Source organism: Garra rufa, chromosome 1, assembly GCF_049309525.1.
Source record: "Garra rufa chromosome 1, GarRuf1.0, whole genome shotgun sequence".
Lineage (NCBI taxonomy): Eukaryota > Metazoa > Chordata > Actinopteri > Cypriniformes > Cyprinidae > Garra > Garra rufa.
Window position 1 is genome coordinate 77,209,150 of NC_133361.1, and position 68,766 is coordinate 77,277,915.

General features: G+C 40.4%; 1 long non-coding RNA gene and 34 other non-coding genes across 35 annotated transcripts; 32 read left to right on the plus strand and 3 right to left on the minus strand.

Annotated features, from left to right (window-relative positions):
- Positions 1-12,186: 12,186 nt before the first annotated feature.
- Positions 12,187-12,298, plus strand: trnal-caa (transfer RNA leucine (anticodon CAA)). The gene is made up of 2 exons: positions 12,187-12,224; positions 12,252-12,298. It is a non-coding gene; the product is annotated as a tRNA-Leu (tRNA).
- Positions 12,299-12,750: 452 nt separating this feature from the next.
- trnal-caa (transfer RNA leucine (anticodon CAA)) lies at positions 12,751-12,862 on the plus strand. Its single transcript has 2 exons — positions 12,751-12,788; positions 12,816-12,862. It is a non-coding gene; the product is annotated as a tRNA-Leu (tRNA).
- A 723-nt stretch (positions 12,863-13,585) lies between these two features.
- trnal-caa (transfer RNA leucine (anticodon CAA)) lies at positions 13,586-13,696 on the plus strand. The gene is made up of 2 exons: positions 13,586-13,623; positions 13,651-13,696. It is a non-coding gene; the product is annotated as a tRNA-Leu (tRNA).
- Positions 13,697-13,871: 175 nt separating this feature from the next.
- Positions 13,872-13,982, plus strand: trnal-caa (transfer RNA leucine (anticodon CAA)). Its single transcript has 2 exons — positions 13,872-13,909; positions 13,937-13,982. It is a non-coding gene; the product is annotated as a tRNA-Leu (tRNA).
- Positions 13,983-14,138: 156 nt separating this feature from the next.
- On the plus strand, positions 14,139-14,249 carry trnal-caa (transfer RNA leucine (anticodon CAA)). Its single transcript has 2 exons — positions 14,139-14,176; positions 14,204-14,249. It is a non-coding gene; the product is annotated as a tRNA-Leu (tRNA).
- A 1,721-nt stretch (positions 14,250-15,970) lies between these two features.
- trnal-caa (transfer RNA leucine (anticodon CAA)) lies at positions 15,971-16,080 on the plus strand. The gene is made up of 2 exons: positions 15,971-16,008; positions 16,035-16,080. It is a non-coding gene; the product is annotated as a tRNA-Leu (tRNA).
- Positions 16,081-16,246: 166 nt separating this feature from the next.
- On the plus strand, positions 16,247-16,356 carry trnal-caa (transfer RNA leucine (anticodon CAA)). The gene is made up of 2 exons: positions 16,247-16,284; positions 16,311-16,356. It is a non-coding gene; the product is annotated as a tRNA-Leu (tRNA).
- A 729-nt stretch (positions 16,357-17,085) lies between these two features.
- Positions 17,086-17,196, plus strand: trnal-caa (transfer RNA leucine (anticodon CAA)). The gene is made up of 2 exons: positions 17,086-17,123; positions 17,158-17,196. It is a non-coding gene; the product is annotated as a tRNA-Leu (tRNA).
- Positions 17,197-17,362: 166 nt separating this feature from the next.
- On the plus strand, positions 17,363-17,472 carry trnal-caa (transfer RNA leucine (anticodon CAA)). The gene is made up of 2 exons: positions 17,363-17,400; positions 17,427-17,472. It is a non-coding gene; the product is annotated as a tRNA-Leu (tRNA).
- Positions 17,473-17,638: 166 nt separating this feature from the next.
- On the plus strand, positions 17,639-17,748 carry trnal-caa (transfer RNA leucine (anticodon CAA)). Its single transcript has 2 exons — positions 17,639-17,676; positions 17,703-17,748. It is a non-coding gene; the product is annotated as a tRNA-Leu (tRNA).
- Positions 17,749-18,200: 452 nt separating this feature from the next.
- trnal-caa (transfer RNA leucine (anticodon CAA)) lies at positions 18,201-18,310 on the plus strand. Its single transcript has 2 exons — positions 18,201-18,238; positions 18,265-18,310. It is a non-coding gene; the product is annotated as a tRNA-Leu (tRNA).
- Positions 18,311-18,476: 166 nt separating this feature from the next.
- trnal-caa (transfer RNA leucine (anticodon CAA)) lies at positions 18,477-18,586 on the plus strand. Its single transcript has 2 exons — positions 18,477-18,514; positions 18,541-18,586. It is a non-coding gene; the product is annotated as a tRNA-Leu (tRNA).
- Positions 18,587-19,315: 729 nt separating this feature from the next.
- On the plus strand, positions 19,316-19,426 carry trnal-caa (transfer RNA leucine (anticodon CAA)). Its single transcript has 2 exons — positions 19,316-19,353; positions 19,381-19,426. It is a non-coding gene; the product is annotated as a tRNA-Leu (tRNA).
- A 175-nt stretch (positions 19,427-19,601) lies between these two features.
- Positions 19,602-19,712, plus strand: trnal-caa (transfer RNA leucine (anticodon CAA)). Its single transcript has 2 exons — positions 19,602-19,639; positions 19,667-19,712. It is a non-coding gene; the product is annotated as a tRNA-Leu (tRNA).
- A 276-nt stretch (positions 19,713-19,988) lies between these two features.
- Positions 19,989-20,098, plus strand: trnal-caa (transfer RNA leucine (anticodon CAA)). The gene is made up of 2 exons: positions 19,989-20,026; positions 20,053-20,098. It is a non-coding gene; the product is annotated as a tRNA-Leu (tRNA).
- Positions 20,099-20,254: 156 nt separating this feature from the next.
- trnal-caa (transfer RNA leucine (anticodon CAA)) lies at positions 20,255-20,365 on the plus strand. The gene is made up of 2 exons: positions 20,255-20,292; positions 20,320-20,365. It is a non-coding gene; the product is annotated as a tRNA-Leu (tRNA).
- Positions 20,366-22,086: 1,721 nt separating this feature from the next.
- Positions 22,087-22,196, plus strand: trnal-caa (transfer RNA leucine (anticodon CAA)). Its single transcript has 2 exons — positions 22,087-22,124; positions 22,151-22,196. It is a non-coding gene; the product is annotated as a tRNA-Leu (tRNA).
- Positions 22,197-22,362: 166 nt separating this feature from the next.
- On the plus strand, positions 22,363-22,472 carry trnal-caa (transfer RNA leucine (anticodon CAA)). Its single transcript has 2 exons — positions 22,363-22,400; positions 22,427-22,472. It is a non-coding gene; the product is annotated as a tRNA-Leu (tRNA).
- A 729-nt stretch (positions 22,473-23,201) lies between these two features.
- On the plus strand, positions 23,202-23,312 carry trnal-caa (transfer RNA leucine (anticodon CAA)). Its single transcript has 2 exons — positions 23,202-23,239; positions 23,267-23,312. It is a non-coding gene; the product is annotated as a tRNA-Leu (tRNA).
- Positions 23,313-24,335: 1,023 nt separating this feature from the next.
- Positions 24,336-24,408, plus strand: trnak-cuu (transfer RNA lysine (anticodon CUU)). The gene has a single exon. It is a non-coding gene; the product is annotated as a tRNA-Lys (tRNA).
- A 5,603-nt stretch (positions 24,409-30,011) lies between these two features.
- Positions 30,012-30,093, minus strand: trnas-gcu (transfer RNA serine (anticodon GCU)). Its single transcript has one exon. It is a non-coding gene; the product is annotated as a tRNA-Ser (tRNA).
- A 926-nt stretch (positions 30,094-31,019) lies between these two features.
- Positions 31,020-31,160, plus strand: LOC141283511 (U4 spliceosomal RNA). The gene has a single exon (XR_012338162.1). It is a non-coding gene; the product is annotated as a U4 spliceosomal RNA (small nuclear RNA).
- Positions 31,161-32,007: 847 nt separating this feature from the next.
- trnak-cuu (transfer RNA lysine (anticodon CUU)) lies at positions 32,008-32,080 on the plus strand. The gene has a single exon. It is a non-coding gene; the product is annotated as a tRNA-Lys (tRNA).
- A 5,947-nt stretch (positions 32,081-38,027) lies between these two features.
- trnas-gcu (transfer RNA serine (anticodon GCU)) lies at positions 38,028-38,109 on the minus strand. Its single transcript has one exon. It is a non-coding gene; the product is annotated as a tRNA-Ser (tRNA).
- Positions 38,110-39,035: 926 nt separating this feature from the next.
- Positions 39,036-39,176, plus strand: LOC141283518 (U4 spliceosomal RNA). The gene has a single exon (XR_012338163.1). It is a non-coding gene; the product is annotated as a U4 spliceosomal RNA (small nuclear RNA).
- A 1,169-nt stretch (positions 39,177-40,345) lies between these two features.
- LOC141326195 (uncharacterized) lies at positions 40,346-42,348 on the plus strand. The gene is made up of 5 exons (XR_012353863.1): positions 40,346-40,466; positions 40,886-41,057; positions 41,601-41,725; positions 41,872-41,983; positions 42,091-42,348. It is a non-coding gene; the product is annotated as an uncharacterized lncRNA (long non-coding RNA).
- Positions 42,349-48,523: 6,175 nt separating this feature from the next.
- Positions 48,524-48,605, minus strand: trnas-gcu (transfer RNA serine (anticodon GCU)). The gene has a single exon. It is a non-coding gene; the product is annotated as a tRNA-Ser (tRNA).
- Positions 48,606-49,069: 464 nt separating this feature from the next.
- LOC141284323 (U4 spliceosomal RNA) lies at positions 49,070-49,210 on the plus strand. Its single transcript, XR_012338407.1, has one exon. It is a non-coding gene; the product is annotated as a U4 spliceosomal RNA (small nuclear RNA).
- An 858-nt stretch (positions 49,211-50,068) lies between these two features.
- trnak-cuu (transfer RNA lysine (anticodon CUU)) lies at positions 50,069-50,141 on the plus strand. Its single transcript has one exon. It is a non-coding gene; the product is annotated as a tRNA-Lys (tRNA).
- Positions 50,142-50,289: 148 nt separating this feature from the next.
- Positions 50,290-50,363, plus strand: trnan-guu (transfer RNA asparagine (anticodon GUU)). Its single transcript has one exon. It is a non-coding gene; the product is annotated as a tRNA-Asn (tRNA).
- A 1,547-nt stretch (positions 50,364-51,910) lies between these two features.
- On the plus strand, positions 51,911-52,051 carry LOC141284308 (U4 spliceosomal RNA). Its single transcript, XR_012338405.1, has one exon. It is a non-coding gene; the product is annotated as a U4 spliceosomal RNA (small nuclear RNA).
- An 858-nt stretch (positions 52,052-52,909) lies between these two features.
- On the plus strand, positions 52,910-52,982 carry trnak-cuu (transfer RNA lysine (anticodon CUU)). Its single transcript has one exon. It is a non-coding gene; the product is annotated as a tRNA-Lys (tRNA).
- Positions 52,983-53,130: 148 nt separating this feature from the next.
- On the plus strand, positions 53,131-53,204 carry trnan-guu (transfer RNA asparagine (anticodon GUU)). Its single transcript has one exon. It is a non-coding gene; the product is annotated as a tRNA-Asn (tRNA).
- A 1,547-nt stretch (positions 53,205-54,751) lies between these two features.
- LOC141284316 (U4 spliceosomal RNA) lies at positions 54,752-54,892 on the plus strand. Its single transcript, XR_012338406.1, has one exon. It is a non-coding gene; the product is annotated as a U4 spliceosomal RNA (small nuclear RNA).
- An 858-nt stretch (positions 54,893-55,750) lies between these two features.
- Positions 55,751-55,823, plus strand: trnak-cuu (transfer RNA lysine (anticodon CUU)). Its single transcript has one exon. It is a non-coding gene; the product is annotated as a tRNA-Lys (tRNA).
- The last annotated feature ends 12,943 nt before the right edge of the window (positions 55,824-68,766 follow it).

Sequence of the window (68,766 nt, forward strand, 5' to 3'; positions counted from 1 at the left end):
ATGCTGTTTTTTTCAGCAGTGATGGACTGTTGTATATGATTGGTGACAGCTGTGTTCACACAACAGTCTGGACTTTGAATCTGGCAACTTTGGGCGGCCCAGAATTGTTATATCAGAGGTATATTTCGAGGAACTGATAGCCTGGGAGTGAGCACAAGGACCAGCGGCGTACCGCACATCTTAGAGCCCCCCCCCCCCCCCCCCACCAGCAGTGATGTTATGTATGGAAATTTATTGTGCACGTGAGTCTGGCTCTCCCATTTACATGACTGATTTATCAGTAATGAATGTGGTGAATTATTGCTGCATTGATGTATTTAATGTTATTTTTAATATTATATTTCATATAATGTGCGTTTTTGATTGCTTTTCAATCAAACTGAAATCCATGCAGGAATAAATATTTAGTCTTTATTTACATTGCGAGTGTTTTGGTGTGCGAAGACTTTGACTACAGATTTTATGTCGATATTGTGAGCGCTAAAGAGCTAAACCGGACAGTCTTTCTTGTAACATTGTGTTTCAGAGAAATGTCTTCACCATTTGAATTTCGAGACCGAACAATAAATTGTATGGAAAAGTCTGGTGACAAGTCGTCAGTGAACCGTAGTGTTGTTTTCGGCGACCGATTTTAATTTTAGTTTTAGTCTAGTCTTTGTGTGAACCTGACATTTTAGTTTTAATTAGTTTTAGTCAAGTTCATACTCCTTTTAGTGTAGTCAAGTTTTAGTTGACTAAAAGTCTGAGCATTTTAGTCTTATTTAAGTCAGATTTACCCTAGACTATGTTAGTCTAGTTTTAGTTGACGAAAACTGATTACATTTAGTCTATTTTCAGTAATGCAATTTTATTTAACCCAGTCAATATAGTATAAGTACCTAGGAGTATAGACAAAAACCAAAGTTTTCTTTTAGCCAAACCCATTTCAAACAAGGTTATCTTATTATATTATTGTTACCTTATAGGCTGAAAAATGCATCCATTGCAGAAGATGCTCTAATTTGAATTTACATTTATTTTACCTACCAAACATGTTAGAAGTACACACACATAAATTGAAAAAATTTAATAAAAGCAATAAATAAAATTGCATCACATGACAATGCCAAAAAAAAAAAAAAAAACAGAAACAAGGTTTGAATGGTCAAGCTACAATGTACTAAAAAATAGTGATGTGACGTTCAACACAGAAGCTTTGAATAATAACATTAATCAACTTAACTTACTTAACTTCTTACTTTACTTGATCATCTATGCATACGCGAATCATGCTTGTACTTTTTTTCTTTTTAGTTTATTTACAGATTAATTCATTTATACCTTGTGTAAGTAAAATATTTCTTATGGTTTTCTTAGCACAAATTTATGAAAAAAAAAATTTATGAAATTGTCCAAAAATCGCTTGGACATCTGGGATGCAAAAGAAACGTTTTCCACCTTTGACCACAAGATGTCATTAGTGTACAACGTGTTGAAAAGCTTCGAGTAATGAACCATTTTAGATACAGTTGAGGGGAAACCCTTCGGTGCTTCGAAAAGCTTCATTTTCCCATCACTACTTAAAAGTGCCAGTAGTGTTTAGTAATGTTTTCATGGAAGTGTTAAATATAAATTAAGTACCAAATGTAAAAAATGAATTCCTAAATAAGAAATATATCTTTAGTGTGTGTGTGTGTGTGTGTGTGTGTAATATCTTTATTAAAAGGGGTGCTATTATGCTTTTTCACTTTTTGAACTTTAGCCAGTGTGTGGTGGGTATGTTTGGGCATAAAAACATCTACAAAGTTACAAATCTCAAAGTCCACTCCAAACGGAGATATTTAGTTTAAAAAAATATCTTTTCAAGAACTACAGCGAAACGACTCGTTTGGACAACAGCGTTTGTTTTCCGCATGCAATGTCACAACGCGGTATCTCGCCTACAGAAATTCAATTAGTTGGCGGGTGGGGGATTCGCCTAACTTTACCCATGTAATATGGACAGCCGCTTTTGGGATGCTACAGCAAGCTGTAGGTCGGCTAATTTAAACACAGCTTTAACTAAAGGGTCCACGAACTGTTCCGGTAGCCGTGCTAAAGCAGCGCCATTCACGTGTGTTGAACAGAGGGTCCAAACACACACAGATCCGCAGCTGATGTAAACACGAACTTAAAAAAAAAAAAAATGAAGCCTTTGTTCCTCAATATTTTTGCCTAAATGTTCCTCAAATTTAGCCTGAAAAAATTACCCAAGTTTGCTTAAAAATAGATGTGAAATTTATCTCTTAATTTTATTAGTGAAATGTTCTCAATATTTTAAAAGAAATACAGAAAACTGATTTTTTTAACAAAATATGCACATTATTTTTAATGATTACATCAAATTTTTTAATGAAAATTACAAGCCTCATGATTCATTTTTTACAGTGTAGTTAACGTTTATAGTATGAGGAAGAAATTGAGGAGTATCCTGGCAAATAAAAATGATTTAAGACATCTCAAATTCTTAACTCTGCAAGTAAGTGACAAAATTCATGCAAAGATTGACATGAACCTTTTTATTATGTGGCTTTGACTGTGTATAGATCCTTTTCAGTGTAGTCAGCGTTTTGTAAACTTCTGTAGTGGTAAATAGAAACTGTGACAAATATATTGTCGTGTCCTCGTTTACCCCAATAGCAAAAGAAAAATAAGATCCCTGACAGCATTTCAATGATTTTTCAAGAGGAATAAATACACAAACAATATATCAAGACACTGATTACAATAGTCAAAAGAGTTATAAATCAAATTTGCCAGCAAACCCTCTTTGTAACAGTTACACAGCAGCATTAACTAGTTTAATGTGAGTTTAATGGTAAGGTATAAAAACAGAAAGCGGTAGTTTTTTTAAATATACATAAAAAAATATAGAAAATATTCCTAGATTCACTATGTTAATAACTTTAGACAAGCACCATCATATGAGTACGAAATTTTATTCTATATACAACATTTCTATGATGTATTTGTGATTCTAGACGGAGAGCAGCGCACCAATGGGACTTTTATTTTGCTCTGGTGATGTGACGTCATAAAGCTTCGCCGCGCTCCTCATCTGTTGTGAGTCACCTGAAGAAAGGTTTGTGGTTTTAAAGTTTTTAAACCAATGTATATTGTTGCATCAATAAAGCGTTTTTACAAGCTATGTAAAGTAAATCATCCTTATTAAATAAAACGTTGATGCTTTAGTGTTACTGAAGACGCTATCCTTTAGAAACAGAATGTGCGTCTCATTTCTGTCTCTATATCATGAATCAATCGTGTGTTGATGTTGATGTATGTTGAAGTGATGATAGAAACTGAGAATCCGAATCATTTGAATCAAATCATTTGTGAAATGATTCAGTGATTCGATTCAGCGGCACGCGGACTACAGACGACAACAACAAACACAAACGATTGAATCAACCGAGAATGATTTCATGAAAGTGTAATATATTAGATATGAACAAATATTTCAATACGAAATTTAAATAAAAAATTGCCTGCCTAAATATAAACCTTCTGGGTAATTTGTGTATTTTATAAATTGTATATTAACTTTGTCTTATTAGTGCACTGAATACTGAACTAGGAGCTGATTGAGACGCACCCAGAGATTTAGTTTGCATTGATTTTTCTTTCTATTAATTATTCTCATCTTAAACAGGAGAAAGTTTTCAAACACACAGAAAAACTGGAGAATCAACAGAGATCCACAAGATACACTATTCTAAAGATGGCTTTTATTAAAGAGGAGAGTGAAGACATGAAGATTGAAGAAACATTGAAACATGAAGATACTGAGGAACAAACACAGATGGTGTTTATTAAAGGGTTATGAAACCCCAGGCAACTTTTTCTGAGATTTAAGCAGAAGTGTTTGTGTTGCACATCATAGAAAGCAACGTTGGCATCTGTTAATATTAATTGTTAGAGATAACTGGTTAATTTTGAGCTTTTTTGCGCTATTTTCATCTTCCGGGTTTAAAATCTACATTGTCCTGACGTCAGCTTTTGTGACGTGGCGATGGACTATAGTACATCGATGACGCGTCGGTGTCTCATAAATATTCATGCCGCTGCGTGTTCTTATCCTATGCGAAGTCGATTCGCTTAGTCATTCACGACAGCGCTTGCTGATTTGCTGTGGCAGGTGCTTCAGTCTCAGTCTATGAGATCGCCCAGAGCGTTTGTTTCTCTATGGCTCTGAGATCGCTTACATTAACTGAGAGGAACGTTCATGAGTGAGAGTCCGGCTCACGCGATTAATTCACAAAGTAAGTGTAAGCGGTTTTTCTTTGACGCAACCCATCAAAAGGCTTATATAAACGCGCCAAAATAAGCCTTAACAGTTATTAGTGGTTCAACAGTGTGTTCATATATAGGTTTTCGATGCATAGTGCAAAAGAATGCACATTTATTTGTGTTTTAAACTCGTGGGGAGCGAAATGAAACTGTCTGAACCCAAAGTTGTCTGTGTGGTCTCTCTCCCCGATCTCCCCTCTACTCCACGCAGCGCTGTGAGCGCGCCACGCCCACTTCTGCAGCATTTTTCAAAACTGTGGTGAGAGTAGCCAGTGCTGAAACAGGGGGGTTTCGTAACCCTTTAAAGAGGAGAGTGAGGTCATGAAGATTGAAGAAACATTCAGAGTCAAACATGAAGAAACTGAGGAACAAACAGGTTGGTTTTTATTCTTAAAGCTGAACCCAGCAAACACAGTACGTTGTGAGGACGTCGCCAGTTGGTCGTCATTTGGTCAGCGTGACATTACTTTATGACAACGTCGTGAGGACGTTGTGGTAACGTTCCATATTTTTGAATTTTGGCTAACGTCCCAGAAACGTCGTAGGCACGTCCCTAAAAGACGTCGCTGGTTGGTCGCCTGGGAAACGTTATAGCGACGTGGTCAGCAGGTCTCCAACTAACTTTTCATATTATTGCACTACATGTATTAAGCTTATTTTTTAAAGATGTAAACCGTTTTAATAGCCAATAAAATGAATTCGTCAAGCATTTTGCATGATGGAATGAATTATTATATAAGTATAACCCGTCATTTAAAATATAGAAATGTTTGTCATCAAATTAATGGCAAAACAAAAACCAAATAGTTTGCTTAGCAAATGGTGATAATTTATGGTTGTGAATGGTTTATTGAAAGGGGGAACGGGACAAATGTTAAGGTTAAAAAAAAAGACTGTAAAAAAAGACCATGGTTAAAACCAGCGCACGTCACTTTCTGAGTGCTGCGTTAGTGCCCCGTGCGCGTGCCCGTCATTAACGGTCAACTTCCAGAAGACGGACTAGAAGGAAAAGGTAAGCGCTTAAAATCTTCTCTTATTCATATTTTTTTGCTGATATAACGTTAGATGACACGTAAGATAAGTAGTGTTTTGTGTTTTTGAGGTTTTCTATATTAATTTAATAAATAAATGCCCTGTTTGGTTAATGTTAAAGTTAATTAGCTTCGTTCTGGAGGCGGTCTGTGGTAACGTTAAGTTAACTTTTAAAATCCTAAATTAAAATGTTATACCTTATTTTTTAGTCTAGTTTGAAATTTACCCACGATAAACTATACAATATTAATTTTTTTTTAAATTATTTTAACTTCTACCATAGTAACGTTGACTGCTTGTCGTTCGCATATGCTCATGCTAGCCTAGCCGTATTGTAAACTTAAATATAAACCATTGATGTTATATAAACTAATTAGACCGAGGCTGCCGAAATCCCATTCAGTGTATGTGGGATTAATAATGTCCTGCTTTCCTGTCGATTAACAGGCCTGTAAATGGTGTAATTTGCTTGTTACATGTTATTGGTTTTTACATACATAACTTGCATCATTTTTATGCTAGTGACTTTTCATTGACAAACAGATCTGATACTTTAGTTTTAACAAATATGTATCCAACAAATAGTTCACTATTTTATGTCCTTACTGCCAGTGAACCAGTTGAGTCATTCAGTGAGTTGCTTATTAGAAATGATGTTCATTGTTACTATGTAGTAGTTTAAGGATTTTGGCTAAGGTCCCAGAAACGTCGTGGGCACGTCCTCAAAGCTGGTCTCTGGATAATTTTTCATATTATTGCACTAAATGTATTGAGCCTATTTTTTTAAGTAGTAGTTTGAATGCTTTATTCATTGTTCATTGTTTTATCAATGTTTTATTCAAAACTAACATACTTTTTTTAATAACAGGTGGAGAGAGAGTCTGGGCAGCAGCAACACGACAATCATGATTATGATTAGGGATGGGTATCAAGTACAGGTAACTTACTGATTTGGTTCCTGACTTGTTCAGTACCAAAAAATATATATAAAGCAACAGGACTAATGGTGCTGCTATTTGTATTTTAGACACAACCACATGACATCCAAACTATCTCTAAGTGTATGGCAGAAAGGATCCAGGATCAAGAGATCATCCATCATGAAGACTGTGTTCAAAAGAACCCAGCAAATCCTCGGTAGAAAACTAAACCTCATTGTTTCAGTGTCACTCAGGCACAAATATAGATTTAAATTGATTTCAGTGGCTTAAATATTTATATTTCAGGCCTCCCTGACCCTTCTGTTGTCCTGGATGTGAAGACATGCTGGAACTGCATTTTCTCATGGTTAAAGGAGTTGTGCTGCAGTATCCTTCCTGGACCCACAAAACAAAATGCTCAGGAGGAGAGACAGGTAATCCACAGGGTTGGATTTATCATTTCAATTACTCATAGCTAGATACAGGGGTTGGACAAAAAAACTGAAACACCTGGTTTTAGACCACAGTTAGTATGGTGTTGGGCCTTCTTTTTGTGGCCAATAGAGCATTTCGTCTTTGGAATTGTCATATACAAGTCCTGCACAGTTGCCAAAGGCATTTTGAGCCATTCTCCTCTTGCAGATCAGGGGTCAGGTCACTACATGATACTGGTGTAGGAAAATGTTATCTGACTCGCTCCTCCAAAACACCCCAAAGTGGCACAATAATATTTAGATCTGGAGACTATGCATGCCATGGGAGATGTCCAACTTCACTTTTCTTGTTCATAAGACCACTCTGTGGGGTTGGACAATGAAACTGAAACACTGGGCAATATAATGTTGGAGGTTTCATGGCTATATTTTTGCAGCCTGGTGGCCAATCTTCACTGACTGCACATTCCACCAGTAAGAACAGGTGTGAACGTTGACTATGTGCACCCAATGGTTCAGACATTGTACTCTGAAGGTGGTACCATGTATCAGGATGATAATGCACCAGTACACACAGCAAGACAGGTGACAGAGTGGTCTGATGAACAAGAAAAGTGAAGTTGGACATCTCCCATGGCATGCATAGTCACCAGATCTGAATATTATTGTGCCACTTTGGGGTGTTTTGGAAGCGAGTCAGATTTTACTTTTTTATTTATTATTATTTGATTTTTATTATTTTTTAGATTTTTTAGATTTGTATATGACAATTCCAAAGACGAAATGCACTATTGGCCAAAAAAAGGAGGCCCAACACCATACTAACTGTGGTCTAAAACCAGGTGTTTCAGTTTTTTTGTCCAACCCCTGTAGATATCAATTGATAGTCTAATTCCAGAGCCTGTGAATGATTTTGTTTTTCGTCAGTCAGGAGACATTTTTGTGAAATTGTTGATGCTCGTATGATTGTCATATCATGGTAACTTACAACAGTGGTTTTCAAACCTGGACCTGGGGACACACAGCACTATACATTTTGCACATCTCTCTTTACTGACAGATTTGTTCATGAAGCTCTTTCCTAAGGAGCTGATGATCTGAAGAAGGTGGGTTTCACAAGAGAGACATACAAAATGTGCAGTGCTGTGGGTCACCTGGACCACAATTGTAAACCACTGCCTTCATGAGCACCTCCTGTGCTCCTGATCATTTTTAAACATGTTTAAAAAATATTTGAGTTGGCCTGAATTTGACCAATGTAAGACTCCCCTATTTCTAAATCATACACAACCACATCACTTTGCTGTGTTTCCCACAGGATTTGTTTGAGACTTTGGGGGCTGGACCTTCGTGTGTCTGGGGGCATGGCCTAGTGTACAAAAGTATGTACTGTACAGTTTAAACTTAATTTTTTCTATCTGGTGCACTTTGTATTAAGAGCTCCGACCCATGCTAAGTGTGGAAATTTAACAAAGAAAAAGTCAATGCAAATGACGTATCCCTCTTTTTGGTTATTGTGGACTCTTAAGAGTTTCATGAATAAGTTTTAAGCTAAATCTCCTTTCCAGGACACCTAATAGTAAGATCAAATTCTCTGTGAACATGGCCACAGATTGTGCCTTTCCTTTAGAAGCTGGAGAATAACTTAAGATTTCAAAAGGAAGATTTGCAGTTTTATACAAACTTATACAAACTGTCTATAAAATTAATTGGTTAATTAGTTTTATTTATATTTTATGTGGATTCAAGGGAAAGGTGAAAAATGAGAAGGCCTAGGAATGACTGAGGAAGGCAGCCGTGAGGAAAATCAAGTAATCATCAGAATGTAAGTTCTTTGCAATCTGTGCATTGTTTATTACAAGATGTGTTTTCATTTAAATTCAAAGCTGAATTTTCAGCATCAATACTCCAGTTGTAAGTGTTCAAAATCATTCTAATATGCTGTGTTGCCCAATTTAGTTGTGTACACTAGGTTGGAGTCACTTTTTTTCACAAGTTTTTTTTTTCTTTATGAAGACCTTAATAGCAAGGATGCATTAAACTGATCTGAAGTGGTAGAAAAAACATTTATAATGTTACAAAAGTAAAAAAAAAAAAAAAAAAAAGGTTTTAAACCTTAACTATGTATTTATAAAATTATCCTAAAAAGAAATCACAGTTTACACAGAAATATTAAGTAGCACAACTGTTTTCAACATTGATAATAAGCAAAAATGTTTTTTGAGCATCAAATCATATGAGAATGATCATGTGAAACTGAAGACTGGAGTAAAGGCTACTGAAGAATTCACCTTTGCCTCACAGGAAAGAAATGCATTTTAAGGTCTATTTGAAAAACAACAGAAAACGTATTTTAAATTAAAATATTTCACACTATTGTATTGTAAGTTAAATATAAATATAGCTTTGGTGTGTCGAAAAACATTAAAAAAACTGAAAGACTGCAGATTTTGACTGGTTGTGTGTACATACAGTAGCAACATTAACGAGGTTATTCTCCTTTTCAGCTGCCAGAGAAGGATATTGACAGTACAGCCTCAGGATAGCGAAGAGGAAGAAAAACACCTTTGACATAATTTTCTCATACATTTGCCATGTGTTATAATAAAAACAATAAACCTGACTACAATAATATGGTCAATTTTATTAAAAGTTTCAAGTTTGCAAAGAATCTGGAGTATGTGGCACTGCATTAGAGGTACTCGTTGCTGAATAAGACCAAGTGCTGAGCAGGAACCTTATTCTTTAGCAAAACTCCTCATCAGCTCTCCAAGAGTAGATCAAGAGTGAAGTGTCACCCTCCTATCCTTCCCTCAGAAGAGAGTACCTTCTGCTGCTGTGGTAAGAAAGACATTCTTCTTTTTCTCTCACAACTGTCCAGAACCTAAATTCTCAGCAAAGAGTCTTCTCCACAGCTGAGGACAGATCTCAGATTTTTCTGAAAAAGTCAACAGGCTCATTTACTGTATGTTTTTTGGGTGGGCCTAATACAGGGGAGATGTAATCTCTAAATTGTTATATTAAATAATAGGTGTCATGTTTAAAATGCAATGGCTTAGTATATGTAGAAAATAACACTGAATAAATGGTGATTTAATAAATGAATGCTGATTTTCTGTTGGAATTTAATGATTTTGTATTGGTTTGCATGTATGTAGTGAATATATTTACAAAAACTACAACAATTTGAAAACATAAGGATTTAGTGTTTGTTTTTTACAGCAGAAAATGTTTGAGTTTGTCATTATATACTGATTTCAAGGTGGTAGGAACACATACTCGGACAGGACTAAAGGTGAGAAGCAAATATTAAAAATACTGGGAAGGTGCTAGTTTGGTCGTTAGGACATACTTGCCACGTCCTAGCAACGTAACGCAATAACGTCGCTGCGACGAATATGGGAATCACAAAGTTACGTCGCTGGTACGTTATTTGGAACGTCGCCGCGACCAATGTGGTCCTTTATAGTAACGCCCTCACGACGTGCCAGTTTGGTCGTGGAGACGTACTCACCACGTTCCAGCAACGTACCAAATAACGTCGCTACAACGAATATGGGAATCACAAAGTTACGTCGCTGGAACGTTATTTGGTACGTCGCTGCGACGAATATGGTCCGGTCCAGTATTAGCTAGAAATTGTGTTAGCTGGGATCAGTCAAATGAAATACAATAAATGTACAAATAAATATTACAAATTAAAAAACGATCAGAAATGCGTCCAATTTTCTAATACTATTATTTGATGACAACAATACATTTGGAAAACAAAATACAGCCATTTCTGCTTTTTTTCTATTAAACAAAAAACCAAGCTGCACCCTTTTTTAAATTTCATCTTTCATTTCAAAATAGAATAATGAATGAACGAAAAAGTACACGGACCGAGACGCATGGTTATATTTAGTTGATATTGAAAATATTGAAAATCGTAATTAAATTGAATCTTAATTTTAAGATGGCAGTAGGCCTACTGACATACAGAGATTCCAAATATAAACAAAAGGCATAAAACCTGCAATTTTACATATTGTTAAAATGTAAAGATTCACACCCCTTTACAATGAGCCCATTTGTAACATCAACTAAGATTGATGAAAGCTGTAGAATAGAAGTGTTGTTCCTTGTTAGAGTCTGTTAATTTCAACATTTACTGTAATAATGTTAAATTTTGAAGTTTATTTTGTTAACATTAATGAGCTATGAAATAACTTTAATGATCAATATATAATTATTATTATTATTTTTATTCATTTACAAAGTATGGTTTAGTATTTTTTTTTAAATAGTACAGCACTATTTTAGTTGCCGTTCAGTATCCATTGTCAAAAACTATCGGTTAATTAATCGGTATCGGCCAGTGTGGTCCAACCTAGCTATCGGTATCGGTAAAAACCAATGTCGGTCGACCTCTAGTTTCAACCTTCTCAAATACTGAGGCTTCTGGTCTCCGAATGGAGGCGTGGGTTCAAATCCGACTTCTGACAACTATTTTTCAGGAGCCCGAAAAAATGTCATAAATGACTTAAGCAATATAGAATATGTTCTCAGATTTTAAATGTGGCAAATATCTATCACTTTCAAAAGCTCAAACTTTTGGATTCCCACTAGTTCATTAATTGTACCGATACTTACAGCACAGCTGTCGTACTGTCAGGGTGGCCGAGCGGTCTAAGGCATCAGACTCAAGGGTTTCAACCTTCTCAAATCCTGAGGCTTCTGGTCTCTGAATCGAGCTTGGGTTCAAATCCCACTTCTGACAACTATTTTTCAGGAGCCCGAAAAAATGTCATAAATGACTTAAGCAATATAGAATATGTTCTCAGATTTTAAATATGGCAAATATCTATCACTTGACGAAAGCTCATACTTTTGGATTCCCATTAGTTTATTAATTGCACCGATACTTACAGCACAGCTATCGTACTGTCAGGATGGCCGAGCGTTCTAAGGCACCAGACTCAAGGGTTTCAACATTCTCAAATACTGAGACTTCTGGTCTCTGAATGGAGGCGTGGGTTCAAATCCCACGTTTGACAACAACTTTTCAGAAACCTGAAAAAATTCCATATATCATTATATGTCACTTAAGCAACATAGTATGTTTTTCAGATATTAAAAATGGCAAATATCAACCACTTGAAGAAAACTCTGACTTTTGGATTCCCATTAGTTCTCTATTTGTACCGATACTTACAGTAAAGCTGTTGTAATGTCAGGATGGCCGAGCAGTCTAAGGCGCCAAACTCAAGGGTTTCAACCTTCTCAAATACTGAGGCTTCTGGTCTCCGAATGGAGGCGTGGGTTCAAATCCCTCTTCTGACAACTGTTTTTCAGGAGCCCGAAAAAATGTCAAAAATTACTTAAGCAATATAGAATATGTTCTCAGATTTTAAATATGGCAAATATCTATCACTTTGACGAAAGCTCATACTTTTGGATTCCCATTAGTTTATTAATTGCACCGATACTTACAGCACAGCTGTCGTACTGTCAGGATGGCCGAGCGTTCTAAGGCACCAGACTCAAGGGTATCAACATTCTCAAATACTGAGACTTCTGGTCTCCATAATGGAGGCGTGGGTTCAAATCCCACTTCTGACAATAACTTTTCAGAAGCCCGAAAAAATGACATCTACGACTTAAGCAATATAGAATATGTTCTCAGATTTTAAATGTGGCAAATATCTATCACTTGACGAAAACTCAGACTTTTGGATTCCCATTAGTTTATTAATTGCGCTGATACTTACAGCACAGATGTTGTTCTGTCAGGATGGCCGAGCAGTCTAAGGCGCCAGACTCAAGGGTTTCGACCTTCTCAAATACTGAGGCTTCTGGTCTCTGATTGGAGGCGTGTGTTCAAATCCCTCTTCTGACAACAACTTTTCAGAAGCCTGAAAAAATTCCATGTATCCTTACATGTCACTTAAGCAACATAGCATGTGTTTCAGATATTAAATATGGCAAATATCTATCACTTGACAAAAGCTCAGACTTTTGGATTTCCATTAGTTTATTAATTGCACCGATACTTATAGCGCAGCAGTCATACTGTCAGGATGGCAGAGCGGCCTAAGGCGCCAGACTCAAGGGTTTCAACCTTCTCAAATACTGAGGCTTCTGGTCTCCGTAATGGAGGCGTGGGTTCAAATCCCACTTCTGACAATAACTTTTCAGAAGCCCGAAAAAATGACATCTACGACTTAAGCAATATAGAATATGTTCTCAGATTTTAAATGTGGCAAATATCTATCACTTGACGAAAACTCAGACTTTTGGATTCCCATTAGTTTATTAATTGCGCTGATACTTACAGCACAGCTGTCGTACTGTCATGGTGGCCGAGCGGTCTAAGGCGCCAGACTCAAGCTTTCAACCTTCTGAAATACTGAGGCTTCTCGTCTCCGAATGGAGGCGTGGGTTCAAATCCCTCTTCTGACAACTATTTTTCAGGAGCCCGAAAAAATGTCAAAAATTACTTAAGCAATATAGAATATGTTCTCAGATTTTAAATAGGGCAAATACTGTATCTATCACTTGACGAAAGCTCAGACTTTTGGATTCCCATTAGTTTATTAATTGCACCGATACTTACAGCACAGCTGTCGTGCTGTCAGGGTGGCCGAGCGGTCTAAGGCGCAAGACTCAAGGTTTCAACCTTCTCAAATACTGAGGCTTCTGGTCTCCGAATGGAGGCCTAGATTCAAATCCCACTTCTGACAACTATTTTTCAGGAGCCCGAAAAAATGTCATAAATGACTTAAGCAACATAGAATATGTTCTTAGATATTAAATATGGCAAATATCTTTCACTTGACGAAAGCTCAAACTTTTGGATTCCCATTAGTTTATTAATTGCACTGATACTTACAGCACAGCTGTTGTACTGTCAGGATGGCCGAGTGGTCCAAGGCGCCAGACTCAAGGGTTTCGACCTTCTCAAATACTGAGGCTTCTGGTCTCCGATTGGAGGCGTGGGTTCAAATCCCACTTCTGACAACAACTTTTCAGAAGCCTGAAAAAATTCCATATATCCTTATATGTCACTTAAGCAATATAGCATGTGTTTCAGATATTAAATATGGCAAATATCTGTCACTTGACAAAAGCTCAGACTTTTGGATTTCCATTAGTTTATTAATTGCAACGATACTTACAGCGCAGCTGTCGTATTGTCAGGATGGCCGAGCGGTCTAAGGCGCCAGACTCAAGGGTTTCAAGCTTCTCAAATACTGAGGCTTCTGGTCTCCGAATGGAGGCGTAGGTTCAAATCCCACTTCTGATAAGGAGCCCAAAAAAATGTAATAAATGACTTAAGCAATATAGAATATGTTCTTAGATTTTAAATATGGCAAATATCTATCACTTGACGAAAGCTCATACTTTTGGATTCCCATTAGTTTATTAATTGCACCGATACTTACAGCACAGCTGTCGTACTGTCAGGATGGCAGAGCGGTCTAAGGCGCCAGACTCAACGGTTTCAACCTTCTCAAATGCTGAGACTTCTGGTCTCCGAATGGAGGCGTGGGTTCAAATCCCACTTCTGACAACTATTTTTCAGGAGCCCGAAAAAATTTCATAAATGGCTTAAGCAATATAGAATATGTTCTTAGATATTAAATATGGCAAATATCTGTCACTTGACGAAAGCTCAGACTTTTGGATTCCCATTAGTTTATTAATTGCACCGATACTTACAGCACAGCTGTCGTACTGTCAGGATGGCTGAGTGGTCTAAAGCCGAGTTCAGACTGCACGATTTTCAAAGCAATCGCATCACAGATGTTTTCACACTGCATGACTATCTGGGGTTGCATTCTGTCGCTGCTGTGTTCACACTGCACGATGGATCGGAGACAGGGGGTTTCACACTGCATGACTTTGCAATAGGAAGAATCGCCGACAACTTTGTCCCGGTCCGCGAACTACGTCTCACAACCAAACACACGCGAAATGTGACATGGAAACAACGTGAGGTCAGGCGTGCAAGTTCTCACATGAGACTGGTGTTATTATAAAAAATGGTAGCCCGCAAGAAGCTTGTCATACAAATAGCATGTGCACTCATTTGCAGCGAAAAGAAAAGAAGCCGAAGCTATTCTTGTTGATACTGTGATCTATACCTTCATAACTCCTCCCCCAACTTTCCGCTGGCCTGGATGTTGCTGTCTCATTGGCTGTAGGTAATCGCCGATGTGATTTTCAGTCAGATCACCTTTCACACGGCATGATTTTGAATCGCCAACAGGTCCAGATATTTAGCATGCCAAATATCTCACGGTTGTCGGCGACACGTCGGCGATTCTCTCAGATCGCATCTTTGATAGTTCACACTGTGTGATTGTCACTCACGTGAACGAGCACCGATTTGCCTGTGATTTCGGGCATTTGTCGGCGATTTCTCAAAACCTGTCGGCGAGTCAAAATCGGGGCTAAAATCATGCAGTCTGAACTAGGCTTAAGGCGCCAGACTCAAGAGTTTCAACCTTTTCAAATACTGAGGCTTCTGGTCTCCGAATGGAGGCGTGGGTTCAAATCCCACTTCTGACAATAACTTTTCAGAAGCCCGAAAAAATGACATCTACGACTTAAGCAATATAGAATATGTTCTCAGATTTTAAATGTGGCAAATATCTATCACTTGACGAAAACTCAGACTTTTGGATTCCCATTAGTTTATTAATTGCACTGATACTTACAGTACGGCTGATGTACTGTCAGGATGGCCGAGCGGTCTAAGGCGCCAGACTCAAGGGTTTCCACCTTCTCAAATACTAAAGCTTCTGGTCTCCGAATGGAGGCGTGTGTTCAAATCCCTCTTCTGACAGCTACTTTTCAGGAGCCCGAAAAAATGTCAAAAATGACTTAAGCAATATAGAATATGTTCTAAGATTTTAAATAGGGCAAATATCTATCACTTGACGAAAGCTCAGACTTTTGAATTCCCATTAGTTTATTAATTGCACCGATACTTACAGCGCAGCTGTCATACTGTCAGGGTGGCCGAGCGGTCTAAGGTGCCAGACTCAAGGGTTTCATCCTTCTCAAATACTGAGGCTTCTGCTCTCCGAATGGAGGCGTGTGTTCAAATCCCACTTCTGACAATAACTTTTCAGAAGCCTGAAAAAATGACATCTACGACTTAAGCAATATAGAATATGTTCTCAGATTTTAAATGTGGCAAATATCTATCACTTGACGAAAACTCAGACTTTTGGATTCCCATTAGTTTATTAATTGGATCGATACTTACAGTACAGCTGTTGTACTGTCAGGATGGCCGAGCGGTCTAAGGCGCCAGACTCAAGGTTTCAACCTTCTCAAATACTGAGGCTTCTGGTCTCCGAATGGAGGCGTGGGTTCAAATCCCCCTTCTGACAACTATTTTTCAGGAGCCCGAAAAAATGTCATAAATGAATTATGCAATATAGAATATGTTCTTAGATATTAAATATGGCAAATATCTGTCACTTGACGAAAGCCCAGACTTTTGGATTCCCATTAGTTTATTAATTGCACCGATACTTACAGCACAGCTGTTGTACTGTCAGGATGGCCGAGCGGTCTAAGGCGCCAAACTCAAAGTTTCAACCTTCTCAAATACTGAGGCTTCTGGTCTCCGATTGGAGGCGTGGGTTCAAATCCCACTTCTGACAACAACTTTTCAGAAACCTGAAAAAATTCCATATATCCTTATATGTCACTTAAGCAATTTAGCATGTGTTTCAGATATTAAATATGGCAAATATCTGTCACTTGACAAAAGCTCAGACTTTTGGATTCCCATTAGTTTATTAATTGCAACGATACTTACAGCGCAGCTGTCGTATTGTCAGGATGGCCATGCGGTCTAAGGCGCCAGACTCAAGGGTTTCAACCTTCTCAAATACTGAGGCTTCTGGTCTCCGAATGGAGGCGTTGGTTCAAATCCCACTTCTGACAATAACTTTTCAGAAGCCCGAAAAAATGACATCTACGACTTAAGCAATATAGAATATGTTCTCAGATTTTAAATGTGGCAAATATCTATCACTTGACGAAAACTCAGACTTTTGGATTCCCATTAGTTTATTAATTGCACCGATACTTACAGCATAGTTGTTGTTCTGTCAGGATGGCCGAGCGGTCTAAGGCGCCAGACTCAAGGGTTTCAACCTTCTCAAATACTAAAGCTTCTGGTCTCCGAATGGAGGCGTGTGTTCAAATCCCTCTTCTGACAGCTACTTTTCAGGAGCCCGAAAAAATGTCAAAAATGACTTAAGCAATATAGAATATGTTCTAAGATTTTAAATAGGGCAAATATCTATCACTTGACGAAAGCTCAGACTTTTGAATTCCCATTAGTTTATTAATTGCACCGATACTTACAGCGCAGCTGTCATACTGTCAGGGTGGCCGAGCGGTCTAAGGTGCCAGACTCAAGGGTTTCATCCTTCTCAAATACTGAGGCTTCTGCTCTCCGAATGGAGGCGTGGGTTCAAATCCCACTTCTGACAATAACTTTTCAGAAGCCTGAAAAAATGACATCTACGACTTAAGCAATATAGAATATGTTCTCAGATTTTAAATGTGGCAAATATCTATCACTTGACGAAAACTCAGACTTTTGGATTCCCATTAGTTCATTAATTGGATCGATACTTACAGTACAGCTGTTGTACTGTCAGGATGGCCGAGCGGTCTAAGGCGCCAGACTCAAGGTTTCAACCTTCTCAAATACTGAGGCTTCTGGTCTCCGAATGGAGGCGTGGGTTCAAATCCCCCTTCTGACAACTATTTTTCAGGAGCCCGAAAAAATGTCATAAATGAATTATGCAATATAGAATATGTTCTTAGATATTAAATATGGCAAATATCTGTCACTTGACGAAAGCCCAGACTTTTGGATTCCCATTAGTTTATTAATTGCACCGATACTTACAGCACAGCTGTTGTACTGTCAGGATGGCCGAGCGGTCTAAGGCGCCAAACTCAAAGTTTCAACCTTCTCAAATACTGAGGCTTCTGGTCTCCGATTGGAGGCGTGGGTTCAAATCCCACTTCTGACAACAACTTTTCAGAAACCTGAAAAAATTCCATATATCCTTATATGTCACTTAAGCAATTTAGCATGTGTTTCAGATATTAAATATGGCAAATATCTGTCACTTGACAAAAGCTCAGACTTTTGGATTCCCATTAGTTTATTAATTGCAACGATACTTACAGCGCAGCTGTCGTATTGTCAGGATGGCCATGCGGTCTAAGGCGCCAGACTCAAGGGTTTCAACCTTCTCAAATACTGAGGCTTCTGGTCTCCGAATGGAGGCGTTGGTTCAAATCCCACTTCTGACAATAACTTTTCAGAAGCCCGAAAAAATGACATCTACGACTTAAGCAATATAGAATATGTTCTCAGATTTTAAATGTGGCAAATATCTATCACTTGACGAAAACTCAGACTTTTGGATTCCCATTAGTTTATTAATTGCACCGATACTTACAGCATAGTTGTTGTTCTGTCAGGATGGCCGAGCGGTCTAAGGCGCCAGACTCAAGGTTTCAACCTTCTCAAATACTGAGGCTTCTGGTCTCCGAATGGAGGCGTGGGTTCAAATCCCCCTTCTGACAACTATTTTTCAGGAGCCCGAAAAAATGTCATAAATGAATTATGCAATATAGAATATGTTCTTAGATATTAAATATGGCAAATATCTGTCACTTGACGAAAGCCCAGACTTTTGGATTCCCATTAGTTTATTAATTGCACCGATACTTACAGCACAGCTGTTGTACTGTCAGGATGGCCGAGCGGTCTAAGGCGCCAAACTCAAAGTTTCAACCTTCTCAAATACTGAGGCTTCTGGTCTCCGATTGGAGGCGTGGGTTCAAATCCCACTTCTGACAACAACTTTTCAGAAACCTGAAAAAATTCCATATATCCTTATATGTCACTTAAGCAATTTAGCATGTGTTTCAGATATTAAATATGGCAAATATCTGTCACTTGACAAAAGCTCAGACTTTTGGATTCCCATTAGTTTATTAATTGCAACGATACTTACAGCGCAGCTGTCGTATTGTCAGGATGGCCATGCGGTCTAAGGCGCCAGACTCAAGGGTTTCAACCTTCTCAAATACTGAGGCTTCTGGTCTCCGAATGGAGGCGTTGGTTCAAATCCCACTTCTGACAATAACTTTTCAGAAGCCCGAAAAAATGACATCTACGACTTAAGCAATATAGAATATGTTCTCAGATTTTAAATGTGGCAAATATCTATCACTTGACGAAAACTCAGACTTTTGGATTCCCATTAGTTTATTAATTGCACCGATACTTACAGCATAGTTGTTGTTCTGTCAGGATGGCAGAGCGGTCTAAGGCGCCAGACTCAAGGGTTTCAACCTTCTCAAATCCTGAGGCTTCTGGTCTCCTAATGGAGGCATGGGTTCAAATCCCACTTCTGTCAACTATTTTTCAGGAGCCCGAAAAAATGTCATAAATGACTTAAGCAATATAGAATATGTTCTCAGATTTTAAATGTGGCAAATATCTATCACTTGACGAAAACTCAGACTTTTGGATTCCCATTAGTTTATTAATTCCACCGATACTTACAGCACAGCTGTCGTACTGTCAGGATGGCCGAGTGGTCCAAGGCGCCAGACTCAAGGGTTTCGACCTTCTCAAATACTGAGGCTTCTGGTCTCCGATTGGAGGCGTGGGTTCAAATCCCACTTCTGACAACAACTTTTCAGAAGCCTGAAAAAATTCCATATATCCTTATATGTCACTTAAGCAATATAGCATGTGTTTCAGATATTAAATATGGCAAATATCTGTCACTTGACAAAAGCTCAGACTTTTGGATTCCCATTAGTTTATTAATTGCAACGATACTTACAGGGCAGCTGTCGTATTGTCAGGATGGCCGAGCGGTCTAAGGCGCCAGACTCAAGGGTTTCAACCTTCTCAAATACTGAGGCTTCTGGTCTCCGAATGGAGGCGTGGGTTCAAATCCCACTTCTGACAATAACTTTTCAGAAGCCCGAAAAAATGACATCTACGACTTAAGCAATATAGAATATGTTCTCAGATTTTAAATGTGGCAAATATCTATCACTTGACGAAAACTCAGACTTTTGGATACCCATTAGTTTATTAATTGTGCCGATACTTACAGCATAGTTGTCGTTCTGGTCTCAGATTTTAAATGTGGCAAATATCCATCACTTGATGAAAACTCAGACTTTTTGATTCCCATTAGTTTATTAATTGCACCGATACTTACAGTACAGCTGTTGTACTGTCAGGATGGCCGAGCGGTCTAAGGCGCCAGATTCAAGGTTTCAAGCTTCTCAAATACTGAGGCTTCTGGTCTCCGAATGGAGGCGTAGGTTCAAATCCCACTTCTGACAAGGAGCCCAAAAAAATGTCATAAATGACTTAAGCAATATAGAATATGTTCTTAGATTTTAAATATGGCAAATATCTATCACTTGACGAAAGCTCATACTTTTGGATTCCCATTAGTTTATTAATTGCACCGATACTTACAGCACAGCTGTCGTACTGACAGGATGGCCGAGCGGTCTAAGGCGCCAGACTCAAGGGTTTCAACCTTCTCAAATGCTGAGACTTCTGGTCTCCGAATGGAGGCGTGGGTTCAAATCCCACTTCTGACAACTATTTTTCAGGAGCCCGAAAAAATTTCATAAATGGCTTAAGCAATATAGAATATGTTCTTAGATATTAAATATGGCAAATATCTGTCACTTGACGAAAGCTCAGACTTTTGGATTCCCATTAGTTTATTAATTGCACCGATACTTACAGCACAGCTGTCGTACTGTCAGGATGGCTGAGTGGTCTAAAGCCGAGTTCAGACTGCACGATTTTCAAAGCAATCGCGTCACAGATGTTTTCACACTGCATGACTATCTGGGGTTGCATTCTGTCGCTGCTGTGTTCACACTGCACGATGGATCGGAGACAGGGGGTTTCACACTGCATGACTTTGCAATAGGAAGAATCGCCGACAACTTTGTCCCGGTCCGCGAACTACGTCTCACAACCAAACACACGCGAAATGTGACATGGAAACAACGTGAGGTCAGGCGTGCAAGTTCTCACATGAGACTGGTGTTATTATAAAAAATGGTAGCCCGCAAGAAGCTTGTCATACAAATAGCATGTGCACTCATTTGCAGCGAAAAGAAAAGAAGCCGAAGCTATTATTGTTGATACTGTGATCTATACCTTCATAACTCCTCCCCCAACTTTCCGCTGGCCTGGATGTTGCTGTCTCATTGGCTGTAGGTAATCGCCGATGTGATTTTCAGTCAGATCACCTTTCACACGGCATGATTTTGAATCGCCGACAGGTTCAGATATTTAGCATGCCAAATATCTCACGGTTGTCGGCGACACGTCGGCGATTCTCTCAGATCGCATCTTTGATAGTTCACACTGTGTGATTGTCACTCACGTGAACGAGCACCGATTTGCCTGTGATTTCGGGCATTTGTCGGCGATTTCTCAAAACCTGTCGGCGAGTCAAAATCGGGGCTAAAATCATGCAGTCTGAACTAGGCTTAAGGCGCCAGACTCAAGAGTTTCAACCTTTTCAAATACTGAGGCTTCTGGTCTCCGAATGGAGGCGTGGGTTCAAATCCCACTTCTGACAATAACTTTTCAGAAGCCCGAAAAAATGACATCTACGACTTAAGCAATATAGAATATGTTCTCAGATTTTAAATGTGGCAAATATCTATCACTTGACGAAAACTCAGACTTTTGGATTCCCATTAGTTTATTAATTGCACTGATACTTACAGTACGGCTGATGTACTGTCAGGATGGCCGAGCGGTCTAAGGCGCCAGACTCAAGGGTTTCCACCTTCTCAAATACTAAAGCTTCTGGTCTCCGAATGGAGGCGTGTGTTCAAATCCCTCTTCTGACAGCTACTTTTCAGGAGCCCGAAAAAATGTCAAAAATGACTTAAGCAATATAGAATATGTTCTAAGATTTTAAATAGGGCAAATATCTATCACTTGACGAAAGCTCAGACTTTTGAATTCCCATTAGTTTATTAATTGCACCGATACTTACAGCGCAGCTGTCATACTGTCAGGGTGGCCGAGCGGTCTAAGGTGCCAGACTCAAGGGTTTCATCCTTCTCAAATACTGAGGCTTCTGCTCTCCGAATGGAGGCGTGTGTTCAAATCCCACTTCTGACAATAACTTTTCAGAAGCCTGAAAAAATGACATCTACGACTTAAGCAATATAGAATATGTTCTCAGATTTTAAATGTGGCAAATATCTATCACTTGACGAAAACTCAGACTTTTGGATTCCCATTAGTTTATTAATTGGATCGATACTTACAGTACAGCTGTTGTACTGTCAGGATGGCCGAGCGGTCTAAGGCGCCAGACTCAAGGTTTCAACCTTCTCAAATACTGAGGCTTCTGGTCTCCGAATGGAAGCGTGGGTTCAAATCCCCCTTCTGACAACTATTTTTCAGGAGCCCGAAAAAATGTCATAAATTAATTATGCAATATAGAATATGTTCTTAGATATTAAATATGGCAAATATCTGTCACTTGACGAAAGCCCAGACTTTTGGATTCCCATTAGTTTATTAATTGCACCGATACTTACAGCACAGCTGTTGTACTGTCAGGATGGCCGAGCGGTCTAAGGCGCCGAACTCAAAGTTTCAACCTTCTCAAATACTGAGGCTTCTGGTCTCCGATTGGAGGCGTGGGTTCAAATCCCACTTCTGACAACAACTTTTCAGAAACCTGAAAAAATTCCATATATCCTTATATGTCACTTAAGCAATTTAGCATGTGTTTCAGATATTAAATATGGCAAATATCTGTCACTTGACAAAAGCTCAGACTTTTGGATTCCCATTAGTTTATTAATTGCAACGATACTTACAGCGCAGCTGTCGTATTGTCAGGATGGCCATGCGGTCTAAGGCGCCAGACTCAAGGGTTTCAACCTTCTCAAATACTGAGGCTTCTGGTCTCCGAATGGAGGCGTTGGTTCAAATCCCACTTCTGACAATAACTTTTCAGAAGCCCGAAAAAATGACATCTACGACTTAAGCAATATAGAATATGTTCTCAGATTTTAAATGTGGCAAATATCTATCACTTGACGAAAACTCAGACTTTTGGATTCCCATTAGTTTATTAATTGCACCGATACTTACAGCATAGTTGTTGTTCTGTCAGGATGGCAGAGCGGTCTAAGGCGCCAGACTCAAGGGTTTCAACCTTCTCAAATCCTGAGGCTTCTGGTCTCCTAATGGAGGCATGGGTTCAAATCCCACTTCTGTCAACTATTTTTCAGGAGCCCGAAAAAATGTCATAAATGACTTAAGCAATATAGAATATGTTCTCAGATTTTAAATGTGGCAAATATCTATCACTTGACGAAAACTCAGACTTTTGGATTCCCATTAGTTTATTAATTCCACCGATACTTACAGCACAGCTGTCGTACTGTCAGGATGGCCGAGTGGTCCAAGGCGCCAGACTCAAGGGTTTCGACCTTCTCAAATACTGAGGCTTCTGGTCTCCGATTGGAGGCGTGGGTTCAAATCCCACTTCTGACAACAACTTTTCAGAAGCCTGAAAAAATTCCATATATCCTTATATGTCACTTAAGCAATATAGCATGTGTTTCAGATATTAAATATGGCAAATATCTGTCACTTGACAAAAGCTCAGACTTTTGGATTCCCATTAGTTTATTAATTGCAACGATACTTACAGGGCAGCTGTCGTATTGTCAGGATGGCCGAGCGGTCTAAGGCGCCAGACTCAAGGGTTTCAACCTTCTCAAATACTGAGGCTTCTGGTCTCCGAATCGTGAGCTCCGGAAACATCTTTCAAAACAGATGTCGCTGTTAGTGCGAGCGTTTTTAATCCCTATCACTAACCCTAACCCTTGCTTTTACACCGGTGATCCGGCGGCAGCAAGCAACAGCGGCTGTCTCTGTGGCGCAATCGGTTAGCGCGTTCGGCTGTTAACCGAAAGGTTTGTGGTTCGAGCCCACCCAGGGACGTGTGAAATGCCGGAGTTTTGCACGCGCGTCAGGTGTCCACTAACGCCTATGCCATTCTTAGGGTTGCGAGGCACAGCTTTCTCAGGGCGTTTATCTTGTGCACCTTCAATAAGCTGGCTTGTTTTAAAAGAATTCAGCGGCGGCTGTTTGGTGAACATTTTCACCAGCTCGAGTAGTTTGCTGTGGCATGTGGATGCCTTCTTTACTGATGATCTGTCTCTGGGTCTCATCTAGTTGACATAGTTTCCGTTGACATTCGGCTGAAGGTGCTGATCCACTATCTGCTCTTGGTACGGACTGGAACCGGGGGACTGTAGTGACCATCAGATCGGAATACAGAATGGATCTGGTGGCTACGGTGACCTCAGAATAAGAAGAAACAGACTAATATTAATGTAGATGCAAAAGTTCCATGTTGCCACAAAGTCAATACCCAATACCCCACCGGGATGACTTGAAATACAGTCAGCATCGGCAATTTTTGCCAGTCTCTCTGGAGGCTTGTTGAGAAAGATAGTCTTGCTTCGTTTTGTTTCCTTTTATTGGCGTGGCTGAAGAAGCCCACGACCAGCCCGGCTAGCTCAGTCGGTAGAGCATGAGACTCTTAATCTCAGGGTCGTGGGTTCGAGCCCCACGTTGGGCGGCTCCATTGACTCTCTTTCTTCCCAAAAGGGTGGCAGGCTCCAGCGTGCCCATTCGCCGCGCAGGCTGAGTGGATTTTGCGAGCTCCGGAAACATCTTTCAAAACAGATGTCGCTGTTAGTGCGAGCGTTTTTAATCCCTATCACTAACCCTAACCCTTGCTTTTACACCGGTGATCCGGCGGCAGCAAGCAACAGCGGCTGTCTCTGTGGCGCTACCTGGAGCAGGATCGTCTGTTTCCGCGGCCGTCTCCTCGTCCAATCGCCGATCTCGCCGTCCATTGTGAGAATGGACGACAGCCAATCGCGTCGCTCGCCGTCCAATGTGAGAATGGACGAGAGCCAATCGCGTCACTCGCCGTCCATTGTGAGAATGGACGAGGCGCCAATCACATCGCACGCGCTCCATTGTTGAGAGCCAATCGCGTTGCCGAATGAGAATGGACGCAGCCACCCACCGCGCTTAGCTTCATTCTAATTCATGTAAAAAATCAGACGAACGGAACATCTAATAACTTTTCAAAGTAAGTAATAAATGTTTGCTTCTTACTTCATATGTGTTTACAGTGTTCTCAATTGTTAACTCGTTACGTTTTCGTCCGTCGTTCATCCGTTTTTGTGTGTTCATAAACTTTTGACTCGCGACTTGTGAATGAAACAATGTTAGTTTGCCTCAAATCTTCCTTATTAAACTCCATTTACATGTTCTGAAGTTCAATTTAAATGGAAAAAAAACGTGTTTCAGCTGTAAATGTAGTCATTCTTTATTACAGTTTACCGTGTTTTTACTATAGTGAATCGTAGTAACCATGTTGTGTTTTTGGCTGATCGATTACAACTGTATAAACACAGTCTTACTATAAATTAAAATCCGAATGAACAAAACAAACAAAACCCATTTTCCTTGTGTTTATCTTTATTTACCATGGTTTTACTATAGTGAGAGTGTAGTAATCATGTTTTGTTTTCATGAATTGGCTATAATCTCTCATTTTAAACACAGTTTGCCTGTAATCTTACTCATTAAACTAAATTTACTCGTTCTGAAGTTGGATTTATTTTTCAGCTGTAAATGGTCATTCCTTATGACAATTCACCATGTTATTACCATAGTGAAAGCCTAGTTGTGTTTTTGGCTGATCGATTACAACTGTATGAACACAGTCTTACTATAAATTAAAATCTGAATGAACAAAAAAACGTTATGCTTGTGTTCATTGTCATTTACCATGGTTTTACTATAGTGAAAGTGTATCATGTTTTCTTTTCATGCCTTGCCTATAATATCACATATTACACACAGTTTGCCTGTAATCTTACTTATTAAACTCAATATAAACAGTCTTACTATGAATAAAATCGTGAATGAAAAAACACCATGGTTTTACTAATGTGAAAGTGAAATGATCATGTTTGGTTTTCATGACTTGCCTAAAATCTCACATATAAAAGACCATTTGCCTGTAATTTTGCATAATAAACACATGTATTGTTTTTTTTTCAGTTTGATTAGGATTTAAAAAATGTTTTGTTGTATAAATAGTCATTTCTAATTAAAATGTAATGTGATTTTGCTATGTGTGACTGTAGTAATCAAGTTTTGAGTTTGCAGATGGATTACCATTTGTATAAACACAGATAAAAGTGCTACAAATAATAATTAAAATGAAAACGCAATGTTATATAGACATAAAGGGAGGGTAACACTTTATTTTACATTGTCATTAATACACGATATATGTAGTTACTATAGCAATAACAGTAAATTATAAATAATTGGATGCAACTAATTATAAACCAAACAAAACACTAGTCTTACCCCTATAGTAACTGCATATGGTAATTTAATATTCAAATACTTATATGCATAATTGTAGTTTAACACCTTTGAAAGTGTAACCTTATTTTGCTTTATTAGTAATAAAATAATGTTTAATTGTTGTAATGGGTGCCATGATTTAGTCAGCTTGAATAGATATGATTGTATCATTATAAATAAATTAAAATTATTTGTGTAGTTGTCCAATACTTGCAAAAATACACATTACTAACTATTATTTCCCTATTATATTTAGATGAGCACAAAGCCAAAGAGCCACAAGGTCATGGGTGTTGGCGAGTGGATGGCCAGGTTGAGGACTTTTGCCAGCTCTGGGGTTTGTCCGTCTGGAGGCAACAGACCAGCACCACGGCAGCAGAAGTGGTACAACCTCTACCAGAAGGTAAAGTTACCTGTATCTCATTGTAGAATATGAATGTGTACATTATTTGTCAAACATTTTTACACATGACTGTGTTTAATGTTTTTGAAAGAAGTGACTTGTTAAGCCTGCAATTATTTGATCAAAAATACTGGAAAAAACTTGTACTGCATATTTGTATTTATTTTTTATTTTTTTTAAATGAAAACTGATATGTTTTGCAGAATTCATTGATGAATAAAAAGTTAAAAGAACAGCATTAATTTCTCTTTTGAACAGTCCTGTATATCGTTAAAGAAGATTTTCTATTTGATTTCTAATGCTGTTCTTTATTGAACTTTTTATTCTTCAATGAATCCTAAAAAAAGTATCACAGATTACATAAAAAATACATTAAACAGCACAACTGTGACCAACATTAGCTAATTAGCTAATTAGAATGATTTCTAAAATGATAGCTAAATATTCAGCGTTGATGACAGAAATAATTTAAATTTAAAGTTTATGGAACTATACATTTAAACTGTAATGACATTTTACAATATTACTGATGTTTTCTTTATTTTTATCAAATAAATGCAGGATCGATGAGCATAAGGCACTTCTTTCAAAAAACATTAAAAATAGTAATGTGTCCAAACATTTGACTGATCCTGTATTTGTGTTTCCTTTTATTATTATTTATATATTTGTTTTTTTCATAGGAGAGCTGCTTGGTGTTGACTACCTCCTGAGTCAGACTGGACAGCCCCTGGTAGTGGACCCTGACTCAGAAGAGACAGAGAACATGCTGGAGGATGTGGATGAAGGCGAGGATGAAGAAGACGAGGGCTTTGAGGAGGACCAAACACTTGACATTACTGAGTCAAGTCTTACTGATGACCCAAGCTTCTCTCTGTCCTCCACCCAGCCTGTGCCTTCCTTTACTATGCCTCCTTCACGCCAGGTGCCTCAGCATCTCCTGACAAGTCTGTGGTATGTAAATATATTGTTGTATGCATGTATGTAATTGTGTTTCATGTAATATTGTTAAATTTCTAGGAAAATTCAAACTTCACTGTACTCATAATGCTGTTCATTTCTGTTTTTTTTTCTCCCAGGCTTTGGATAGTGCTGGTGTGCTGGACAAAAGTGGACAGCCTTGTGGAGTATCTTGTGGAGCTCAGGAATCAGCCATCTTTGGCTCTCACCAACCAGCAGGTCAGTTTCTCTACTTTTTCTTCTTGACCTGTCCCATGTTAACACTACCACTTGTTTTGTTTTCTCATTTGCCATGTATTATATGCTCTCTCTGCTTAGGTGGGCAATATAGTTGGCAGAACCTGCTGGATTACGATAAGAAGAGAGTGGTGTTTGCTGTCAGACACCAGAGCAGGCTGGACACAGGGTCACTCCAGGAGTGGAGAGCGTGAAGAGGCAGACATTCACCACCACTGCCCCACTTGCCCAGTGGCCAGATTGTTGTCGCCTGATAGAGACCATTTCAAGCTCTGTGCCATCCATAAGAGTCCAAAAAAGAAAGGGGATAAAGTTTTATTTATCGGTATTGTTTTCTGCTTTCTGTTCTTTTGCACTTTCAAAACATGCACAGGAGTCATTAATATTTTAAAGTTTTATTCATTTGTATTGTTTTGTGCTTTCTGTTCATTTCACTTGCAGTTAATGCACAAGACAGAGCCATGGACATTGGACGGTTTTGTTTATATGTATAGTGATTGATGTGACTGATTGAAAAATAAAAGTTTGGTCATGATCAAATAACTCTTTTTGTTTGTCATTGTTACAGTATCATTAAACAGTTATACGCCCTTTTAAAAATGTTGATAAATTTGGGGATGATTTAATACATAAATGTACAATTTTTTGTACTATAAGTTTTAGAACATAACTACAGCCGAAATATATTTAAAGTGCAAAAACTTTGAATAAAATATCAATAATCAGTAATATAAATCTAAAAAAAATATTAATTTGTCATTTCAAAAATGATTTCATTCATTTGGACATCATTTATGTGATAATTACTGATAAATAAAACATTCAGTAAACACTTCAATCTATGGAAACACTGTAATATGAACTGGAAAGCTTGTGATCATCCTTAGTCCCATATAAATGTACAGGAAAATAGAGAAAACATTTTTTTTTCAGATAATTTATTGTAAATATACACTCCATAAACATTGCTTTGAAGTTCAAAGAGATAAAATTCCCTTTCATTTCTTTTCTTCTCATTTTTTCCTTTTTTCTCTCTTTTTTCTTTCTTTTTCTCTTTTCCCCCCTTCTTCCCCCTCCTTCCTTTTCTTCCCCCCCCTTAACAGACTATCGTTCCCCAGCTTTGGCGCAATCGGTTAGCGCGTTCGGCTGTTAACCGAAAGGTTGGTGGTTCGAGCCCACCCAGGGACGTGTGAAATGCTGGAGTTTTGCACGCGCGTCAGGTGTCCACTAACGCCTATGCCATTCTTAGGGTTGCGAGGCACAGCTTTCTCAGGGCGTTTATCTTGTGCACCTTCAATAAGCTGGCTTGTTTTAAAAGAACTCAGCGGCGGGCATTTGGTGAACATTTTCACCAGCTCGAGTAGTTTGCTGTGGCATGTGGATGCCTTCTTTACTGATGATCTGTCTCTGGGGCTCATCTAGTTGACATAGTATCCGCTGACATTCGGCTGAAGGTGCTGATCCACCATCTGCTCTTGGTACGGACTGGAACCGGGGGACTGTAGTGACCATCAAATCGGAATGCAGAATGGATCTGGTGGCTACGGTGACCTCAGAATAAGAAGAAACAGACTAATATTAATGTAGATGCAAAAGTTCCATGTTGCCACAAAGTCAATACCCAATACCCCACCGGGATGACTTGAAATACAGTCAGCATCGGCAATTTTTGCCAGTCTCTCTGGAGGCTTGTTGAGAAAGATAGTCTTGCTTCGTTTTGTTTCCTTTTATTGGCGTGGCTGGTTGTTGGTCCTCGTCAAAGAGGTGTCCACCGATCATAGCGTGCCGGAGCCAGAAGACTTGTTGTTTTGTCAATATGCTCTCAAGACTTTGCAGCAGGTATCAATAAACTACAGCACAATCACAGCTCGCCGCTACCCATCGTAAACAGGTTGGGCCTGTCTGTTCCGGTGGGCTCTCAGTGGTGCTAAAGCATCAAATGAAGAGGATGGGATTCAAACCCACACAAACCAAGGCGTGCCGAGCACAACGGACTAGCCTTGCATCGCCTTAACCACTCGACCACCTTTCGTTTTGCGCGGTCCTTTTGTTTAACACTCCCGATTCAGACCACCAGCTCATTAGTAGAGCGCTCAGTGAACTGAACTGAGTGTGTCAGATAGGGAAGACACAAAAATTGCAGAGTGGGGTCCCCAGGACCGAGGATCACTGCTTAATGTACCGAACGACGAGGATGGGATTCGAACCCACGCGTGCAGAGCACAATGGATTAGCAGTCCATCGCCTTAACCACTCGGCCACCTCGTCGTATTACGTGCCGTCTTTTATTTAGCACTCCGGATTCAGATCATCAGCTCATTAGTAGAGAACTCAAAGAACTGAACTGAGTGTGTTAGATAAGGAGGACACACAAAAAGTTCAGCATGGGGTCCCCAGGACCTAGATTAAGGTCCAGTGCTAAAGGAACCGAACGACAAGGATGGGATTAGCAGTCCATCGCCTTAACCACTCTGCCTCCCCGCCCCCTTACTGACTGAGAGAGGCCATGCTGCGGACCTTTTCAGCTGCTGCTGCTGTGCTTTCAGCACAACGGTCTAGCCTTGCATCGCCTTAACCACTCGACCACCTTTCGTTTTGCGCGGTCCTTTTGTTTAACACTCCCGATTCAGACCACCAGCTCATTAGTAGAGCGCTCAGTGAACTGAACTGAGTGTGTCAGATAGGGAAGACACACAAAAATTGCAGAGTGGGGTCCCCAGGACCGAGGATCACTGCTAAATGTACCGAACGACGAGGATGGGATTCGAACCCACGCGTGCAGAGCACAATGGATTAGCAGTCCATCGCCTTAACCACTAGATAAGGAGGACACACAAAAAGTTCAGCATGGGGTCCCCAGGACCTAGATTAAGGTCCAGTGCTAAAGGAACTGAACGACAAGGATGGGATTAGCAGTCCATCGCCTTAACCACTCGGCCTCCCCGCCCCCTTGCTGACTGAGAGAGGCCATGCTGCGGACCTTTTCAGCTGCTGCTGCTGTGCTTTCAGCAGGCTGTTTTGAGCACAGAGGGAATAGTGAATGAGCCGTCTTTTACACACCTCTAATCTGTTCCGTAGAAACACGGTGCAGCAACCCGTGCCAGGAGACTGTTTGTGCGGCAGTTTAAAGCTTGCTACCACCTTGTCGGTTCACATCCACGTAGGTGCCTGCAAAGGTCACGACCGTCGCCGGCATTCTTTCGCAGAGGCAATATTGTAGCCTATGAGGTTTATCCGAGGCGCGATCATTGCTGGTTGAAAACTTTACCCAATACCCCGCCAGGATGACTTGAAATACAGTCAGCTTTGGCAATTTTTGCTAGCCTCTCTGGAGGCTTAGAGTATTGTTGAGAAAAAATAGCCTGGTTTCGTTTCTCGTCGAACAGGTGTCTGCTGATGATTGAGCGCCAGAGCCAGAAGGCTTGTTGTTTTGTAAATATGTCCTCAAGACGGGTATCATTAAACTGCAGCGCAATTACAGCTCACCGTTACCCATCGTAAACAGGTTGGGCCTGTCTGGTCCGGTGGGCTCTCAGTGGCGCTAAAGCTTCCAGTGCATGTCGAGCACAATGTATTAGCCTTCCACCGCCTTACCCGCTGGACCACCTCGTCATCTTGCGTGGTTTCTTTGTTTAACACTCCTGAACCATGTGCATGTGGATGCCTTCTTCGTCTTTTGTTTCAGCCGCCGAGGGCCTGTTTTCCACTGAGGCCCTGCGTCAAACTCCCTATGAGACACAATCGAACGTTAGTAGTAACCTCCGATTACGGCCGAATGTGGATTCTGCTCGGACGACGGGGCACCGGTACATCCTTTGTAGCTTTGGCTTGTTAGCCAAACGCTACAGCAGTTTGCCATTTCCCATGAAATCATCCTTGATTTCCTTAAGAAAGGTGCCCCAAATTGGTGGAAAATCACATCTCAACCATACGCTGTCCAAAGCATTGACCCGCCTTCACGTGGCAAAACAGAACGTGTTGTTGGCCCGCACTGCTGGGTCAAACTGCGCTTCCCAAAAACAGATTGGGTCAAAACCGACAGAAGAAAACTCTAAGCCTGCTCTAAGCCCTACCCACGGGGAGGGCTCGACAGTCTCGCACAACGCGAGAGCCTCCGTTTCGCCTGTGTAATTTGGGGGCCGATGAAAACTGGGTCCGACCCGGTGAAGAAGCCCACGACCAGCCCGGCTAGCTCAGTCGGTAGAGCATGAGACTCTTAATCTCAGGGTCGTGGGTTCGAGCCCCACGTTGGGCGGCTCTGTTGACTCTCTTTCTTCCCAAAAGGGTGGCGGGCTCCAGCGTGCCCATTCGCCGCGCAGGCTGAGTGGATTTTGCGAGCTCCGGAAACATCTTTCAAAACAGATGTCGCTGTTAGTGCGAGCAATTTTAATCCCTATCACTAACCCTAACCCTTGCTTTTACACCGGTGATCTGGCGGCAGCAAGCAACAGCGGCTGTCTCTGTGGCGCTACCTGGAGCAGGATCGTCTGTTTCCGCGGCCGTCTCCTCGTCCAATCGCCGATCTCGCCGTCCATTGTGAGAATGGACGAGAGCCAATCGCGTCGCTCGCCGTCCAATGTGAGAATGGACGAGAGCCAATCGCGTCACTCGCCGTCCATTGTGAGAATGGACGAGAGCCAATCGCGTCGCTCGCCGTCCAATGTGAGAATGGACGAGAGCCAATCGCGTCGCTCGCCGTCCAATGTGAGAATGGACGAGAGCCAATCGCGTCACTCGCCGTCCATTGTGAGAATGGACGAGGCGCCAATCACATCGCACGCGCTCCATTGTTGAGAGCCAATCGCGTTGCCGAATGAGAATGGACGCAGCCACCCACCGCGCTTAGCTTCATTCTAATTCATGTAAAAAATCAGACGAACCGAACATCATCTAACTTTTCAAAGTAAGTAATAAATGTTTGCTTCTTTCTTCATATCTGTTTACAGTGTTCTCAATTGTTAACTCGTTACGTTTTCGTCCGTCGTTCATCCGTTTTTGTGTGTTCATAAACTTTTGACTCGCGACTTGTGAATGAAACAATGTTAGTTTGCCTCTAATCTTCCTTATTAAACTCCATTTACACTTTCTGAAGTTCAATTTAAATGGAAAACAAAAACGTGTTTCAGCTGTAAATGTAGTCATTCTTTATGACAATTTACCGTGTTTTTACTGTAGTGAATCGTAGTAACCATGTTGTGTTTTTGGCTGATCGATTACAACTGTATGAACACAGTCTTACTATAAATTAAAATCCGAATGAACAAAACAAACAAAACCCATTTTCCTTGTGTTTATCTTTATTTACCATGGTTTTACTATAGTGAGAGTGTAGTAATCATGTTTTGTTTTCATGAATTGCCTATAATCTCTCATTTTAAACACAGTTTGCCTGTAATCTTACTCATTAAACTAAATTTACTCGTTCTGAAGTTGGATTTATTTTTCAGCTGTAAATGGTCATTCCTTATGACAATTCACCATGTTATTACCATAGTGAAAGCCTAGTTGTATTTTTGGCTGATCGATTACAACTGTATGAACACAGTCTTACTATAAATTAAAATCTGAATGAACAAAAAAACGTTGTGCTTGTGTTCATTGTCATTTACCATGGTTTTACTATAGTGAAAGTGTAGTAATCATGTTTTCTTTTCATGCCTTGCCTATAATATCACATATTAAACACAGTTTGCCTGTAATCTTACTTATTAAACTCAATATAAACAGTCTTACTATGAATAAAATCATGAATGAAAAAATCACCATGGTTTTACTAATGTGAAAGTGAAATGATCATGTTTGGTTTTTATGACTTGCCTAAAATCTCTCATATAAAACACCATTTGCCTGTAATTTTGCATAATAAACATGTATTCTTTTTTTTCAGTTTGATTAGGATTTAAAAAATGTTTTGTTGTGGAAATTGTCATTTCTAATTAAAATGTAATGTGATTTTGCTATGTGTGACTGTAGTAATCAAGTTTTGAGTTTGCAGATGGATTACCATTTGTATAAACACAGATAAAAGTGCTACAAATAATAATTAAAATGAAAACGCAATGTTATATAGACATAAAGGGAGGGTAACACTTTATTTAACATTGTCATTAATACACGCTATATGTAGTTACTATAGCAATAACAGTAAATTATAAATAATTGGATGCAACTAATTATAAACCAAACAAAACACTAGTCTTACCCCTATAGTAACTGCATGTGGTAATTTAATATTCAAATACTTATATGCATAATTGTAGTTTGACACCTTTGAAAGTGTAACCTTATTTTGCTTTATTAGTAATAAAATAATGTTTAATTGTTGTAATGGGTGCCATGATTTAGTCAGCTTGAATAGATATGATTGTATCATTATAAATAAATTAAAAACATTTGTGTAGTTGTCCAATACTTGCAAAAATGCACATTACTAACTATTATTTCCCTATTATATTTAGATGAGCACTAAGCCAAAGAGCCACAAGGCCATGGGTGATGGCGAGTGGATGGCCAGGTTGAGGACTTTTGCCAGCTCTGGGGTTTGTCCGTCTGGAGGCAACAGACCAGCACCACGGCAGCGGAAGTGGTACAACCTCTACCAGAAGGTAAAGTTACCTGTATCTCATTGTAGAATATGAATGTGTACATTATTTGTCAAACATTTTTACACGTGACTGTGTTTAATGTTTTTGAAAGAAGTGACTTTTTAAGTCTGCATTTATTTGATCAAAAATACTGGAAAAAACAGCTAAATAGCTTGTACTGCATATTTGTATTTTTTTTTTTATTTTTTAAATGAAAATTGATACGTTTTGCAGAATTCATTGATGAATAAAAAGTTAAAAGAACAGCATTAATTTCTCTTTTGAACAGTCCTGTATATCGTTAAAGAAGATTTTCTATTTGATTTCTAATGCTGTTCTTTATTGAACTTTTTATTCTTCAATGAATCCTGAAAAAAGTATCACAGATTACATTAAAAAATACATTACGCAGCACAACTGTGACCAACATTGGTCATAAATTAAATTCTAAAATGATAGCTAAATATTCAGCGTTGATGACAGAAATAATTTAAATTTAAAGTTTATGGAACTATAAATTTAAACTGTAATGACATTTTACAATATTACTGATGTTTTCTTTATTTTGATCAAATAAATGCAGGATCGATGAGCATAAGGCACTTCTTTCAAAAAACATTAAAAATAGTAATGTGTCCAAACTTTTGACTGATCCTGTATTTGTGTTTCCTTTTATTAAATTTTGTTTTGGTTTTTTATAGGAGAACTGCTTGGTGTTGACTACTTCCTGAGTCAGACTGGTCAGCCCCTGGTAGTGGACCCTGACTCAGAAGAGACAGAGAACCTGCTGGAGGATGTGGATGAAGGCGAGGATGAAGAAGACGAGGGATTCAGGGAGGACCAAACACTTGACATTACTGAGTCAAGTCTTACTGATGACCCAAGCTTCTCTCTGTCCTCCACTGTGCCTCCTTCACACCAGGTGCCTCAGCATCTCCTGACGAGTCTGTGGTATGTAAATGTCTCATTTAATGTATGTATGTAATTATGTTTTATGTAATACTGTAAAATTTCTAGGAAAATATATATTTATGTTTGTTTATTTTGTTCCACTTCACTGTACTCATAATGTTGTTCATTTCTGTTTTTTTTTTTTTCTTTATATTTTTTCTCCCAGGCTTTGGATAGTGCTGGTGTGCTGGACAAAGTGGACAGCCTTGTGGAGTATCTTGTGGAGCTCAGGAATCAGCCATCTCTGGCTCTCACCAACCAGCAGGTCAGTTTCTCTGCTTTTTCTTCTTGACCTGTCATATGTTGACACTACCACTTGTTTTGTTTTCTCATTTGCCTTGTATTATATGCTCTCTCTGCTTAGGTGAGCAATATAGTTGGCAGAACCTGCTGGATTACGATAAGAAGAGAGTGATGTTTGCTGCCAGACACCAGAGCAGGCTGGACACAGGTTCACTCCAGGAGTGGAGAGCGTGAAGAGGCATACATTCACCACCGCTGCCCCACGTGCCCAGTGGCCAGATTGTTGTCGCCTGATAGAGACCATTTCAAGCCCTGTGCCTTCCATAAGAGTCCAAAAAAAGGGGATAAAGTTTTATTTATGTGTATTGTTTTCTGCTTTCTGTTCTTTTGCACTTGAATGCACTAGTGCCATGGACATTAAGACAGTTTTATTTAATAGTATAGTTTTGTTTTCTGTTCTTTAGCACTTTCAAAACATGCACAGGAGTCATTAATATTTTAAAGTTTTATTCATCTGTATTGTTATGTGCTTTCTGTTCTTTTCACATGCAGTTAATGCACAAGAGCCATGGACATTGGACGGTTTTATTTATATGTATAGTTCTGTTTTCTGTTCTTTTGCACTTGCAAAAAATGCACAGGAGTCATGGACAATAGAAAGTATTATTAAGAGGTATTATTCTGTTTTCTGCACATGCAACATAACTATAAGAATAAAAATGTAAAAAAAAAGAAAGAATAATGAATAATTGGCTATGACTGATTGAAAAATAAAAGTTTGGTCATGATTAAGTAACTCTTTTTGTATGTCTTTGTTATAGTATCATTTAACGGTTACAGGCCCTTTTAAAAATGTTGATAAATTTGGGGATTATTTATTAAATAAATTTACTATTTTTTGTACTATAAGTTTTAGAACATAACTACAGCAGAAATATATTTAAAGTGCAAAAACTTTGAATAAGATATCAATAATCAGTAATATAAATCTAATAAAATATTATTTTTGTAATTTCAGAAATAATTTCATTCATTTGACATCATTTATGTGATAATTACTGATAAATAAAACATTCAGTAAACACTTCAATGTATGGCAACACTAACATGAACTGGAAAGCTTGTGATCATCCTTACTCCCATATAAATGTACAGGAAAATAGAGAAAACATTTTTTTTTTTCAGATAATTTATTGTAAATATACACTCCAAAAACAGTTCAAAGAGATAAAATTCCCTTTCATTTCTTTTCTCCTCATTTTTTCCTTTTTTCTCTCTTTTTTCTTTCTTTTTCTCTTTTCCCCCCTTCTTCCCCCTCCTTCCTTTTCTTCCCCCCCCTTAACAGACTATTGTTCCCCAGCTTTGGCGCAATCGGTTAGCGCGTTCGGCTGTTAACCGAAAGGTTGGTGGTTCGAGCCCACCCAGGGACGTGTGAAATGCTGGAGTTTTGCACGCGCGTCAGGTGTCCACTAACGCCTATGCCATTCTTAGGGTTGCGAGGCACAGCTTTCTCAGGGCGTTTATCTTGTGCACCTTCAATAAGCTGGCTTGTTTTAAAAGAACTCAGGTGAATTTGGTGAACATTTTCACCAGCTCGAGTAGTTTGCTGTGGCATGTGGATGCCTTCTTTACTGATGATCTGTCTCTGGGGCTCATCTAGTTGACATAGTATCCGCTGACATTCGGCTGAAGGTGCTGATCCACCATCTGCTCTTGGTACGGACTGGAACCGGGGGACTGTAGTGACCATCAGATCGGAATGCAGAATGGATCTGGTGGCTACGGTGACCTCAGAATAAGAAGAAACAGACTAATATTAATGTAGATGCAAAAGTTCCATGTTGCCACAAAGTCAATACCCAATACCCCACCGGGATGACTTGAAATACAGTCAGCATCGGCAATTTTTGCCAGTCTCTCTGGAGGCTTGTTGAGAAAGATAGTCTTGCTTCGTTTTGTTTCCTTTTATTGGCGTGGCTGGTTGTTGGTCCTCGTCAAAGAGGTGTCCACCGATCATAGCGTGCCGGAGCCAGAAGACTTGTTGTTTTGTCAATATGTTCTCAAGACTTTGCGGCAGGTATCAATAAACTACAGCACAATCACAGCTCGCCGCTACCCATCGTAAACAGGTTGGGCCTGTCTGTTCCGGTGGGCTCTCAGTGGTGCTAAAGCATCAAATGAAGAGGATGGGATTCAAACCCACACAAACCAAGGCGTGCCGAGCACAACGGACTAGCCTTGCATCGCCTTAACCACTCGACCACCTTTCGTTTTGCGCGGTCCTTTTGTTTAACACTCCCGATTCAGACCACCAGCTCATTAGTAGAGCGCTCAGTGAACTGAACTGAGTGTGTCAGATAGGGAAGACACAAAAATTGCAGAGTGGGGTCCCCAGGACCGAGGATCACTGCTAAATGTACCGAACGACGAGGATGGGATTCGAACCCACGCGTGCAGAGCACAATGGATTAGCAGTCCATCGCCTTAACCACTCGGCCACCTCGTCGTATTACGTGCCGTCTTTTATTTAGCACTCCGGATTCAGATCATCAGCTCATTAGTAGAGAACTCAAAGAACTGAACTGAGTGTGTTAGATAAGGAGGACACACAAAAAGTTCAGCATGGGGTCCCCAGGACCTAGATTAAGGTCCAGTGCTAAAGGAACCGAACGACAAGGATGGGATTAGCAGTCCATCGCCTTAACCACTCTGCCTCCCCGCCCCCTTGCTGACTGAGAGAGGCCATGCTGCGGACCTTTTCAGCTGCTGCTGCTGTGCTTTCAGCACAACGGTCTAGCCTTGCATCGCCTTAACCACTCGACCACCTTTCGTTTTGCGCGGTCCTTTTGTTTAACACTCCCGATTCAGACCACCAGCTCATTAGTAGAGCGCTCAGTGAACTGGACTGAGTGTGTCAGATAGGGAAGACACACAAAAATTGCAGAGTGGGGTCCCCAGGACCGAGGATCACTGCTAAATGTACCGAACGACGAGGATGGGATTCGAACCCACGCGTGCAGAGCACAATGGATTAGCAGTCCATCGCCTTAACCACTAGATAAGGAGGACACACAAAAAGTTCAGCATGGGGTCCCCAGGACCTAGATTAAGGTCCAGTGCTAAAGGAACTGAACGACAAGGATGGGATTAGCAGTCCATCGCCTTAACCACTCGGCCTCCCCGCCCCCTTGCTGACTGAGAGAGGCCATGCTGTGGACCTTTTCAGCTGCTGCTGCTGTGCTTTCAGCAGGCTGTTTTGAGCACAGAGGGAATAGTGAATGAGCCGTCTTTTACACACCTCTAATCTGTTCCGTAGAAACACGGTGCAGCAACCCGTGCCAGGAGACTGTTTGTGCGGCAGTTTAAAGCTTGCTACCACCTTGTCGGTTCACATCCACGTAGGTGCCTGCAAAGGTCACGACCGTCGCCGGCATTCTTTCGCAGAGGCAATATTGTAGCCTATGAGGTTTATCCGAGGCGCGATCATTGCTGGTTGAAAACTTTACCCAATACCCCGCCAGGATGACTTGAAATACAGTCAGCTTTGGCAATTTTTGCTAGCCTCTCTGGAGGCTTAGAGTATTGTTGAGAAAAAATAGCCTGGTTTTGTTTCTCGTCGAACAGGTGTCTGCTGATGATTGAGCGCCAGAGCCAGAAGGCTTGTTGTTTTGTAAATATGTCCTCAAGACGGGTATCATTAAACTGCAGCGCAATTACAGCTCACCGTTACCCATCGTAAACAGGTTGGGCCTGTCTGGTCCGGTGGGCTCTCAGTGGCGCTAAAGCTTCCAGTGCATGTCGAGCACAATGTATTAGCCTTCCACCGCCTTACCCGCTGGACCACCTCGTCATCTTGCGTGGTTTCTTTGTTTAACACTCCTGAACCATGTGCATGTGGATGCCTTCTTCGTCTTTTGTTTCAGCCGCCGAGGGCCTGTTTTCCACTGAGGCCCTGCGTCAAACTCCCTATGAGACACAATCGAACGTTAGTAGTAACCTCTACCGGTACATCCTTTGTAGCTTTGGCTTGTTAGCCAAACGCTACAGCAGTTTGCCATTTACCATGAAATCATCCTTGATTTCCTTAAGAAAGGTGCCCCAAATTGGTGGAAAATCACATCTCAACCATACGCTGTCCAAAGCATTGACCCGCCTTCACGCGGCAAAACAGAACGTGTTGTTGGCCCGCACTGCTGGGTCAAACTGCGCTTCCCAAAAACAGATTGGGTCAAAACCGACAGAAGAAAACTCTAAGCCTGCTCTAAGCCCTACCCACGGGGAGGGCTCGACAGTCTCGCACAAAGCGAGAGCCTCCGTTTCGCCTGTGTAATTTGGGGGCCGATGAAAACTGGGTCCGACCCGGTGAAGAAGCCCACGACCAGCCCGGCTAGCTCAGTCGGTAGAGCATGAGACTCTTAATCTCAGGGTCTTGGGTTCGAGCCCCACGTTGGGCGGCTCTGTTGACTCTCTTTCTTCCCAAAAGGGTGGCGGGCTCCAGCATGCCCATTCGCCGCGCAGGCTGAGTGGATTTTGCGAGCTCCGGAAACATCTTTCAAAACAGATGTCGCTGTTAGTACGAGCAATTTTAATCCCTATCACTAACCCTAACCCTTGCTTTTACACCGGTGATCTGGCGGCAGCAAGCAACAGCGGTTGTCTCTGTGGCGCTACCTGGAGCAGGATCGTCTGTTTCCACGAGAAGGTCCTCACTGCAGAACATGAAATCCACTGGGAGGAGTCGGATCCAGATCCGACTCCTCCCACTATATATACTTCGCCAAGTTCGCCCCCACGCCCGGGACGCCCCACAACCAGATGAACCTGCATATCGGTGAAGGTGGTCCATTGTTTGCTCTCATCAATGTAAGTCTGCATTTTGATTACTAATAATAGTCGAGAATAGATTAATAATTTAGTGTGCGTCTTTAAGTAATGATCATACTTAAATATATGTTAAAGTTTTGACAGTGTCCATACTTTTTGATAACGCCAAGACATATTTAACTAGTCCGCTAAACTGCCATCCATTAATGGTAAGTTAGGTCGTTTGTAGCGTTAACGTTAGCACGCACGTGTAGAGGTGGCCTATCTATTTAGCTAAACTAATTAGCTTTGGATAATACTGCTGGTATGTTCTTATGTATATAACTTAGCTAACATGTGATGTTGTCAGTCAGGTAGCTATCTAGTTAGCCAGGTTAGCCACGCTACCCACTAGCCAGGTTAGGCATCGCTAACTTGGCAATAAATAACCTTTGAAATTTATTTAACGTTCTTCATAGATGCACAGAACAGTGTTGCGACATGGGCAGATTGTCCTTCAGAGATGCCAGAGCTGTTGCTCTAATTATCATTGCCCGTTCTGCGGAACAAAAGTCTTCAATCCCACCACGGAACTTCACATGGTGAAGTATCATGTCTCCAACCACTTATCGTTGGCAGTACATCATCAAGGCAAGTTGGCATTGATTTTTTTTATTCGAAGTTATTTGAACATAATTCATTATTATAAACGTTGTTAATGTTGATTATTATTTTACTGACGTTATCGGTTGCTTATTAGCCTAATTTGTTTTATGTAAGTATTGTAGTGTTGTAATGCTTAAACAGTTAAATAACATTGTTGACCTTTTTTAGCATGCTTCTTACATCAGTCTATTTCATAAGTAATATAGTCATAATCCAAAAAATACATCAAGTGTTAATTTAATAAGTTATCATACCCACATTACCACGACTTATGCCATTATGACTCACGACATTAAGTGTTATACCTTTATTTACATTTCATATATATATATATATATATATATATATATATATATATATATATATATATATATATATATATATATAATGTATATGTGTATATACAGTATGTATATATGTGTGTGTGTGTGTGTGTGTGTGTGTGTATATGTGTGTGTGTGTATATATATATATATATATATATATATATATAAATATTTTTTATATATAATAATTTTATTTTTTCAGAATTCCTAATTGTCAAGTGCAACTTGCAGTGCAGAGAACAGAGCTGGCCCTTGTGTGCACTCGCTTCAGAGACCTTGTGACACGGGAAGGCTTCAGAAGACGAGCCCATTTTCTTTGGTTTGACAGTAAGTGTTAATTGCAGAGTTTTTGCATAACTTTTTCAAAAGTTACATATTTTTATTAAAATTCAGGTGATTTTTGATTGATTGGCTGTTTAATGCCTTGTGTATTTTTGAATGTGTGATTTTAAAAAAATGTTTTATGTTTACAGGTGTCACAAATTGGACCGTTTTCTCACCGTACTACAAGGCGGAGTACTTACAAAATGTACAAACTGGAAACGTGTAGGCAATGTGGTGATGTTTACAAACACTGCACTCCAGGTATGCATTGTTAGTTGTTGCCATGGAGTGTTTTACTTTCAATGATGAATTAAAACATTTAAAAAATAATGAATATTGAAATATTTGCCTTCTTTGCTAACCCACAGGATATGGAGGTCGAGGAAGAAAGGGGGAACTTTTTAAAGTAATAAGTGAAGACACCCACCCAGATTTCTGCAGCGAGTTCTGCCAGATCTGTGCTGACCTGAAAGGATAAATAGTTAATTGTGAATGTCTGGTGGTTTCCCTGTAATGTTTGTGTCATTCTGCGTGTGCTCCCAATGTGGTTTTCCTTATGTTCTGCCTTCAAAGTTTCCCTACTGTTTTCACAATGTTTGTTTTACCTAGTGTGTCAATAAACATGTTTTTTTTTCTCCTATTCAATTGTGCTGGTAATTAATTTTTTTAATGAATTTATGTGAGATACTCTTCATTTATAAGTATAAAATTAGTGGTGCTATAATTTAGTCACTTACAGTTGCATAATCAGTAGTGGAAAAGCACACATTTTCTACTTGAATTTAAACTTGATTTAATATTATTCAAAAGTAGAAGCGCCTACTTATTAATGAGAGGGGTAAAAGATCAGCCAGTCAAAGAATACATTTCCTTTTAAGAGATATTTATTCTTGCATGTAACAAGGAACCACATGCTTTTCAGGGAAGATGAAATTTAAGAATTTTTAATCATTCTTTTTATTTTGGATTATAATTTTTTGGTTTATTTTTCCAAATAAAAAAAAAAATCACATTCACACAATGTACAAACTGCAATGCTTGTAACTTTTTAAACTTTATTAAGTAAGATTTGTTTTCGGCAAGTTTGTTTTTCCATCAAAAGTCAAATCATCTTCATTTATATAGTGCTTTTATCAGTGTAGATTTGTTTCAAAGCAGCTTTACAGAGATAAACTTATAATTTAAGTAAACGGAGATTGTTTTGGCTTTATAGCGGTTCTTTAATAAAGTTATTTTCCAGCTAAAGTTAGTTTGATTCGCTTCCGTCGCAACGATCATTTGTTATTAAATTAGGCGCAGCTTGACGGCACCATTCTCTCTACACAGCCTTTAAACGCGAACCTGTGAGAAACGCTAGGAACCTGTCGACCAATCAGAATGCAGTGGGAGGAAATCCAACTCCGCCCCCTGAATCTGGATCCAACTCCGCCCCTTGGATCTGGATCCAACTCCTCCCAGTGGATTTCATGTTCTGCAGTGAGGTGCTACTGGTTTCCACGGCCGTCTCCTCGTCCAATCGCCGATCTCGCCGTCCATTGTCAGAATGGACGAGAGCCAATCGCGTCGCTCGCCGTCCAATGTGAGAATGGACGGGAGCCAATCGCGTCGCTCGAGCTCCATTGTTAAGAGCCACTCACCATGCTTAGTTTCATTCTAAGTCAGGTTCAAAAATCAGACGAACGGAATATAGGATAACTTTTCAAAGTAAGTAATACATGTTTTCTACTTTCTTCCTCTCTGTTTACAATGTTCTCAATTGGTAAACTCGTTACGTTTTCGTCCGTCATTCATCCGTGTTTGGCGTTCACAAACTTTTGACTCGCGAATTGCCCATAATGAAACACCGTTTAAATGTAATCTAACTTTCTAAAGTCAATTTACTCGTTCTTAAGTTCGATTTAAATGGGGGAAAAACGCGTTTCAGCTGTAAGTGCAGTCATCCCTTATGACAATTTACCTTGTTTTTACTATAGTAAAAGCGTAGTAACCATGTTGTGTTTTTGGCTGATCGATTACAACTGTATGAACACAGTCTTACTATAAAGGAAAATCTGAATGAACAGCAACAACAAAAAACGTGCTTGTGTTTGTCGTCATTTACCATGGCTTTACTATAGTGAAAGTGTAGTAATCATGTTTTCTTTTCATTACTTGCCTATAATCTCACATATTTAACACAATTGTGCCTGTAATCGTACTTATTGAACTCAGTTTACTCGTTCTTTAAGTGTAAACACAGTCTTACTATAAATAAAAATATGAATGAAAAAAACAAGTCATTTACCATGCTTTTACTATAGTGAAAGTGTAGTAATCATGTTTTGTTTCCATGATTTGACTATAATCTTACATATAAAACACCATTTGCCTGTAATTTTGCATAGTAAACACATCTATTCTATTTAAAGTTTGATTTGGATTTAAAAAATATGTTTAGTTGCAGACATTGTCATTTCTAATTAACATTTAATGTGATTTTGCTGTGTGAATGTAGTAATCAAGTTTTGTGTTTGCAGATGGATTACTATTTATATAAACGCAGATGCAAGTGCTACAAATAATAATTTAAATGAAAATGCAATGTTATATAGACATCCTTTACAAAAATTAACCATGGTTTAAGTAAAGTGTACTTACTATGTTCTTTTTTTTTTTTTTTTTTCAGATTGATTATCATATGTATAACCACAGCTTTTAACTAACAATGTACTTTATTTTACATTGTCATTAATGCATGCTATATGTAGTTACTATAGTAATAACAGTAAATTATGCATAATTGGATGCAACTAACTGTAAACCAAACAAAACAATAATCTTATCCCTATCGTAACTGCATGTAGTAATTTCATATTCAAATCTTTATATGTATAACTGTAGTGTAACACCTTTAAATGTGTAACCTTGTTTTGCTTTATTAGCAATAAAATAATGTTTAATTGTTGTAATGGGTGCCATTATTTAGTCAGCTTGAATATATATCGTTGTATCATTATAAAAAAATTTAAAACATTTGTGTAGTTGTCCAATACCTGCAAAATGCACATTACTAACTATTATTTCCCTATTATATTTAGATGAGCACTAAGCCAAAGAGCCACAAGGTCATGGGTGAAGGCGAGTGGATGGCCAGGTTGAGGACTTTTGCCAGCTCTGGGGTTTGTCCGTCTGGAGGCAACAGACCAGCACCACAGCAGCGGAAGTGGCACAACCTCTACCAGAAGGTAAAGTTACCTGTATCTTATTGTAGAATATGTATGTGTGTACATTATTTGTCAAACATTTTTACACGTGACTGTGTTTAATGTTTTTGAAAGAAGTGTCTTTTGCTCATTCAGCCTGCATTTATTTGATCAAAAATACAGAAAAAAACAGCAATATAATTATTACTGCATATTTGTATTTATTTATTTTATTTTTTAATGAAAACTGTGATACGTTTTGCAGAATTCATTGATGAAGAAAAAGTTAAAAAGAACAGCATTAATTTCTTTAAAAAAAAAACTTTTGAACAGTACTGTATATTGTTACAGAAGATTTTCTATTATATTTCTAATGATGTTCTTTATTTAACTTTTTAATGATTTCTAAAATGATTGCTAAATATATTCAGCGTTGATGACAGAAATAAATTAAATGTAAAGTATATGGAACTGTAAATTTAAACTGTATTAACATTTAATAATATTATTCATGTTTTTTGTATTTTTTATTAAATAAATGCAGGACTGATGAGCATAAGACATTTCTTTCAAAAACATTAAAAATAGTGATGTGTCCAAACTTTTGAATGATCCTGTATTTCTGTGTTTTCTTTTATTAATTTTTTTTTTCATAGGAGAACTGCTTGGTGTTGACTACTTCCTGGGTCAGACTGGACAGCCCCTGGTAGTGGACCCTGACTCAGAAGAGACAGAGAACATGCTGGAGGATGTGGATGAAGGTGAGGATGAAGAAGACGAGGGGTTCAGGGAGGACCAAACATTTGACATTACTGTGTCAAGTCTTACTGATGACCCAAGCTTCTCTCTCTCCTCCACTCAGCCTGATGCCTCCTTCACGCCAGGTGCCTCAGCATCTCCTGACGAGTCTGTGGTATGTAAATATCTCATTTAATGTATGTATGTAATTATGTTTTATGTAATATTGTTAAATTTCTAGGGAAAAAATATAATTCGTGCTGACCTGTAGCTTTTTGTCTGAAGTTGACAAAAAAACATCTTTTTGTCCCACTTCACTGTACTCATGTTGTTTATGTAATTTTTTTTTTTTTGTATTTTTCTCACAGGCTTTGCATAGTGCTGGTGTGCTGGACAAAGTGGACAGCCTTGCGGAGTATCTTGTGGAGCTCAGGAATCAGCCATCTCTGGCTCTCACCAACCATCAGGTCAATTTCTCTTCTTGACCTGTCATATGTTAACACTACCACTTGTTTTGTTTTCTCATTTGCCATGTATTATATGCTCTCTCTGCTTAGGTGAGCAATATAGTTGGCAGAACCTGCTGGATTACGATAAGAAGAGAGTGATGTTTGCTGCCAGACACCAGAGCAGGCTGGACACAGGTTCAATCCAGGGGTGGAGAGCGTGAAGAGGCATACATTCACCACCACTGCCCCACTTGCTCAGTGGCCAGATTGTTGTCGCCTGATAGAGACCATTTCAAGCTCTGTTTCATCCATAAGAGTCCAAAAAAGAAAGGGGATAAAGTTTTATTTATGTGTATTGTTTTCTGCCTTCTGTTCTTTTGCACTTGCAATGAATGCACTAGTGCCATGGACATTAAGACAGTTATTTAAAAGTATAGTTTTGTTTTCTGTTCTTTAGCACTTTCAAAACATGCACAGGAGTCATTAATATTTTAAAGTTTTATTCATTTGTATTGTTTTGTGCTTTCTGTTCTTTTCACTTGCAGTTGATGCACAAGACAGAGCCATGGACATTGGACGTTTTTGTTTATATGTATACTTCTGTTTTCTGTTCTTTTGCACTTGCAAAAAAGGCACAGGAGTCATGGACAATAGAAAGTATTATTAAGAGGTATTATTCTGTTTTCTGCACGTGCAACATAACTATAAGAATAAAAATGTAAAAAAAAAAAAAAAAGAATAATGAATAATTGGCTATGACTGATTGAAAAATAAAAGTTTGGTCATGATCAAATAACTCTTTTTGTTTGTCATTGTTACAGTATCATTAAACAGTTATACGCCCTTTTAAAAATGTTGATAAATTTGGGGATGATTTAATACATAAATGTAATATATATAAGTTTAGAACAAAACTACAGCCGAAATATATTTAAAGTGCAAAAACTTTGAATAAAATATCAATAATCAGTAATATAAATCTAATAAAATATTAATTTGTCATTTCAAAAGTGATTTCATTAATTTGGACATCATTTATGTGATAATTACTGATAAATAAAACATTCAGTAAACACTTCAATGTATGGCAACACTGTAATATGAACTGGGAAGCTTGTGATCATCCTTACTCCCATATAAATGTACAGGAAAATAGAGAAGACATTTTTTTTTCAGATAATTTATTGTAAATATACACTCCAAAAACATTGCTTTAAAGGACAAAGAGATAAAATTCCCTTTCACTTCTTTTCTCCTCGTTTTTTTCTTTTCTCTCTCTCTTTTCTTTCTTTTTCTCTTTTCCCCCTTCTCCCCCCTCCTTCCTTTTCTTCCCCCCCCCCTTAACAGACTATTGTTCCCCAGCTTGGCGCCAATCGGTTAGCGCGTTCGGCTGTTAACCGAAAGGTTGGTGGTTCGAGCCCACCCAGGGACGTGTGAAATGCCGGAGTTTTGCACGCGCGTCAGGTGTCCACTAACGCCTATGCCATTCTTAGGGTTGCGAGGCACAGCTTTCTCAGGGCGTTTATCTTGTGCACCTTCAATAAGCTGGCTTGTTTCAAAAGAATTCAGCGGTGGGTTTTTGGTGAACATTTTCACCAGCTCGAGTAGTTTGCTGTGGCATGTGGATGCCTTCTTTACTGATGATCTGTCTCTGGGGATCATCTAGTTGACATAGTATCCGCTGACATTCGGCTGAAGGTGCTGATCCACCATCTGCTCTTGGTACGGACTGGAACCGGGGGACTGTAGTGACCATCAGATCGGAATACAGAATGGATCTGGTGGCTACGGTGACCTCAGAATAAGAAGAAACAGACTAATATTAATGTAGATGCAAAAGTTCCATGTTGCCACAAAGTCAATACCCAATACCCCACCGGGATGTCTTGAAATACAGTCAGCATCGGCAATTTTTGCCAGTCTCTCTGGAGGCTTGTTGAGAAAGATAGTCTTGCTTCGTTTTGTTTCCTTTTATTGGCGTGGCTGGTTGTTGGTCCTCGTCAAAGAGGTGTCCACCGATCATAGCGTGCCGGAGCCAGAAGACTTGTTGTTTTGTCAATATGTTCTCAAGACTTTGCGGCAGGTATCAATAAACTACAGCACAATCACAGCTCGCCGCTACCCATCGTAAACAGGTTGGGCCTGTCTGTTCCGGTGGGCTCTCAGTGGTGCTAAAGCATCAAATGAAGAGGATGGGATTCGAAACCACACAAACCAAGGCGTGCCGAGCACAACGGACTAGCCTTGCATCGCCTTAACCACTCGACCTCCTTTCGTTTTGCGCGGTCCTTTTGTTTAACACTCCCGATTCAGACCACCAGCTCATTAGTAGAGCGCTCAGTGAACTGAACTGAGTGTGTCAGATAGGGAAGACACACAAAAATTGCAGAGTGGGGTCCCCAGGACCGAGGATCACTGCTAAATGTACCTAACGACGAGGATGGGATTCGAACCCACGCGTGCAGAGCACAATGGATTAGCAGTCCATCGCCTTAACCACTCGGCCACCTCGTCGTATTACGTGGCATCTTTTATTTAGCACTCCCGATTCAGATCATTAGCTCATTAGTAGAGACCTCAAAGAACTGAACTGAGTGTGTTAGATAAGGAGGACACACAAAAAGTTCAGCATGGGGTCCCCAGGACCTAGATTAAGGTCCAGTGCTAAAGGAACCGAACGACAAGGATGGGATTAGCAGTCCATCGCCTTAACCACTCGGCCTCCCCGCCCCCTTGCTGACTGAGAGAGGCCATGCTGCGGACCTTTTCAGCTGCTGCTGCTGTGCTTTCAGCAGGCTGTTTTGAGCACAGAGGGAATAGTGAATGAGCCGTCTTTTACACACCTCTAATCTGTTCCGTAGAAACACGGTGCAGCAACCCGTGGCCAGGAGACTGTTTGTGCGGCAGTTTAAAGCTTGCTACCACCTTGTCGGTTCACATCCACGTAGGTGCCTGAAAAGGTCACGACCGTCGCCGGCATTCTTTCGCAGAGGCAATATTGTAGCCTGTGAGGTTTATCCGAGGCGCGATCATTGCTGGTTGAAAACTTTACCCAATACCCTGCCAGGATGACTTGAAATACAGTCAGCTTTGGCAATTTTTGCTAGCCTCTCTGGAGGCTTAGAGTATTGTTGAGAAAAAATAGCCTTGTTTCGCTTAGGTTTTGTTTCTCGTCGAAAAGGTGTCTGCTGATGATTGAGCGCCAGAGCCAGAAGGCTTGTTGTTTTGTAAATATGTCCTCAAGACGGGTATCATTAAACTGCAGCGCAATTACAGCTCACCGTTACCCATCGTAAACAGGTTGGGCCTGTCTGGTCCGGTGGGCTCTCAGTGGCGCTAAAGCTTCCAGTGCATGTCGAGCACAATGTATTAGCCTTCCACTGCCTTAACCGCTGGACCACCTCGTCATCTTGCGTGGTTTCTTTGTTTAACACTCCTGAATCATGTGCATGTGGATGCCTTCTTCGTCTTTTGTTTCAGCCGCCGAGGGCCTGTTTTCCACTGAGGCCCTGCGTCAAACTCCCTATGAGACACAATCGAACGTTAGTAGTAACCTCCGATTACGGCCGAATGTGGATTCTGCTCGGACGACGGGGCACCGGTACATCCTTTGTAGCTTTGGCTTGTTAGCCAAACGCTACAGCAGTTTGCCATTTCCCATGAAATCATCCTTGATTTCCTTAAGAAAGGTGCCCCAAATTGGTGGAAAATCACATCTCAACCATACGCTGTCCAAAGCATTGACCCGCCTTCACGCGGCAAAACAGAACGTGTTGTTGGCCCGCACTGCTGGGTCAAACTGCGCTTCCCAAAAACAGATTGGGTCAAAACCGACAGAAGAAAACTCTAAGCCTGCTCTAAGCCCTACCCACGGGGAGGGCTCGACAGTCTCGCACAACGCGAGAGCCTCCGTTTCGCCTGTGTAATTTGGGGGCCGATGAAAACTGGGTCCGACCCGGTGAAGAAGCCCACGACCAGCCCGGCTAGCTCAGTCGGTAGAGCATGAGACTCTTAATCTCAGGGTCGTGGGTTCGAGCCCCACGTTGGGCGGCTCTGTTGACTCTTTTTCTTCCCAAAAGGGTGGCGAAACATCTTTCAAAACAGATGTCGCTGTTAGTGCGAGCGATCTTAATCCCTATCACTAACCCTAACCCTTGCTTTTACACCGGTGATCTGGCGGCAGCAAGCAACAGCGGCTGTCTCTGTGGCGCAATCGGTTAGCGCGTTCGGCTGTTAACCGAAAGGTTGGTGGTTCGAGCCCACCCAGGGACGTGTGAAATGCCGGAGTTTTGCACGCGCGTCAGGTGTCCACTAACGCCTATGCCATTCTTAGGGTTGCGAGGCACAGCTTTCTCAGGGCGTTTATCTTGTGCACCTTCAATAAGCTGGCTTGTTTCAAAAGAATTCAGCGGCGGGTGTTTGGTGAACATTTTCACCAGCTCGAGTAGTTTGCTGTGGCATGTGGATGCCTTCTTTACTGATGATCTGTCTCTGGGGCTCATCTAGTTGACATAGTATCCGCTGACATTCGGCTGAAGGTGCTGATCCACCATCTGCTCTTGGTACGGACTGGAACCCGGGGGACTGTAGTGACCATCAGATCGGAATACAGAATGGATCTGGTGGCTACGGTGACCTCAGAATAAGAAGAAACAGACTAATATTAATGTAGATGCAAAAGTTCCATGTTGCCACAAAGTCAATACCCAATACCCCACCGGGATGACTTGAAATACAGTCAGCATCGGCAATTTTTGCCAGTCTCTCTGGAGGCTTGTTGAGAAAGATAGTCTTGCTTCGTTTTGTTTCCTTTTATTGGCGTGGCTGGTTGTTGGTCCTCGTCAAAGAGGTGTCCACCGATCATAGCGTGCCGGAGCCAGAAGACTTGTTGTTTTGTCAATATGTTCTCAAGACTTTGCAGCAGGTATCAATAAACTACAGCACAATCACAGCTCGCCGCTACCCATCGTAAACAGGTTGGGCCTGTCTGTTCCGGTGGGCTCTCAGTGGTGCTAAAGCATCAAATGAAGAGGATGGGACTCGAAACCACACAAACCAAGGCGTGCCGAGCACAACGGACTAGCCTTGCATCGCCTTAACCACTCGACCTCCTTTCGTTTTGTGCGGTCCTTTTGTTTAACACTCCCGATTCAGACCACCAGCTCATTAGTAGAGCGCTCAGTGAACTGAACTGAGTGTGTCAGATAGGGAAGACACACAAAAATTGCAGAGTGGGGTCCCCAGGACCGAGGATCACTGCTAAATGTACCGAACGACGAGGATGGGATTCGAACCCACGCGTGCAAAGCACAATGGATTAGCAGTCCATCACCTTAACCACTCGGCCACCTCGTCATATTACGTGGCGTCTTTTATTTAGCACTCCCGATTCAGATCATCAGCTCATTAGTAGAGAACTCAAAGAACTGAACTGAGTGTGTTAGATAAGGAGGACACACAAAAAGTTCAGCATGGGGTCCCCAGGACCTAGATTAAGGTCCAGTGCTAAAGGAACCAAACGACAAGGATGGGATTAGCAGTCCATCGCCTTAACCACTCGGCCTCCCCGCCCCCTTGCTGACTGAGAGAGGCCATGCTGCGGACCTTTTCAGCTGCTGCTGCTGTGCTTTCAGCAGGCTGTTTTGAGCACAGAGGGAATAGTGAATGAGCCGTCTTTTACACACCTCTAATCTGTTCCGTAGAAACACGGTGCAGCAACCCGTGGCCAGGAGACTGTTTGTGCGGCAGTTTAAAGCTTGCTACCACCTTGTCGGTTCACATCCACGTAGGTGCATGAAAAGGTCACGACCGTCGCCGGCATTCTTTCGCAGAGGCAATATTGTAGCCTGTGAGGTTTATCCGAGGCGCGATCGTTGCTGGTTGAAAACTTTACCCAATACCCCGCCAGGATGACTTGAAATACAGTCAGCTTTGGCAATTTTTGCTAGCCTCTCTGGAGGCTTAGAGTATTGTTGAGAAAAAATAGCCTTGTTTCGCTTAGGTTTTGTTTCTCGTCGAAAAGGTGTCTGCTGATGATTGAGCGCCAGAGCCAGAAGGCTTGTTGTTTTGTAAATATGTCCTCAAGACGGGTATCATTAAACTGCAGCGCAATTACAGCTCACCGTTACCCATCGTAAACAGGTTGGGCCTGTCTGGTCCGGTGGGCTCTCAGTGGCGCTAAAGCTTCCAGTGCATGTCGAGCACAATGTATTAGCCTTCCACCGCCTTAACCGCTGTACCACCTCGTCATCTTGCGTGGTTTCTTTGTTTAACACTCCTGAATCATGTGCATGTGGATGCCTTCTTCGTCTTTTGTTTCAGCCGCCGAGGGCCTGTTTTCCATTGAGGCCCTGCGTCAAACTCCCTATGAGACACAATCGAACGTTAGTAGTAACCTCCGATTACGGCCGAATGTGGATTCTGCTCGGACGACGGGGCACCGGTACATCCTTTGTAGCTTTGGCTTGTTAGCCAAACGCTACAGCAGTTTGCCATTTCCCATGAAATCATCCTTGATTTCCTTAAGAAAGGTGCCCCAAATTGGTGGAAAATCACATCTCAACCATACGCTGTCCAAAGCATTGACCCGCCTTCACGCGGCAAAACAGAACGTGTTGTTGGCCCGCACTGCTGGGTCAAACTGCGCTTCCCAAAAACAGATTGGGTCAAAACCGACAGAAGAAAACTCTAAGCCTGCTCTAAGCCCTACCCACGGGGAGGGCTCGACAGTCTCGCACAACGCGAGAGCCTCCGTTTCGCCTGTGTAATTTGGGGGCCGATGAAAACTGGGTCCGACCCGGTGAAGAAGCCCACGACCAGCCCGGCTAGCTCAGTCGGTAGAGCATGAGACTCTTAATCTCAGGGTCGTGGGTTCGAGCCCCACGTTGGGCGGCTCTGTTGACTCTTTTTCTTCCCAAAAGGGTGGCGAAACATCTTTCAAAACAGATGTCGCTGTTAGTGCGAGCGATCTTAATCCCTATCACTAACCCTAACCCTTGCTTTTACACCGGTGATCTGGCGGCAGCAAGCAACAGCGGCTGTCTCTGTGGCGCAATCGGTTAGCGCGTTCAGCTGTTAACCGAAAGGTTGGTGGTTCGAGCCCACCCAGGGACGTGTGAAATGCCGGAGTTTTGCACGCGCGTCAGGTGTCCACTAACGCCTATGCCATTCTTAGGGTTGCGAGGCACAGCTTTCTCAGGGCGTTTATCTTGTGCACCTTCAATAAGCTGGCTTGTTTCAAAAGAATTCAGCGGCGGGTGTTTGGTGAACATTTTCACCAGCTCGAGTAGTTTGCTGTGGCATGTGGATGCCTTCTTTACTGATGATCTGTCTCTGGGGCTCATCTAGTTGACATAGTATCCGCTGACATTCGGCTGAAGGTGCTGATCCACCATCTGCTCTTGGTACGGACTGGAACCCGGGGGACTGTAGTGACCATCAGATCGGAATACAGAATGGATCTGGTGGCTACGGTGACCTCAGAATAAGAAGAAACAGACTAATATTAATGTAGATGCAAAAGTTCCATGTTGCCACAAAGTCAATACCCAATACCCCACCGGGATGACTTGAAATACAGTCAGCATCGGCAATTTTTGCCAGTCTCTCTGGAGGCTTGTTGAGAAAGATAGTCTTGCTTCGTTTTGTTTCCTTTTATTGGCGTGGCTGGTTGTTGGTCCTCGTCAAAGAGGTGTCCACCGATCATAGCGTGCCGGAGCCAGAAGACTTGTTGTTTTGTCAATATGTTCTCAAGACTTTGCAGCAGGTATCAATAAACTACAGCACAATCACAGCTCGCCGCTACCCATCGTAAACAGGTTGGGCCTGTCTGTTCCGGTGGGCTCTCAGTGGTGCTAAAGCATCAAATGAAGAGGATGGGACTCGAAACCACACAAACCAAGGCGTGCCGAGCACAACGGACTAGCCTTGCATCGCCTTAACCACTCGACCTCCTTTCGTTTTGTGCGGTCCTTTTGTTTAACACTCCCGATTCAGACCACCAGCTCATTAGTAGAGCGCTCAGTGAACTGAACTGAGTGTGTCAGATAGGGAAGACACACAAAAATTGCAGAGTGGGGTCCCCAGGACCGAGGATCACTGCTAAATGTACCGAACGACGAGGATGGGATTCGAACCCACGCGTGCAAAGCACAATGGATTAGCAGTCCATCACCTTAACCACTCGGCCACCTCGTCATATTACGTGGCGTCTTTTATTTAGCACTCCCGATTCAGATCATCAGCTCATTAGTAGAGAACTCAAAGAACTGAACTGAGTGTGTTAGATAAGGAGGACACACAAAAAGTTCAGCATGGGGTCCCCAGGACCTAGATTAAGGTCCAGTGCTAAAGGAACCAAACGACAAGGATGGGATTAGCAGTCCATCGCCTTAACCACTCGGCCTCCCCGCCCCCTTGCTGACTGAGAGAGGCCATGCTGCGGACCTTTTCAGCTGCTGCTGCTGTGCTTTCAGCAGGCTGTTTTGAGCACAGAGGGAATAGTGAATGAGCCGTCTTTTACACACCTCTAATCTGTTCCGTAGAAACACGGTGCAGCAACCCGTGGCCAGGAGACTGTTTGTGCGGCAGTTTAAAGCTTGCTACCACCTTGTCGGTTCACATCCACGTAGGTGCATGAAAAGGTCACGACCGTCGCCGGCATTCTTTCGCAGAGGCAATATTGTAGCCTGTGAGGTTTATCCGAGGCGCGATCGTTGCTGGTTGAAAACTTTACCCAATACCCCGCCAGGATGACTTGAAATACAGTCAGCTTTGGCAATTTTTGCTAGCCTCTCTGGAGGCTTAGAGTATTGTTGAGAAAAAATAGCCTTGTTTCGCTTAGGTTTTGTTTCTCGTCGAAAAGGTGTCTGCTGATGATTGAGCGCCAGAGCCAGAAGGCTTGTTGTTTTGTAAATATGTCCTCAAGACGGGTATCATTAAACTGCAGCGCAATTACAGCTCACCGTTACCCATCGTAAACAGGTTGGGCCTGTCTGGTCCGGTGGGCTCTCAGTGGCGCTAAAGCTTCCAGTGCATGTCGAGCACAATGTATTAGCCTTCCACCGCCTTAACCGCTGTACCACCTCGTCATCTTGCGTGGTTTCTTTGTTTAACACTCCTGAATCATGTGCATGTGGATGCCTTCTTCGTCTTTTGTTTCAGCCGCCGAGGGCCTGTTTTCCATTGAGGCCCTGCGTCAAACTCCCTATGAGACACAATCGAACGTTAGTAGTAACCTCCGATTACGGCCGAATGTGGATTCTGCTCGGACGACGGGGCACCGGTACATCCTTTGTAGCTTTGGCTTGTTAGCCAAACGCTACAGCAGTTTGCCATTTCCCATGAAATCATCCTTGATTTCCTTAAGAAAGGTGCCCCAAATTGGTGGAAAATCACATCTCAACCATACGCTGTCCAAAGCATTGACCCGCCTTCACGCAGCAAAACAGAACGTGTTGTTGGCCCGCACTGCTGGGTCAAACTGCGCTTCCCAAAAACAGATTGGGTCAAAACCGACAGAAGAAAACTCTAAGCCTGCTCTAAGCCCTACCCACGGGGAGGGCTCGACAGTCTCGCACAACGCGAGAGCCTCCGTTTCGCCTGTGTAATTTGGGGGCCGATGAAAACTGGGTCCGACCCGGTGAAGAAGCCCACGACCAGCCCGGCTAGCTCAGTCGGTAGAGCATGAGACTCTTAATCTCAGGGTCGTGGGTTCGAGCCCCACGTTGGGCGGCTCTGTTGACTCTCTTTCTTCCCAAAAGGGTGGCGAAACATCTTTCAAAACAGATGTCGCTGTTAGTGCGAGCGATTTTAATCCCTATCACTAACCCTAACCCTTGCTTTTACACCGGTGATCCGGCGGCAGCAAGCAACAGCGGCTGTCTCTGTGGCGCTACCTGGAGCAGGATCGTCGGTTTCCGCGGCCGTCTCCTCGTCCAATCGCCGATCTCGCCGTCCATTGTGAGAATGGATGAGAGCCAATCGCGTCCCAGATAGCAGACCAACAATGAATCAACATTGAATCAATGCTAATGCATCAATCATATTATCATTGAATCAATGTTGTTATCATTGAAGCAATGTTGAAATTTAACATTGTTTTTTCATCAGTTTTGCACCCTGAAATAATGTTATTTCAATGATGAAAAATCAATCAAGATAGTCAATAAATCAACATTTCTTCAATTCAAATAAAATCACTTATTTAACATTGAATTAACATAGAAACATTATCAAATCAATCATGCTTTTTACTTTTTTCAATTATAGAATATGCAGGACTGTGATTAATATGGTTCTGAATCAATAAGTCACTCAAAGTAAACAACATCCTTCAGTTTACATGCAAATGTTTATTGAACAAGAAAATAACATTGCATTCTGGTAAAACAAATTATTCTTAAAAAAAAAAAAAAACTTTGTGGTAACTTCAAAACATAAAGGACCTGATTCGCAGACAGGGCTTAGCTTAAATCAGGGCTAGACCTTAGTTACAATAGGATATTTAAACAGCATTTATAATATCCAAGGGAAAAAACACATTACTGGTGTGCATCTGAGACAAAGCAATGGGACTAGTTTGGGACTAGCCTTGTGAAATGGGGGACAGAGCTTAAAATACAATGTACATACAGGATATGATAAAATGAATGACAGAGTGGCCTAAATACACGAAACAGTTAATTCTGAATTTATAAAGCAAATGCCAGAAGAAGAGCCTGTAAAAAACTGACAACATATAACAAATGCAACCTACATCTGCAAAATGGAAGTAAATGGAAATTAAAACTCACCATCAAAGGCAGAAACACTAAAATACCACAGACTAAAACATTATCAGTTTGCTGTTTCTTATTCAAAAAAGATGTCCTTACTCCTCATTAAACAGATAGTCCATAGTTGAGAACTCAGGGCTTTCCACCATAAGGCAATGCCCCAAGCCATACAGGGCCACACTGGAGCCAATGTTGCACTGTCACAGCAAAGAGGAAATCTGAGGCCTCCTTTTTCTCAGCTTGACTTCTTGACGTGTTGTAAGACATCTAAAGTATAAAAACAAACAGGTTGTTAAAACTGCACAATAGTGTAAAACATTTTATTAGTAGTAGCATGTAACTGAAAGAAGGTGGGTCCTTAATACTTCGAAATGTAACTTAATGTACTTCAAAATTAATTGCAAATTATAATTTGATCAAATGTTTACAAGTAAACAAATTTTAAGCGCCTGCAGACGTAATTGTATATTACTTTAAAACACTTCATATAAAGCTTGTTTCATGTTTGTAACAAATTAGATGTACTTTCCACACAACTCACTCTGTGCCATCTATTTTTAAGATGTGCTTGTAATATAAAACTATTGTATATTTATATAAATGATATTACCTAGTTTTATTTTGTTTATAAATTATATCAAGATATCAGGCAAACTCAAACAGTATATGCTCAATATATAAACATTCAAAATCTGTATGAGTTTCTTTCTTCTGTTGAACATAAAAGATGATTTTCCAAATAATGGTGGTGAACAGTTGAGGGTAGACATCGACTTCCATAGTTTTTTCCTCTACAATGAAAGTTAATAGTTTCCATCAGCTGTTGGGTTACCAACAGCCTTTAACAAGTCATCTTTTGAGTTCAACAGAAGAAAGAAACTGATTGGAACACAGGTTTGGAACAACATGTGGGCGAATAAATTGCTAAATTTTTGAGTAAACTAAAGGCCTGTTCACACCAAGGACCATAACTCTAAAGAAACACACACACTAAACACAAATCCAATCAGACTCAATCTTGCTAAATCTTGCAATCTTGCTAAAACAACCTTTAGAATTTAATGTGGCAGATGAGTGTGCTTAGAATAAACAAGCGAACATAGTTTTCTTTAAAGTTATTGCTCTTGGTCTTAACCCTTTAATAATCATCATCATCAAGTCATTTTGTAATTTTTTTCTGTCTCCAAAGTTAAAATCTATTGAAAACATAATTATAGCCTTTTCTCACTAAATTTAAGATATTTAAGAATTTTAATGGATTTAAATTTGATCACACTGAATTTAAGACCAAAGACCCTGACTTACCATTGGGTTTTTTTTTTCCAGGCTGATCTTTCAGTCTCCTGCTGCCCAGTTCATCTGAGAAGCCAGCTCAGAGAATACAACACAGAATCCTAACACGTGCCTCAATTGATGCTCCTCTAACATCAAAACAGGCAACCTAAAAGAGTGTCAGGAACATATTTGCACACACACACAAAAAAAAAAAAAAAAACATTGACAGGTTACAAATAATTGTCATGGGAATGTAGGTTTTTTTTTAAGTTAGAAAACATTAAAAACAGCATTCACTTGGTAAATGCGTGTTAAATGAAAAACTTGCTTTTGTCAATAAATAAATAAATAAAATAAAAATAAATTACTCTTAAAATGAAAATTACCATCACACATCTGGCATCTTCACTTTAAAGAGTCCACTCTGGTAGTTGCCATCTCTTGAAACTCCAGACACTCATTCAGCCAGTTCTTCAGTCCTGATGTGAGCAAAGCTGTGAAATGTCCTTCTGATGGGCCTACAAAAAGCGAAAAATGGAGTGTGAAAAACACTGTTATTAGGTTAAGCAAATTCGTTTTGTGGCATACTGGCTTAAGGTGTTCAAAAAACCAAAAGTATTAATGTTATATAACACTAATATATAAAAAAAAATATTAAATAAAATGAGAAAATCAAACAATGCAAGGTTTTCCCTATTTATCAGTCAAAATAGTTAAGAGAAATTAAAATTAGGTCGATAGCACGAATAAGACACAATGTTATTACATATTGTCATGATACACAGAGCGGTTTGTTGCTTCGTTGAACTCAGAGTTGTACTTTATTAAAGCATGCACTGATAGACAAACTCTCTGCCTTCTGTGTCAGCCTGCATGGCTGGAACCGCCCCCGTTGCCGAGCAACCCTGGACCCAGACACAGAACAGCCAATCACAATACCTGTTCACATATCACCACATCTCCCCTCTTTAAAGTGATGATGCCTCCCCATAGTTACCACATAACAAGTTCCCTTTTAGCAACATGGAACAAAGCAAATTACTTTTCAACCAGGTAACTGATATCAATATCAACTTTAGATATCAACAGATATCAATAACTATATCCTCTGCTTACAATCGTTAATCTCTTAACCATAACCTGTCAACATCACAGAACATGTTAATATTTGTAAATTCACTTTTTTTTTTTTTTCCGTTGACAAACTTAAAGCATACTGTAGAAATTAACATGTAAGGGAGTCCTTTGCATCTATATGGATAGTTTTAACAACTACCCCAAAACATAATCCTTACATTTTACAGGCTGTTTTACTTCTCTACCAGCAAGGGTTCTTTTGTGGGAGGATGTATAAGTGTGTGGTGTACAGGAAGCTGGGGTAACAAACCCATTCATAGAGTATGTGGGTAAATCAGTCTCAAGTGAGGGTCCGTCAGTGGCTTCACTGTTCTCAGTTACAGCCTGCCCATGTGGTGTCTCAAGTGTTTCAGGAGTTTCAGGGACGCTCTGAATGTGTCTCCGGTTGCGGCGAGAGATTGAGCCTCCCTTTGTTTGAACAATATATGATCTGGGTTCAGGAGCTTTTCCGAGGACTGTTGCTGATGTTTTCCATGCTTTTTCTCCATCCACCTTAACTTTCACACTCCGAGACATAGGTCAGGTAGACTTTGTGCCGAGTATCGTCGGTTGTAGAAGAACTGATAAGCCTGTTTGGTTTGCTGGTCTTTACGTCTGACTTGTTCATAGTCAATTGGACTTGGTAACAGGTTCTTTGGTAGTATCGGAACTGTCGTTCTGATCTGACATCCGATCATCAGTTGAGCTGGGCTCAGTCCTGTGGCATTGATAGGTGTAGCACGATAGCTCATAAGAGCTAACTGTGGATCTGGCTGTCTCAACACCCTTTTCGCGATAGCAACACTCCTCTCAGCCGCACCGTTAGCCTGTGGGTAATGAGGGCTTGAGGTAGTGTGAGTGAAATTGTATGTCGTTTTGAAATCCACAAACTCAGCAGACGTAAACTGAGTAGCATTGTCGGTTACAATTTCGAATGGGATCCCCCACCGAACGAACATAGTTTTTAGATGCGTAATCACCTGCTGGCTTGTAATAGTTTGCAGAGGTGCGATCTCAATATCACGAGAATAATAGTCTACGACTATTAGGTATTTCTTACCATCTAGTTCACAGATGTCCGCAGCAATCTTTTGCCACGGCCCATCAGGAAGGGATGTAACCAGCAGGGGCTCTCTCTTTTGTGTCGACTTATAGACTTGACAGAACTCGCATGTCTCTACTGTTTTTGTGATGTCCTTGCCTATTCTAGGCCACCATACAGACATATTAGCTCTTTCCCTGCACTTCGTGAGGCCCTGATGACCTGTGTGGAGCTGCCGTAACACTTCCATTCTCTGTGAACCAGGAATCACAATTCTATCCTCATACAGCAAAAGTCCGTCAATTTCAGAAAGGTGAGCTCTAGCAGCATAAAACCCGTGCAGCGCATTTGTCAATTGGGATGTCTGACTGGGCCAACCTTGGCGTATGTACTTGGAAACCGACTGGAGATCTGAATCTTGTAGCGTGGCTTTCCTTATGGCATTTAACCTGTCTCCACTCACAGGCTTAGTGGACAGTACAGTCTGTACATACACTGTCACGTCACGCTCAGTGTCAGACTCGCCATAATGAGTCAGAGGATTTCTGGAAAGAGTGTCTGCCACCACGAGCTGTTTGCCCGGTACATGCACTGCTTTGACATTAAATCGCATCAAGCGCATCAGTAACCGTTGGCATCTTAAGGGAGCTTTGTCAACATCATATGTGTTAATCAAGGGCACAAGTGGCTTATGGTCAGTCTGGAGTTCAAATTTGTCCATACCTTGCAAGTACCGTGAGAACCGCTCACATGCCCACACACCGGCTAGGCACTCCTTCTCGATTTGTGAGTAACGGCGTTCAGTCTCAGTTAAAGTCCTTGAGCAGAAAGCAATCAGACGCAGTCCATCCTCCTGCTGCTGAAACAGGGCAGCACCTAGACCATAACTGCTTGCGTCCGCGCTGACTACTGTGGTCTTGGTCGCATCATAGAACGCTAGAGCTGGTGCTGAAGTCAACATGCTCTTCACCCTGTTAAATGCCTGCATCTGTGCCTCGCTCCAGGTCCACTCAGTGTCACCCTTCAGCAGCTCAGTCATTGGATGAATAACTGACGAAAGACCTGGAAGGAATTTGCCCAGGTAATTTATCATCCCTAAGACCTGTCGCAGTTCAGTCAGATTGGTAGGGCAGGGAAGCTCCGTTATAGCGCTCACTTTGTTAGTGTCAGGCCGTATCCCATCCTTTCCGATAATGTGTCCAAAGAATTGAATCTCAGATTTTCCAAAGTGACACTTCTCTTTATTCAACTTAAGACCAGATTCTCTGATGGAATTTAGGACTGCCTTGAGGTTGCGATCATGCTCCTCCTTGTCTCTACCGAGCACCAGTATATCGTCCATCACTGCTACTGAGCCGGCATGGTCTTTGAGAAGAGTGCTCATTTCTCTCTGAAATATCTCCGGAGCTGAGGTTATTCCAAAGGGAAGCCTCCGGAAACAGAAGCGGCCAACCGGCGTTATAAAAGTGGTGAGTTTTCTGCAGCTTGAATCCAATGGTATCTGCCAAAATCCACTAGATGCGTCTAATGTGGAGAATATGCATGCACCAGACAGTTGTGGTAAGATATCCTCAAGTGTAGGCAGAATGAATCTTTCACGCTTTACTGCTTCGTTCAGTTTCTTAAGGTCAACACAAATTCTAATCTTGCTGTTTTTCTTTATCACAGGCACCATTGGAGCACACCAGTCTGTGGCTTCCGTGACTTCTTCTATGATTCCTGACTTTAACATTCGCTGCAGCTCCTCTTCCACTTTTGGCAGCAATGGAAAAGGGACTCGACGAGGGGAAGAAAGACTGTATGGTATGGCATCCTCTCTGAGCTCAATTTTGATCGGCTCACAATCTAACAGTCCAAAGAATTGTTAACAGAATCAATTCTGCTTACCAGTTTCATTTCGCAGGCAGTTTTACGACTGAGGAGGTTGTTGGTGTATGGGCCTTTAACAACGTAAGTCCAGAAACTGACACTTTGTCCTTTTCTTTCTGTACAGGCTAAGAATTTACCAATACAGTTCAATTTGCCACCCGGACTCCTGATGTCTGCAAATGTTTTAGTAAGATGGGGGCAAATGGGAAGTTTTAGAAATGTTTGCTCAGACATGACTGTGATATCTGCGCCAGTATCAATCTTGAAATTAACAGTAGTCCCCTGCATTGGTAACTTTACATGCCACTCATTCTCATTAGCATCCTCAGAAACTGAGCCCAGAAACCACGTTCCCTTGATTTCATCATCTTGTTTTTCGCTGGTCACTTCTTTTACAGTTTTTGTTTTACAAGCGACTTCGAAATGGCCTGTTTTATTACACCTGCGGCATCGTTTACCCGGAGCAGGGCAGGCCCCATATTCGTGCGAACGTGCACACCTTGAGTAGGTCACTTTATTACTTTCATCTCTTTGTTTAGTGTCAGGATTTCTGAATTTACCGCCTGTGTATTTCTTGAATTGTCTTGTATGTTTAGGCTTGTAGCCTACTTCACTTACATCACCTGCTCCTCGAATATCAGCACTTTGAATTTTAATCAGTTCCGACTGGCGGGCAATCTGTATCGCTTTCTCCAGCGTCAAATCGGGCTCTAACTGCAGCTTTTCAGACACATTGCTATCTGCAATTCCGATCACGATGCGATCGCGAATCTGCTCGTCTTTAGTAGCACCAAAATCACAAAACTCTGCAAGCTCGTATAAATTTCTGACGAATGCCTCGACACTTTCACCATTCCTTTGACTCCGTTTGTGAAAACAAGCACGGTCATGAATCACGTTGCGTTTGGGCACGAAATGTTCGTCAAGCTTTTTAACTACTGCATTGTAGTAATCATTTTCCTCCTCTGCGGAAAATGAAAATGTGATGAATATGGGTTCAGCCTGCTTGCCCATTGCATAGAGCAGTGAATTCACCTGTACATCTTTGTCTTCCTTGTCAAGCTTCGTTGCAATCCTGAATCGTGCAAAACGCTGCCTCCACGCTGGCCAACTTGATGGCTGTGCGAAATCAAAACCTTCGGGCGCGTGAAACTTCGACATTTTCCTTCCGTCCTCCTTCTCAGATTATAGGAGTGCGCGGAGAACTTCCATTCTGACACCATGTCATGATACACAGAGCGGTTTGTTGCTTCGTTGAACTCAGAGTTGTACTTTATTAAAGCATGCACTGATAGACAAACTCTCTGCCTTCTATGTCAGCCTGCATGGCTGGAACCGCCCCCGTTGCCGAGCAACCCTGGACCCAGACACAGAACAGCCAATCACAATACCTGTTCACATATCACCACAATACGTTAAACAGCATAAGAAAAGTCCTAATTATAATGTTATAAGGTCTTTTACTGTTAGGGACAAACAGACAAGAATCGCGATAGGGCTGGATTAAACTTCAAAAGGCAATGATATGTGCGTGTCTTTATATGAATGTATCTGAAGGGGAACTGACTGTCCTCAGAATCATGTCGATGGCTTTTTAATTTAGTCTTAAACTAAACCTTAAAGTAAACATATAATGCCTGATAAAACGGCGTAAATGAGTTTGGCGCTGCTTTGTTTGAATACAGCCGTTACTAGGGAAACCGTAATATTTCAGCGCTCATAAAGCGCCCCCTAGTGACATAGAATGCATATTTATTTCCAATAAATTTTTTCAGCTGTTTATGGTCAAATTATTAGTTATTGATCCATGTTTTTATGCAGAAAACACAGAGTTGAAAATGTGAAAAGTTGCCTTCTAAATATCTAAACAATTAAGACTGTTACATTTATATTTTAAATAAATTATATACTTGATTTATCTTTTTTAATGGTGTAAAGGCTGAAATACCGTTGTATACGATTTTTTTTTGTTGGTGAAAACCTTTATCTGAACTGTATGTAATTTTATGGCTTAATATGTTACCGTACATTGTCCAACCCCACTCATACTGTGTTTATTTTACTTGTGCAGCTCTTAAAAATGATCATAAATTGCCAATAAATTGATATTTAAAAAATTCTGCAGATACCCTGTAAATAGTGAAATAGAATTCCTTCCTTGATGTTTGTTGATAATGATATTTGTGTATTGAAAATATTCAATCTGATTTTCTATATTTTAAAATAAAATTAAGATGTCATTTTTGCTTATAAACTTCCACATTAATAACATTTTTATTTTATTTTATTTTTACTGCAGGGAAGAAGACTCCAGCCCAGGACAATGATGCCAGCTCATGCCCATCTCAGGAAAGAAAAAAGGATTCATGCTGAACGTCACACGCAGAAACCAGAATTATTGCATCCCATTTTTGGTCATCTGTTGGCACTTGTTACATATAGAGCTGTTTTACTTAAAATGCTTTGAAGAAATAATACCAAAAGATAAGCTTAATTGATGTCTGTAATATATGAAGACTAATATATATAGTGGTATCAGTTTACATAAATATAAATAAATATCCAAACATAAATTTATGCCCTTAATTGTAATAATCCAGTGTAATTTCTGTGAGATTTCAGCTGGTGAAAATACCAGTGTGCTAATAATTTTGGCCACCACTGTATAAATGTTAATTGTTTATTTTCACTGATATAAAAAAATATATTGAAAACACTTTGCTAAGTTAACTTCTTAACTAAAGATTAAATAAATTGATATTGCTGTTATTTTATGATGCTGTTAATACTTTCTCTGACAAGCGGCAGTAATGAAAACTATTTTCTGGTTTGTCATGTAATGTTTGATGTATACCCTGTACTGGAGCTAAAGATTTTATAGTTAGAATCTATACATTTTTAGGTTTATGCAAAATAAAAAAATGTTTACACACTGAAAAATACAAAATTGAAATGTATTGTATGCTATGCTATTTTATGTATTTTCACAATTTGAAGTCAATAAATGGTATTTTTGTGACAAAAACTGTGTCTTCTTTTTAGACTACACACAATTAAAGCAGTAATGTTCATTATAGTACAGTATACTAATTACTTTTTGTTAAAAATTAATTTATTCATGATTAATTCATTCAAAAAGAGCATTCTATTAATCTGAATGCAATTATGGTACTGTGCTATTCCCTGTATAAAAATTACAGTAGTACAGTAAGTTACTGTGATGGAACTTACAGTCAGCATACTGTGGAATATATTACAGCAACTTACTTGCCAATTGCTGCCAGTAAGTTGCTGTAAATTTCACAGTAATCTTGTTACAGTGTATATCATCAGATGAGCTGGCCCGATGCTTCAATCAGCGTTGTGTTTCTGTTGGGGCTGGACAAGGATACAATCCGTTGCGATATACCCGTTCTTGATCTTCCGTTTGTATAATTTGTCAACGTCATTCTTCATTTGAACGGCTCTAACTTTAAGCTCACTGAAATGGAGAATGACAGTCCTGATCCTTGTCCAGTCCTCTCGAATGCACGTCACATCGCTTCAGCTCATCCTAAACCGGGATTCCCCACATGCCTCGTCAACTGCTCAGACCACCTGCCACGTTAAGATGCTCAGGGTAATCAAATAGTGGAGTCTGAAGGAACCAAAGGTATTTCATTACAAAAATTTTTTAATGCAGCATACGTTATAGTAATACTTTTTTATGGTTTAATTTATTTTTTTGACACTTGAATGTTTAGTCATATGTTACCTACAGGTTCATTATACTGGAAGCAAAATGCTCGCAAAATACTTGCTGTTTCAGAGGAGGAATTTCTAAGATTTCAACAAAATAGCAAACGAAAGAGACCTAAGTACATTCAGGTTTTTTTTCTTCCCTACTGATTTTTAGAAATGGTTAAGTACTCAACACACATCTCAATTTATGATGGAGACTGAAGTTGACAAGAAAATTAACCGCAATGTCAGTTGTCATCTACTCACCCTCATGTTCCAGTATCAGTGCTTTGCATAAAAGTGTATTCTTCAGATATTATAGCAGTTGTTTTATACTTTCCAAATTGATTACCATAAGAATCATGGAAAAATAATAGTTCAGTTGCTGCTTCTATGGTATAAAGCAGCTGTTTTCATTTTTTTATTTTTTCGAATTTGTTATATTGTATAAGATTGGGGAAAAACTGGAACGTTTAACCAGACGAAATGATTAAGACTAACTTTATTGAATCTCTTATTTCACAGGACCCTTCCAGGAGCCAATGTTTGCAGTCTGTTGCCGGAGCATTGTGGGATGCAAAGTATGTGTGCTGCAATGGCATGAAACTTCTAGCCAGTGTCTTAAATGTAGACAAGAGTACACCAATGTCTATGAAGTCACAGGCCTTTCTGATGCATTTTCTGTTCTGAAAGACATAGTTTCTGTTGACTAAACTCTTGTAGGATTTTAGTTACGCAAAACAACAAGTAACGAATCAAATCTCCATACTCCAAGGAAGTTCAAAGATTCTTTTATCTGAACCATTTGCCAAAACGGCGCGAAGCCACTGGGTGCCACTTTGTCTACGCCAAACCTCCGTCTGCTGATCGCCCCAGGAAACGAAGCCGCAATAAAAGATAATCCTATCAAATGAACAACTAGCTATTTGTGCTGAGAGACCCATTAAATCAAATGGAGATTTGTCACCTTCACCGAACACATGACAAAGAATTCACTGACACAGGAAGAGGGAAATCTGCGGGATCATCTTTCTGAAACCCTCCAAAGAACGGACCGTTTGTCCATTTGTGACTTGAGTTAACAAATTAAGTTAAGAAAAATGATGGATCACAGGATAGCCTTCCTGCTGCGAAACCCCCCCTCAGAATTCCCTTCACACATCACGAAACTGAACCCACGCTACTGAACCCACGCTACATGCTTACAGGCTAACAAATATGATACAGGAAAAAAAGAAACCAAGAACGCTATTCCAATCAATCGAACTTACTATGCAAAGGGATAGGATACCCTCCTTCCTTTATGTTCAATGTGTGCCGTGTAATCGTGTACTTTACTATGCCTTGTGTGCCTTAATTAACCCAGTATTAAGTATGTATTCCATGTGTAACCTTATATTCCTATGTTTGATTTCGTTTGAACGATCATGACAAATGCAGGTTGTCTGAGTGAATGAGAATTTCATATTGTATGCATTGCAGTAGTTTATGATAATCGATAACCAAATTGAAGATAAATCTGTGTCCTAATAAGTCACATGCCAGAAGGAATTGCATCAAACATGACCCCGCCCCCGTGGCAACGCCATTGGCCTTCAAGCCCCAGGGTCGTGTCTAACAGACCCCTTAAAACCTAATGGCCCGAACCAGAACATTGGCTTGAATTGTGCTTGAAGTGCTGACTTGAACTGACCGAACTGAGCGAGAAGAGCCCTGGAAACATCCTGAAAGACTCTAAACTTTCTCTGCCGAAGATCGCCCTCTCGTTCCAACTACAAGGCATTCTTGCCCTCCAGAACTCACAAGAAACTGCAACAGACTTTCACATCTCGATTTGAACCTTCAGAGCCTACGCGCCTCGCAACCCAGGCGCCAATCGACCTCTGAGAGCAAGTAAACAGGGTCTCCCATTTTCTTGTTGAAATCTGGTGCGTTTGGTTTAAGTTAGATCTCTGCTTGGTGATTTTCTGAGGTTGCGATTTGAGAAGCTAGTAACGGTAACATAACGAGTCTTGGGTTTTCTCAAAACTCATAAAATCCCATCTCTGAAACTGTATGAGTGTGCGTGTGAATGTGTGTGTGTGTTCGTGTTTTGAGTAGTTTTGCTTTGTAATCCTAGTGTAGTTTTCAATAAATCATTGTTTTCATTGAGAGAATTGTCTTGCCTTTTGTGTTCACAAAGTACTATTTTGCCTAGATCAAGCTACCTGGCTTTAGTTTCCCAAATTAATATTTAAGTTTATTTACGCTCCTGCCAATGAGCGTGAATAGACTTTGGAATTGATAAAGTGTATTGATTTGACCGATTCGGTGGACGACCGGTCAGGAAATATAAACTTTTAATTCTAAATTGATTTCCCTGAAGTTTAGATTCGATTCTATATCCGAATCAGCATTAAATTTGAGTTAATTTCTACACTCTAAACAAATTTGTTTATGTAATTTCTTTACTTTTTCTGTTATTTATGGGTCATGTTGTGTATCTTTTTGTTGTTTCAATGAGATCCAGCAGAGCTAGTTTAAAGTATGAGAAGTCACCATTCACAGTATTGTTGTAGCATATTTCCATATCTGGGTGCAGTTCTGCAAAGTGGTGTTCCACACGTTCTCTTTGTCTCCCTGAAGAAAAGGGATCACTTCCAAACACTGAATGTCTGGTCAGTGACTAGCCTAGTTATGCTTCATAAAGGTCAGCTGCTTTATTGGCATGTGGCAACAGTTCCTCTGAGATTATCTTTAGACATCCACCCTCTGCCAAAACATTGGGAATGCCTTTACCTGGAGTAACAATTTCAAGCCAGACTGTCAGTTCTTAATCATTGTTCTTTCAATAAAAAAAATGTGTTCTTTCAGTATACCTGGTATCCTGTGTTCTTTG